A 69985-nucleotide genomic window follows, 5' to 3' on the forward strand; every position below is an offset into this window, starting at 1 on the left:
TGTATTGCTTCCCGCGACCGCGGTGGATTTGTCACGGTCTGTGGTGCCTCTCTGCGGCCGCACTGTGTTTTTCCACGGTCCGCGATGGTAAACCTCAGAGAGGTTGAATGTAAGGACCGCGGCCACGGTTGATTTTTTGCGGACCACGGTGCCTTACCGCGGCCGCACATCAATTTTTACGGTCCGCCGCGATCTGAATCAAAGGGTGGGTAGTCTGAATACCACCCCACTACGGTCCGCAGTGCCATTTTATGCGGTCCGCGGTGGTGCCTTTGCGGCCGCAATGCTTTTTATGCGGTCCGCGGTCAGTTGTTTTGATTCATATTCTTCACTATTTCTTCTGGCAGTGTGATACTAATAAACATTAACTGAATTTTCCTTGCAGACAATGGTTAAATCAAGAGGAGGTGGTGAAAAACAAAAAGCAAAAGGGGAGTCCTCCCAGGGTAAGTGACGAGGAATGATCAAATTGACCTCCCAAGTCAGGAAAGTAATTGGGGAAACCAGAAAACAAATAAAGGCTGCCGATAGAGCTGCTTCCCATTCAGAGGGAAGTGAGTATTTGCCCTCCTGGGAGGCATCTGAGTCTGATTCAGTGCCGGAGTATGTACTTGATTTCCCGGAGGGATTGAGATTGAGATATGAAACTACCCCTCCAGGCTCTCCGACTGCTCAAGCTTCAATTCAAATTTCATCTGAGTCGTCTGAGGGCTCAGCAAAAAGTAGTGACAATGCAGCCTCTACTTCAGCCACAGCTTCGTCACCCGGTGAGGATTCCATTGATAAAGAAGAAGGGGGAGAACCCCAACCCGATGGTGTGGAGAGAACTAGAAACCCCGAGGTGTGGAAAAGGAGGTTTGTTAGGGAGCTGGCATACCACAAGTTCTGGGAATGGTGGCCTCTAAGGTCGCTTATTGTTGAGCACCAGCTCATAGAGAGGGATCTCCTGCCTCACAAACCTAATGTGAAGAGGCAATTCAGAGAACGACTGGGGTGGGATCACTTCACTAGCAGGGTCCCAGAGGCAAACGAGCACTTAGTCAAAGAGTTTTACACCAATGTTGCTGAAATCAAGAAGGAAACCAAAGTGACTAAAGTGAGGAACTTGAAAGTTATTTTTGATGGGAAAGAAATTAATGACTACCTAGGCTTTCAGGAGGAAGATGAATCATTGTACTTAGAAAAGGTAGTATTGGATGAGGCAACCTGTCCGTGGTTAGTAGAATATCTGGCACCACCCCACCTTAGTTGACACCAGGGGTTCAAATTCTGAGGAAGACTTTAAACTTCGAGGCAAAGGGGTGGGAGACTTTTGTATGCAGCAGGCTGGACCCCACTTCCCATGAAACTCTATGTCGGTCTCCCGGGCGGTATTGGTGGCATCTATTAGGGCGGGGTACCCGATCAATGTCGGGAATGTTATGTTTAGGGTGATCTCTAAGGTGGTCAATGATGGTGACAGATCATACCCCTTCCCAAATTTTCTTACAATGTATTTTGAAGACCAGGAGGTGGATAAAAGAAGATTTGATGTGAAGGTGAAACCCAAAATACCCTTTACCTGGTATAGCCTAAAGGCTGATGACAACCCTAAAGCCAAGGATCCTAAAGGCAAAGCCACTACTTCTACTGGCCAGTCTGAAGAGCCAGTAGTAGTAGTCACTTCTTCTCAGCCTCCTTCAGCCGCACCAGTTATTTCCCCCGGATCATCTACTTCCATTGCTCCAGTTATCCCTTCATCCTCAACCTACCCATTGACTGCCCACCGTTTGAGCCAAACACTTGCTAGTATTAACAACTGGATGCAGACAGATACTTCTAAGCTGTCTGTGCTTTCTAGCTCGGTGGCAGCCCAGTCCGTACCCCTAAAGCCACAGGTTCCAGCTTCAGTGGAGGAGACTTTCAAGTAGCTTCTAGACAACCAGAAGAAGCTCCCGGAGAACCGGCAGTTGATATTGGAGGTTGTAGGTGCTCATGGGAAGGCATTGAAGAAGAAAACAAAGGAGATAAAGAAGTTGAGAAAGACTCGAGCCTCAAAGGAGTCTGTGAAGGAGTTGAGGGTAGAAGTGGAGAAGATAAAGGTTGCTGATCATTTTCCATTGGAGCTACTATTGCATGACCGCCTCTACCACCTTAGAATGAGCTAGAGCAGGAGTTGGAGAGGGCACCAAAGAGACGGAGAGTGATCCCCCAAGCAGTCGATGTAGTGATTGAGTTGGAGGACCCGCAGGGAGGTTCCTCTAGCCAGCATTAGGTCCCAGTGCAGGAATAGGTTACAGGGATCCAGTCACAGGTTCCCGAGCAGTCAGAGGAACTAGGGACCCAGGCTCATGATCTCATGCAGACGGAGGACCAATAGGGAGTTTTCTTTATTCTCTATCTTCTTTTGTTTTTTGAGCTTATTTTTGGCTAGTTAGCATTGAGGACAATGCTAGCTTTCATTTGAGGGTGTAGCCCTATTTTGATGATGTTGGATTGTAAATACGATACTATTTTCTCTTTTATTATGCCTTTTCACTTTTGGTATGTATATAACCTTACCAGTTCTTTTCGTATTTTGCAACCTTGGTCTGTATATAAAGTTACTTTCTGATGTATATATTTATTCCCTCTTATGTATATTCGTTTAAATCCCCTATTGTACATATTCAATTTACTTTCCGCATTTTATTTCATAGCTTTTTACTTCATTTTCGTAGCTTCTTATTTTGGGTTTTGCGTTCAATAAGCCGTTGGTTTTCTTAATGCCACGATTATTTCCAAAGGTGGAATTTGTGTGAACCGGGTGGCTTTTCCCGATGATGGATGGCATGACAACCTTCTTAAGGGTTTGAGTCTGTTTTCTTTTTGTTTTTGTGTAAATAGTAGCTATTGAGTAATAGTGCCTCAGGCAAAGCTTCACTTGGGCCTAACACATTTGCCTTTGATCTTATGGTCAAAAATAAATTGATGTTTATAGGATGGTGACAGTTGTGACCTCGAGACTCTTGTGTTGGCCGATAATCATCAAGTGGTTTTTCGGGACCATTTGTGTTGCTCAAATGTTAGCTACGGTTGTTGTGGGCCCTCGACTCTGTCTCTTTAGTAATCCTATAGCTACTGTGGTGAGAATTTGAATTGCAAGTCCAAGTCCCATTCCATTGAGTCTAGAACTTGCCCTGAATATTTGTCTAGGAGAAATCCTAAGTGTAGTTTGACTTGAGAAGTTATTATAGGCTCTCTATGATTCGAATGATATCTTGAAAACACCCATAGCCTACCAATGATAATATCCCTAGTCAACCTTTTGAGCCATAGCCCTTTTTATTTCAAAGACCATGATACAAGTCTTTACCCGTTCAAAAGAAACCCTCTCTTGGCACCCGATATCTCCTTAGCATAAGGCAAAAGCATAAGTTTTGGGGGAGAGACGAGGAATGCAGCAAAGTGGTAAAAGGTAACAAAATGAAGAAAAGGAAAGGCAGAAAAAAAAATCAATAAGTCACAAAGAATGAACACTGTAGAAGGAATGAAGGGATTCAATAAAAGTAAAGAGATGAAAGGTGTGGAAAGTTTAGAAAGGAGAAAAATGATTGAAATGAATAAGAAAGAGTGATAGTGTGTCCCCCTAAGAAAGAAGTAAATGACTCCAAAAGTCAAAAGAATGTGTGCCAAAATGAAGCAAATGAAGTGCTTAATGGAAGATGAAACCTACTTAGACCAAATATTTCCTACCCTGAACCAAAAGCCTTCATTTTATCCCCACAAAAGCCCTATATAATCTTGAGTTGAATGAAGCTTACATTAGTGGTATCTCACATAAGGGGCAAGCTTATGGTACTTAGAGCCGGACTTGTGACCTTTTCTTTGAGAGAGATGAGTGTGTTTTCCACAATCCTCATTTTGAGTGTTGCAATCTAAAAGTGAGGTCTTGCTTAAGGAAGAGTGAGGAGTATGAATTTGGGTTCCACAATGACCAAAGTAGTAGAAAGAGTTTCCTTGATGAGTTGAGTCAACTCTTGATGCTTTTACGTTGCACTAAAACCATGGTGTTTAAAAGGTTTAATGTTGTTAATGATTCATTAGAATTAAGGGCAATTGTTAGTCCCAATTGATGCTAGATGATGTCACTTTAGGTCAGCTGAATTTTCTTGGTTTTATGCTTAAGGAGGTGGGACTTATTTTGTTTGCTTGAGGACAAGCAAGAGCTTAAGTTTAGGGGAGTTGATAACTAGGGATTCTAGTTTATTTTATACTCCTTGTTGCTTGAGCTTTGGATTAAAGATGTATACAAGTAATCCCGAAAGCATACATGTTGTGCTTTTTTACAGTGTTTGGTCAAAAGAGTGACAAGAAGTCAAAATCAGCTCAAAAAGGAGTGAAACCTGCACAAGTTCCAAGGACAAGTCAAAGCACTACTGCAGTGTAAAATCCACTGCGGCTACAACAGACCCACCGCGGCCGCAGTCCATTTAGTGTGGTACGCAGTGGCAAAGATCAGAGAGGATGCTATTTTTGAAGTTCAAGCAACGCGGTCCACAGTCGATTCTTCGCGGCCGAGGTAGCCTCATCACGGCCGCATTCCATTTGTGGTCCACGGCGAAGGGATTCAGAGAATGTGAATTTTGGAAGATTTAGGACGTCGCGGCCGCATTCCATTTCTCGCGGTCCGTGGTGAAGTCACCGTGGTCAAGGTCCATTTATTGCGGTCCGCGGTGGCTAGATTCAGAGAACAGAAAATTGAAGCTAAAATCCCCATTGCGGTCGTGCTCCATTTCTTGCGGATCGTGATACCTCCGCCAGACGTATTTTTATCCAGAAAATTCGGCCTTGTATAAATACTTCCTTTTTAGTTTTTTAGGGGTATCTTTATCTTAGATGAGCACGTGAACGACGGTTTTAGTCCATTTTGAGTAATTTAATAGCTGGTTTAACATTGAATCTGCAAATCTTAGCTTCTAATTATATTTTATGGGTTTTTCTTCATCTAAATATCCGATTTCTTCCATTATTACGAGTAGCTAGACCCATTAGCTAGGGTTGTGGCTCAACCCTACTGTGAGTATTTGATGGGTCTTTTGCTTTAAGGCTTAGATGTTTATGGGTGGTTAGTTTGTGCCTTTTTGATTCGGGCACTTCTAGAGAAAGAGAACTTGAGAATAGGAAAATTAGTCCAACAAGGAATTGGGGCGTATTCAAGAGATTGATAGCCCCATTAAAGGGTTAAATCTAGAGATAGTAATACCCGACTTGAGCCTATATTGCTTGCACAATTTTGACAGCCATTTGGTCTTGAGAAAGTCAATTAGGGCAATGTCACTCAAGCTAGCGAGAGGTATAGAGTGAGTAGTGTTGTGCATTAGCTATATCGCGATCGCAAGCATAACAACTTTGCCGTAGGCTTTAGAACCCATCAAGTATTCACCTAGGAGAAAGTCACTTCCCTAGAGCCTCATTAATTATTTTAAAAACCGTACGTGCATTCATACTTAGCTTAATTTCGTATATCATTAGCATAAAATTAGAAGTAACAAACAAACAAACAATTATGATTGGAAGTGTAATCAAGAGCACTACATACTGCTAGTTTATATAGGAATCCAAATCTCAAACACTATCGTAGCTCTCTGTGGATTCGATCCCGACCTTCTCGGGTAAAAGCTGCATCGACCGCTCTTGCCACTTGGTAGTGGTGTAGGGTTGGAACCGATCAGCAAGGTCTTACAAGTTTTACATGCCTTTGAGGTCTTACAGTTTTGGATACTTAGTACAAGTATGGTTCATGCCTTTCTTGAGGTCTCATAGATATTGTCACTTGGTACAAGTGTGGTTCATGTCTTGCTTGAGGTCTTACAGATATTGTTGTTGCCTTATATAGGTCTTACGAGACTGAGTCTGCCCGCTTGGGGTCTTATGGCCTCGAGTTTTTAATAAGTGGTGATTGGCGACAGTCCCGGAGTCATCGAGGGTACCTTGGCTCGGGAGCCATTTCTTGTAAACTTGGTATTGCCTCATTGAGGGCTTAAGATTCCGAAGTTTCTGACCTAGAGGCCGTGCGTATTTAGAGATTTTGATGCCAGTCCCCGAGTGTTCTGGGCGCTTTCAGCTTTGGAGCCATTTTGTGACTTTGATGTTGCCTCATTGAGGGCTTATGATTTTGGAGTTTGGAGCTCCGTGCCGGAGGTCATTCAGGTTTTGAATTGTTGACGCCAGTCCCCGAGTGCTCGAGACGTTTTTGGCTCTGGAGTTGTTTTGTGATCCTAACATTGCCTCATTGAGGGCTTATGCGTTTGGAGCTCCGACCCGCGAGTCGCATTGTTCGGAGTTGTTGGCGTCAGTCCCCGAGTGCTCGGGACGTTTTGATAGAGGAGCAGTTTTTGTAGAAATACCATGCTTCTTTGAAACGAAAAATGCTTTTTGAAATTATTCTTCGATTGCTTGGTACAAGCATACATGTCTTTGCTGTTGAAGGCTCAGTTATTCTATGCGGGCACGGTTAGTTCGACCGTTTGGCCTGGTACATTATTTATCCTATCGAGACCTTGTTCAGCATATCTTAGCTTCTCCGAGAAGGCGATCTTCCGAGGGGATGCCCCACAGTATTCAAGGTTGATTGCAAGAGATGCCTTGAATACTTGTTGTGTTTTCCTTAGGAAGCATATAGATGTTGCCTTGTTAAGAACCTTGCCGGTAAAAACCCTTCTTGGGATAAAACTCGATCGAAGGAAAAGAGTGCAACGTATGCTTTTTGGAACCTAAAGCCTTCGAGTCGGAAAGTGTTTTGGCCGTTTTGATCAGGTACCTGCACCCAGGTTAGTGTAGAATGTAAATTGAAACAAAAGAGGGGCGCGATCATACCTTAGTGCTGATGGCGCTTCGACCCCTGACATGTTTTGGCCATTTGTCACGAGGACGCGGTAAGGTCCTTTGCTTCGTTCGGCTCGGACTTAGCCGAGTGTGTAGCTCATTTTCGCTATTTCACTGTTTGCTTATCCTTTGGTTCTTTCAAAGGTGGAGGCACTGGTGTCAGCGCTACGTCGTTGTACTGTGACCATTTCTCTTGCCGCATGTTGTTCTCCATAGACGGTTTTTATCCCATCCTTTGTCGGGAACTTCATAATTTGATGAAGGGTTGATGGTACTGCTCTCATGCAGTATATCCACGGCCTTCCTAGCAAGGTGTTGTATCTCATGTCACTTTCGATGACATGGAATTTGGCGTTTTGGGTTGTGCCAGTAACGTTAACTAGGAGGGTGATTTCCCCTTTTGTTGTTTTGCTCGCCATGTTGAATCCGTTGAGGACTCGAGAGGCGGGCACGATTTGGTCGAGTGGCCTGAGCTGCTCTACCACCCCCGACCTGATAATATTGGCTGAACTTCCTAGATCCACAAGTACACGTTTAATTTGAAATTTATTACAAGGAAAGAGATTACCAGTGAGTCGTTGTGAGGCTATGATAAGGTCTCAATGTCCTCGTCGCTGAATGTGAGAGCATCCTCGGATATGTAACCCCGAGTTCGCTTTTCTCTAGTGATGGATATTTTTGTTCTTCTCATCATGGGCTCCTAAGGGGCATCGATGCCTCCCAAGATCATGTGGATGGCATGTTGTGGCTCATTCGTTTTGTTCGTCTTGGTCGCCTCTCTTTCCCGGAACTAATTTCTGGCCCGGTCGCTGAGGAATTCTTGGAGGTGACCTTTACTGAGTAGTCTGGCTACTTCTTCTCGGAGCTGGTGGCAATCCTCGGTCCTGTGGCTGTGTGTGTTGTGAAATTCACATACTAAGTTATGATTTCTTTGCGAAGGATCTGATTGTACAGTCCTGGGCCACCTGGCGTCTCTGATTTTACTGATGGCGAACACGATGTCTGATACGGCGACGTTGAAGTTGTATTCCGACAAGCGAGGCGCCTCTGTTGGCCTGTGTGCCTATCGAATCCACCTCTGTTGATGAGTCCCCGAGGATTCTGACCTCGGTATATCCTTCGATCATTGCGGGGTATGTTACGCCTCGAGGCATTTCTTCTATCTTCAGTGTTATGGTTGGTATCTTTCCTTGTTCGGCTTTGGCTCTTTTGCCGGAAGCTTGCTGGGATATACTGAGCCCGAGGGGGCTCCTAGTTGGTCGTCTTCGACCCTGATCTTTGACAGATATCGGTTGTGAACCTCCGACCGGGTCACGGCGGTATATTCAACCAGATTTTGTTTCAGCTGTTTCGAATCCACGCAGCTCCGTTCATTCAAACCTTGAGTGAAGGCCTGCACTGCCCAGTCATCGGAGATCGGTGGTAGTTCCATTCGTTCCATTTGAAAGCGAGATACGAACTATCACAACATCTCATTCTCCCTCTACTTAATCTTGAAGACGTTTGATTTCCTTGTTGCTACTTTGATGGCACCAGCATGTGCCTTAATGAAAGAATCTGCCAACATGTCAAATGAATCTATCAAGTTTGGGGTCAGGTTGTGATACCACATCATTGCCCCATTATAAAGCATTTCTCCGAACTTCTTCAGTTAGACGGACTCGATCTCGTCGTCTTTTAGGTCGTTTCCCTTCACTGCACAAGTGTAAGCAGCAACGTGCTCATTAGGGTCGGAGGTTGCGTTGTACTTCGGAAGATATGGCATTCTGAACTTCTTTGGAATGGGTTTCGGAGTCGTTTCCTGTGGGAACGGCTTCTGTACGAACTTCTTTGAATCCACACCCTTCAAGATCGGGGGTGCACCCGGAATTTGGTCAACCCTGGAATTGTAGGTCTCGACCTTCTTGTCGTTGGCTTTTATATTCTTCTCGCCCGATTCGATCCTTCTCGTAAGGTCCTCGAGCATCTTTACGATGGCGGGGTCGGTTGCCGACCCGTTGTTACTTGATCTCTTTGGTACTTGCTCGACTGAGGGAGTCGTCCCCGCTCCTACCGTGCTAAGACTTTTCTGGTGACTTTGCAGCTGAGCAATAGTCAGCTGTTGTGCCTGCAACATTTCAAAAATAACGTGAAGGCTAACACTCGTTCTTCCCTAGTTGGGGTTTTCTGAGCTTCTTGTTGGTCTCCTTGGTGCATGCTCCTGTTAGTGTAGGAGCTTATATCGACGTGTTGGGCGTCGCGTGAGACCGCGTCCACGGGAATTGGTTGTGGTGCGTTCACAGGGATTCATGGTGGTACACCAACACCTGGACCATCCGCACCATTTTCTCCATGGTTCTCAAGATAGTTGTTTACTGAATCAGACCTTTTGACCTGAAATCAAAGATCTTGGTCAAGAAAAAGTGAGAAAGATAACTTGCGTTGCATAATAAAACCAGCAAGAAAATAATCACTATTATTTTTAGCCCCACAGTTGGCGTCAAACTGCTTACCGTGAAAATGATAATAACAATTAAATTTGATTATGAGGTTCTAAAAATACGTGATCTATTTTTATGCTAGTTGTAATGCAATAGATGCTAAATAAAGGGTTGGAAATCAGGACTATAGCCTAGAGATGGCAAGATAATCGAACCAAACGGTTGCAGATCGGAGGCCACGAGCTGTCGACTACAAGATCTCGGGGTCGAGCTGGATGGCCGATTCGGGGCAATCGAGGGTGAGATAACTGTTACGAGAGCTACGATGATGGCTCTTTATGACCACTGATAGGCAATAAATAAAGAATAATAAATAGAACACAATGAATATAAGCAATAAATGAAGTAATGAAATTAAGAGAATATGTTAGAGAGCAGAGAGAATGTTCATGTGTTTCTTAGTATTGAGCAACAGATCTTTACAAAGTGACAAGGATCCCATTTATATATGAGGAGGAACCCCAACATAGTACAAATACATTTGCTAAAAAGATATGGTGATGGGACAGCTAGCTGACTCCATGATTCAAGTCTGAACTTAGCCCACAAGACTTTGTCAGCTCTAGTTATGTGCCTTGGGAACTCCCACTTTCCCGTTATAACCGCTGGTTTGTACTTCCTTGAAGTTGAGCACCGATAGCCCTTCGGAGGTCAGCCTCGACCACAGCCTCGAGTTCTCGAGTTGTTCTCACGATCCATCGTAACGACAGAAGATTGGACCCTCCGATTTTGTCGTATACAAGACACCCCTAGTATTTCTATGAATAAAGTAATTTATGATAACTGTGCATTTGCTCGTTTCTTCTGTATAATTTGGACCATGCCAAAAGAAAAAAGGGATGACCTTAACATACCTGGTGTTAGAAAACTCCGTATAATATTCTTGGTGAAGATTGCACTGTACTCTTCTGAAACCGCAAAATTCCACATTGCTACTATTCCAACAAATTCTCGTTGGAAAATTTGCTTCTGTTTCTAACGTGTTTGAACTGAGAAGCAACGATTTTGATCTAATGAAGAATTTCTTCTGCTCCTAACAATTCTTGAACCAAGGAAGAACGTTTTTGAACTTTGAAGGAATTGACAAAATAATGTCTCATGGATAAGACTTATATTTAAGTCTTATTTTTGTTGAATTTCCATAAGTAGCCACCTAGGACTTTTGCTTAACTTAGTCACTTCATGTGGTAAGCTAGTGCAGCCACGTCTTTAGAGTATAATTAATTAAGTTTTATTCACTTATTAGTTAACTGGATAATGTCCTGTTATCCGATAATTAATCAATTACCCGCATAATTTAAAAATTATCACAAATTACTTAAAATTCTACTTATTTTTAATATACTTCATATACACTTTATACATTATACTACCGTGATCATATGGTACCTTGCATGGTACTAGTTCATAATTATCGGGTTTTATCGCTCGATCCGTATTTTATTCCAAATTGTCCGCTTTCAACGAAACTCATTTTCTTTAATTCGTGCACCCCTTTATCCTTCATAACACTTATTTATTGCTTGTTATAAATAGTGTAAGTACATTAATATCAAGATGATCTCATCCCCGAGTCTACGTCTATTAACTGAAGACGAAGCTTTTAACGTACGAACACGCGAGATGTAACATCCTTCCCCCTTAGAAACATTCATCCTCGAATGTTCAACTCCCCGTGATCTATATAACTTTGGCAGGGTCGCCTTTGTAACAGCACTACTACCAACTCTCATTGTAGAAGTTTAACGATCCAACACCACACAGGACCACAATTATCAATAACGACAATGGCCTCACACAACCAACGATAATAACCAATAAAAGAATTTGTACACGTACCTTATGGTTATGATGTGTCAGTCGGAACCTTCTCTGGAGGAGGAAATAAGTAGGGATATCTAGACTTCATGTCTTCCTCGGCCTCCCAAGTTATTTCTTCCACATTGTTGTTCCTCCAAAGTACTTTCACGGAGGCTACCTCCTTATTCCGTAGCTTGCGGACTTGTCGATCTAGGATGGCAACTGGAATTTCCTCGTATGACAAGTTCTTTGTAATCTGTACATCATCCGTGGGCACCACTCGGGTAGGATCGCCAATGTACATCCGTAACATAGATACGTGAAAAAATGGATGGACGGACTCCAACTCCGAGGGCAATTCTAACTCATAAGCTACTTGGCCCACTCTCCGAATGATCCTATAAGGCCCAATATACCGTGCGCTAAGTTTGCCTTTCTTGCCAAACCTCATCGCACCTTTCATAGGTGATACCTTTAAAAATATCCAATCATCAACCCCGAACTCTAAATCTCGACGCCGCACGCCAGAATATGACTTCTGACGACTATGAGCTATCAATAGTCGATCCCGGATAAGGTTTACTTTTTCTATGGCTTGCTGAACCAGGTCTAGCCCATGTAATCGAGATTATCCAACATCGAACCACCCTCTAGGCGACCTACACTTCTGTCCGTAAAGAGCTTCGTATGGAGCCATCTGAATATTGGAATGGTAACTATTATTATATGCGAACTCAATAAGCGGTAGATGATCATCCCAGCTACCTTTGAAGTCTATTACACAAGCTCGTAACATATCCTCCAGTGTCTAAATAGTACGCTCAGCCTGTCCGTCTGTCTGGGGATGAAATATTGTACTAAGACTCACTTCAGTCCCCAATCCTTTTTGGAAGGACCTCCAGAAGTTAGCTATAAATTCAGCTCCTCTATCCGAGATAATAGATACAGGGACACCATGTGACCGTACTATCTCCTTAATATAAAGCCTTACATAATTCTCTGAGGAATATGTAGTTCTAACGGGCGGAAAATGGGCCTATTTTGTAAGCCTATCAATAATCACCCATATTGAATCGAACTTACACTGGGTACGAGGTAAGCCTATGATTAAATTCATATTGATTACTTCCCATTTCCAAGTCGGAATCTCCAAAGCTTGCAATAACCCACCGGGTTTCTGATGCTCAATCTTAACCTTCTGACAGTTAGGACACTAAGCAATAAACTCTGCTATATCCTTTTTCATTCCGTCCCACCAATACATTTCCCTGATATCATGATACATCTTTGTCGCTCCTGGATGGACAGAATAGCGAAATAGTGAGTTCTTCCCATAACTTGCCGATGTAGCCCTACAATATTAGGGACATATAATCGTCCTCGATATTTGAGGACCCCATCTACTGTAATTTCAAATGGTGTCTTCTCCTTATAAGGGGTGGTATCCCTATAATGAACAAACACAGGATCCTCGTACTTTACTAAGGAGGATGTTGCCGTATCCTGAATAGTGATTCCCATATCACCTGAGTCCAGTAACCGAACTCCAAGACTAGCTAGCTTATGAACCTCATGGGCTATTCCCCTCTTTTGTGGCTGTAAATATGACAGGCTACCCATAGATCTACGGCTGAGGGCGTCGGATACTACATTCGCCTTCCCCGGATGGTATAAAATATCAACGTCATAGTCTTTAAGTAGCTCCAACCATCTCATTTGACATAGATTCAATTCCTTTTGCTTGAAGATATACTGAAGGCTTTAATGATCCGTATAGATATCAACATGAATGCCATTCAAGTAGTGCCTCCACATCTTTAGTGCATGCATCACCGCAGATAACACTATATCGTGGTTCGGGTAGTTGTTCTCGTGCTTTCTTAGTTGTCTAGAAGCATAAGCTACAACTTTATCATGCTGCATCAGCACACAACCAAATCCAACGCCTGAAGTGTCACAATAGATCACATAACAATTGGTCCCTTCTGGGAGCGTTAGAATCGGTGCTGAAGTTAATATGTCCTTTAATGCCTGGAAACTCCGTTCGCAAGCATCAGTCATTTGAAACTTTGCTCCCTTCTGAGTCAACTTTGTCAAAGGTGCTGAAAGGGAAGAAAATCCCTCTACAAATCTCATGTAATAACCTGCCAAACAAAGAAAGCTACGAACCTCCATTGGTGTTGTGGGTCTATGTCAAGTCTTTACTGCCTTAATCTTTTGTGTATCCACCCGGATGCCTTCACCCGAAATGGCATGCCCAAGGAAGGCTACAGCGTTCAACCAGAATTCACATTTAGAAAATTTTGCATACAACTTCCCTTCTTGTAGAACTCTGAGCACAATACGCAGATGATCTGCATGCTCAGCCTCTGAACGAGAATACATCAATCTATCGTCGATAAATACAATTACGAACAGATCTAAAAATGGGCCTAAACACACGGTTCATCAAATTCATGAATACTACTGGGGCATTGGTCAAATCGAACGACATAACAGGAAACTCGAAGTGCCCATATCTGGTCCTAAATGTTGTCTTCGGTATATCTTCATCCTTAACCCTTACCTGATGGTACCCGCACCTCAAGTCTATTTTTGAAAAACACTTGGCACATTGCAACTGATCAAATAAATCGTCAATCCTCGGGAGAGGGTACTTATTCTTGATCGTTACCTTATTCAACTGTATATAATCAATACACATCCGTAAGGAACAATCTTTCTTTCTTACAAATAACACAGGTGTTCCCCACGGTTATGTACTAGGTCTGATAAAGCCTTTTTCAAGCAAGTCCTTTAGTTGTTCCTTCAACTCTTTTAGCTCTACGGGGGACATTCAAAAGGGAGGAATAGATTTTGGATGAGTATCTGGTAGTAGGTCAATAGCAAACGCAATTTCTCGCTCTGGCGGGAAACCCGGAAGTTCAGCAGGAAACTCATTAGTCACCGGGATGGACTGAATGGTTGGTGACTCCACTTCCACATCCTGAACCCGAACTAAGTGATAAATACAACCCTTTCTGATCATCTTCCTTTCCTTGAGATAGGAAATGAATCTTCCTCTCGGCGATGTCGTATTACCTTTCCACTCCAAAACAGGCTCCCCTGGAAATTGAAATCGGACTATCTTTGATCTATAATCAATGTTGGCATGACAAGAAGCCAACATATACATATCCATTATAATATCAAATTCTACTATATATAACTCGATTAAGTCTGCTACGGTAGATCGACCATGAACTACTATTATATAACCTCTATATACTTGCTTAGATATCACTGAGTCCCAAACAGGTGTAGACACCTCAAAAGGTTTAACCAATACAGGTTTTATTTCAAACTTACTAGCAACCAACGGAGCAACGTATGAAAAGGTGGAACCCGGGTCAGTCAGTGCATATACATCATATGAGGAGACTGATAATATACCTGTAACAACATCAGGCGATGGCTCCTTGAGATGTCGTCTAGTCAACACATAAATGCGGTTCTGAGGGTTTCTCGAGCTAGATGCTCCACCTCTGCCTCTACCACGTCTCATTGGTGCTTGTGGACCATGCCCAGGGGGGCGTACTGATGATGACGAACCAGCTAAAAATCCCGCTGGCTGAGCATGTTTGCATCACCTCTAATCGGGCAATCCCTCATAACGTGTCCCGGATAACCAGAAGTATAACAAACACCTAATCCTATACGGCACTGCCCGGTATGCTGCTTACCACATTGAGCACATCGTGGCAAAGGCTGCCTCATCTGATTTGACTCACCCCTATACTAAAAACCTGAGGCCCTGAAATTTTGACCAGACCCTAAATATGAGGAACGGTCAAATCTCTTACTGCCAAACTGAGGGGGCGCGCTAGTCGATGGCTTGTCTAGATACCTCAGGTACTGCTGCCTTTGACCACCTCAAAACTCACCAGAAGGACCCGAAGACCTCGCTCTCTTATTCTGGGCCCTATCATGCTCACGATCAGCCCTTTGTTTTTGTTTACGCTCCTCTACACCCTGAGCGTATGCCTGAATACAAGAAATATCCATGTCTGGCTGAAGTGAGATGGACATACAATCGTTAAGCAAGTGAGGCTCTAATCCCATCACGAATTGGTGAATCCGATCCTCCATCTTACATACAATAGCGGGTGCATACCGACCCAACAAATCAAACTGGAGACTGTACTACTGAACAATCATGTTACCCTACCTAAGGGTCAAGAACCTATCAACTCTGGCCCGCCTAAGCTCTAGTGGCAGATAATGACGAAGAAAAGCTTCTGTAAACTCTTGCCATACTGTTGGAGGGGCATCCTCACCTCTAGACAATTCCCAAGAGTCGTACCAATTTACTGCAACATCTTGGAGTCTATAGGAAGTAAGCTCAACTGACTGAGTCGCAGTGGCCTTCATTACCCTTAACGTCCTCTGCACTCTATCAATAAATACCTGAGGGTCCTCAATCGGATCTGCCCCAGTGAATACCGGAGGGTCTAAATTAATGAAGTCACAAACCCTCAAACTGACGGACCTATCTATATGACCAATACCTATTTCCTAACGCCGAGCCTGCGTAGCAACTAATCAGGCTAATAGCTAGATAGCATCTCCCATCTCCTAACCCGATGTCTCTGGCTGAGGTGTTGAACGTACGAGGGTGGACGCTGAAGCTGGTGCCCTCGGAGCTCTTCTGGAAAGGGCGGGGTATGTGAAGTTTGAGATGGAACCTCACCATTAGACTCTCCCCAAACCCTGGCGCTCGACTAGTAGTCTCACCAGACACGGATTTTCCCTTCTAGGTGGCCGTACTCTTTGGAGGCATCGCTGAAAATATAAAATATTGTTAGGAACATGAACTCTTATATCGCACGATCTAATATAAAAAGAGAGTATAGCATCCTATATGTGTTGTAGTCTCCTGTCTATAAGTGTGGTACATCACACACCCATAAGCAAGACTCTACTAGGCACGGTCTATAGAATACCCTAGGACAGAACTGCTCTGATACCACTTTTGTCACAACCCAAACTGATGGGCCGCGACGGATGCCTGAGTCCTCCCTGTCAAACAACCCTAAGCATGCGTCTAAGATATGAACCTGAATAACATCTGCTGGATTGCGAAATAACATACATGAAGGAAACCTGCTAACGAGGCATATGTACGTATACATGCAGAACACAGTGGGCGAGCCGGCAATTCTTCAATAGATAACTATACATCCAAAACTGAAAGCATACAAGGCCACATACAACCCAACTAGACATATTGTCTACAAACATCTAATAGAAACATAACTGTACAAAGATGTGACTGAGTATACCCATATATATATATATATATATATATATATATATATATATATATATATACACACACACACACAAACGTATCGTACCAAAATCAAAAACAGCTCCGGATCAAGTGGAGCACGCCAACTCTCGCTGATCAGTAATCCTAAGAAGGGGGACCGTCAACTTGCCTAAATGTACCTGCGGGTATGAAACGCATGCCCCGTGAAATAGGGCGTCAGTACGAATAATGTACTGAGTATGTAAGGCATGAAAATTAGTACATAAAAGACATAGATGAAACATGGAATAAAGAAACACAACTTTAAATCTAAATAACTTTGTAAATTCTAAAATATTTATAATGTCATGCACGTGCGTATAAATATCGTGTCATGCATAGGTATGAGTGTACATAATATCATCAAGAAAATGAGGGCATCCTATCAATCGTCTCAACCACTGTGGGGAACATCATCAATATATACCAGCTGATCTGGTGGTGGTGCGTATATAGCATCATAACCTTTGCCCATATTACATATACATATATTTACATATATACGTGTATATAACGCCATCTGGTCATGGATCGATGCACATGTATAAATGGGTGAAATGCATGAAAAATACGTAAAAATCTCAATATTCCTTCTGGATAAACTCTTTCAACTGCGTATTATTCTGAGACCCATGAACAGAAGATAATAATAATTCTCATGGGGAATCAAGAATATAGACACCCCTAGTATTTCTATAAATAGAGTAATTTATGAAAACTGTGTGTTTGCTCGTTTCTTCTGTATAATTTGGAACATGCCAAAAGAAAGAAGGGATGGCCTTAACATACCTGGAGTAGGAAAACTCCGTATAATATTCTTGGCGAAGATTGCATAGTACTCTTCTGAAACCACAAAATTCCACGTTGCTACTATTCCAACAAATTCTTGTTGGAAAATTTGCTTCTGTTTCTAACGTGTTTGAACTGAGAAGCAACGATTTTTATCTAATGAAGATATGCTTCTACTCCTAACAAATCTTGAACCAAGGAAGAACGTTTTTGAACTTCAAAGGAATTGACAAAACAATGTCTCATGGATAAGACTTATATTTAAGTCTTATTTTTGTTAAATTTCCATAAGTAGCCACCTAGGACTTTTGCTTAACTTAGTCACTTCATGTGGTAAGCTAGTGCTGCCACGTCTTTGGAGTATAACTTATTAAGTTCTATCCACTTACTATTTAACCGGGTAATGTCTTGTTACCCGGTAATTAATCAATTACCCGCATAATTTAAAAATTATCACAAATTACTTAAAATTTTAATTATTTTTAATATACTGAATATATACTTTATAAATTATACTACCTTGGTCATATGGTACCTTTTATGGTACTAGTTCATAATTATCGGGTATTATCACTCGACCCGTATTTTATTCCAAATTGTCCACTTTCAACGAAACTCGTTTTCTTTAATTCGTGTACCCCTTTATCCTTCATAACACTTATTTAACGCTTGTTATAAATAGCGTAAGTACGTTAACATCAAGATGATCTCATCCCCGAGTCTACGTCAATTCACTGAAGACAAAGCTTTTAACGTATGAAAATGCGAGATGTAACATTGTTGAGCTTATTCGTGTTCTGAAATGATCTGAGTGTTACCCTTCTATGTAACGGGAAGTTATGATTTGTGTGTTATATGCACATATTTTGCGGTTCTATTGGGGTCTTGTAGCATAATTTGAGCGGAAAGAGTATTGGGTATTGCTGGTGCATGGCGTATTGGTTATGTTCTTTCGGTTTTTTGTGTGGTGATGTGTCATTCACTTCTCTGTGGTTATGGTAATGCACTTTGAGTACTTGATGTCGAATTGTGCGTGGTTATTGATTTTTAGCAAGGTCTCTAGAAGTATTTCATGTGGACCAGTGTTTGGCCTAAGTTTCTCTACGACTTTGGGGCTACGTTGATCGGTATAGTCTCTGTTTGGATCTGAACATGCCATTTGAGAAGAAAAGACTTTTATTGAAGGCCTAGGCAATATTGGGTATCTCCTTTTGGGCCTGCTGTAGGCCTACTATTATTTCTTGGGTAATTTTTGTATTTACATTCTTGGGGTCTGTAATAATTTGTAATAACATATAATTTGGGGTGTTAGTGAAATTGGGGAAGTTGGACATGAAATGGAAGAAAAACATGCCTATAGGATTTACATGATTTACTCACTATATTATTCAACCTGTATATATGCTATTCAATCTCCCTGCACACTAGTGGAAATCAGGCCATTAGGGGAATCACACACTCACACAACTTGTTTATTATCAAAGCACGAGCTTAAGTGCTTTATTTATTCCTATGTCTACTACTACGTGTCACTAGACAACATGCCTATAGGAAACAAATGCCAATAAACCATTCCTTCAATTTGCATAACTGCAGCATATTCTACCAATTTTCATCTAGAAATCATGCCTATAAGACTTTAATTAACTAATTTTCTATTTTTATCATATTGATCGCCTAGAAGACATGCCTATTGGGGCTAAGTATTACAAAAAAATCAGTTTTTCAGTTGTCGATCGTTAGAAATCCTGCCTGTAGGGTATTGTGATTCGCTTAAAATGGTCAACGATGTTAATGTTGGACTCTCAAACACCGTTTCATTTCTTAACTATGCCACTATTAGAAATCATGCCTATAGGATAATGTCACCTTCCTAAGATGCATATCTACAAATCAGCGCTAATAGCTCTAAGCATACAAATAGTTTACTGCCCCTTCGCCTATACCACTAAGAGCAACAATGTTGCATATACGATTCTGGAACTCAAAATCACATATAAACCATGTCAATAGAGCTTAATGACTGTAATTTGCCTCAATTCTGAAACTGTCTAACGCCTAATGAGAGAATCTGTTCACGTGCATTTGTTGTCTACGTGTGGATGATAATTTGGGCCCTTAACTTCCATTTACGTGAATGTCCTATTTGTTTTGTATGTCGCCTAAGTTTATCATTTTGAGCAGCATTAGTAAAGTCTAGAACCACCCAAATAGAGGTCCAAAGCCTCTTGGACCATAGGCATGGGATGGGTAGTGCACGCATAGGGTATGATTTAGAATTGAACTAAAGTGCTTTTAGGTAAACAACTTCAACATAGTTATCGGGTAGCAGGAGATGATAGCCTGTGCCCACTGAATAATACGAGTAATTCCCCATATCAAGGGAGTTGCGAAGTATTATTTATGTTGCACGGGGTGATCCTTTAGGCTAAAAACCTTAGGACCCCCCTTCCCCTTTCCTTATACACTTAGTCATCTAATATAGGCCGTTACAGCTATATCATTGTAACCCATAAGATATTTCTCAATTTTCATTGTTGTATAATAAAACTCTATGCCCCTTTATTCTCTTTGTTTATTTGATCATCTTGCCTAATTATGATCCACATATTCTTAAGTTTGGCCGGGATCCATAGTTGTGGACCTTCAAGAGTGCCTAACACCTTCTCTTTGAGGTAATTTAAGTCCTTACCCGATCTTTGGTGGCGTTGACTAGTTAAATAGAGTTATCTGCAAATAGGTGACCTAACGCACCTTAAAAACCGTTAGTTGGTGACTCTCATTCTTTGAGAACTCTATCTCCCATCTAAAAGAGTTGTCACAATGTCAAAACCCAATTTTGTGAGAAAATGGGGCGCGACATACCTCTCGAGCCTACGCTGCTCCCCCTTAGAAACTGTTGCCCTACCCTCGGGCTGAATTGGGGCTACTAGTGGTACCGACATAACCTCTGGAATCTGATCGACTTGAACCCACTTCTCTAGGGTGCGGGCGGCAGGAGTTTGTGGTCCTCCCCCGGCATGAGATGTGGCTGGAGCATGGGGCATTAACCCTGCCTCAGCTAGAGTACCAAACATCCTCAGAAACTGTGCAAAGGTCTCCTGAAGAGCTGGTGTAGTAGTAGGCATCTCAGGTGCCTGCACTCCGACTGGAGCTACTGGTAGATCCTCTACGCTAGCTCATGTGGGTGCTCTGACTGCACCACGTATACGTCCTCGGCCTCTTCCCTGGCCCCGGCCTTTGGCGGCTCTAGTAGGGGGCACGGGTGGCTGGTCATCTGATCTGGCTGTACGTGTCCTCACCATCTGTGAGAGAATAGAAGAAAGAAGATTAGAACTTCTAAGTCAACAATTTCGCTCGACAATTTCGCACGACAAGGAATCTCCGTACCGATTTGCGAGACTCTACTAAACCTGCTTGTAACTCAGGACACCTTTGAACTTAGAGCTCTAATACCAACTTGTCACGACCCAAATCTCCCTCCGTAAGAGGTCGTGATGGCACCTAGTCTCTACGACTAGGTACACCTAACATTTTGTGGAATAATAAGTTGAAATCATAAATCTAACAACTAACTGCAATAAAGAAATAAATAGTTGGTATAAATATCGCTCGGCATGCACAACAACCAACTCTCGAATACACCCAAATGTTCCCCAAGACCCGAAACATCATAAGTCACAAGCTTCTACGAATTTGCCTAATTGTTTCTATACATCAATAACTAGAAGAAGTAAAGGAGGAACAACATCAAAGCGATAGAAGGGGACTCCGAGGTCTGCGGACGCGACAGATGTACCTTGAAGTGTCCGGAGCAGCAGCAAGTATGCAACTAGTAGCGAGGCTGGTAGGAGGTACCTGGATCTACACACGAAACATGTGCAGAAGAGTATCATGAGTACACCACAACGGTACCGGGTAAGTGCCAAGCCTAGCCTCGGTCGAGTAGTGACGAGGTTAGGTCAGGACCCTACTAATATATATATATATATATATATATATATATATATATATATATATATATATATATATATAGAAGAGCGAGAGAAGCAGCTGAAGGTCGTCATGTGTGCTTGCTGCTAAAGGGTATTCTGGCCATTTCATATTGCNACAGCAACAGTGTCTGAAGGCTTGGGCGAAAGGATGTTGTCAACGACAACTGAACAAATATACGATATCATCAACATTAAGGTACATACATATACAACATTGCAGTTAACATAAGCCAACAAAGTTAATATAATACTTCGATAGTTAACACATAAACATAAGCTTTGACAAGTCCATTGTATTTCCTATCTGTTTGCAGAATGAGTTATTCCCTGTTGCCCATATCAATCAACTACTTGCAGATAAACTGTTCAGAATTCAACTACAAAGGTCATCATCCAGAACACCAGACAAAAATGCAGGTTCTCTGGTCCTTTTATCATACACTGAAAAACCAACAATGTTTCTACCAGAAGAGTCAGCATCTGTGGGTGATGCCCAGAGAATTATGGAAGAAGAGTCAATACTTGGGGCTAATGCAAAAGCAATTAAGAAACGGAAAAGGGAACCAAGTACTCTACTAAAGCCGCAGTCAAGGTTAGAATATTTGCATACTGCTCTCATCCATACAATTTTTTATGATATTTGTTTCAGGATTTGTTTTGTCTTTCAAAATGGTGTTCCATTTCGAGATATTAAAAAAAAAGTAGTGTTTGCTAAGGAGAATGAATTGATTTAGGTGGTGAAAATCATGCAATAGTTTATTTTAAAGCTGGACAACTTAGACCTTTTAGCTGCACATGTAAGGAGTCGAGATATTTTTTTCCTGCATAAGTTTCTTGATTAAATTTTGGCTTCCTTTTTGGTCTCATAAAATTTTGAAATGCCTGATGAGATATCTATTCTCCTTGATTTTTTATATACTGACAAATCACTTACAGAACCATTTTATTTCACCATGTAATGTATGTACCGCTAAAGCTCTCTTTGGGAGGTAAGTTGAGTTATCACAATACAAGAAAAACGGCATATTTAGTGTTACCCACCTCTATGCCGACTTTAGTGAGGCAGCTAACATCCCATAAGAATAACCATGGATATGTCCCATTACAGATACATATTTTGTTGTTATTGAGAGTGAGATGTTTGGATAGGTTGACTTATGCAGTTTCGTGGGATCTGTTTGGAAGTGTTAAACATAATGTTTCAAATATGAAAATAAAATCTCTCTTTATTTGTACAGATTGTCAAGGCAGTGATGTTCGCTGAAATGGTATGCGATGTACAGAGACATTTTGACAGATCATACCGATCTTTTAACCAGGTTTAGATAGTTGGTCGCCTTAACAAAATGTTCCACATTTTTTGCCTAAATAGTTGTCAGTAGTGTATGCCTATGTTTTTGAAGGCAATTGGTATTATTTTTTGGATCTTGGAGCGGTCTCCAGATATTGTATAATGACATCTTATAATTAGGATCCATGTACATTTCCGAAAGTTTGCGACGTTTATCCTATGGTGTTTACTTTTATGCTACTGATGTCTACTTTTACTATTTAACAAAAGAATTATAGATGTATAATGGGCTTCGGCGTCATAACAAAGAGCTAAACAGAAGGATTTCCTCTGTTTTGAGAGGTTATTTTCGATTTCGGATGCTTCGTTACAATCTCCTATGGCTTGTGGAAATTCCTGGAGATTTAAATGAGCTTCGACGTGATTACAAAGAGCTAAACAAATGTATCTGTTTTCAAAGGTTATTTGAATCAAGATTTTTGTACCATGTATTACTAGCTTCTTCTTCTTTTTCTTCTGCAAACAATGAAGTGGTTCAACATTACTCTAGAAAGCTAACTAATGAAATTTTTAATTTTTTAGCTATGTAATCTCAAGATAGATATATAAACAGAATTGTAATTCTAGCAGTAACTACAAAGTTATTGCACTCCAGGTCATCAACAAAGTTATTGCACTCCAGGTCATCATGTAGATTTACATTTACCTTTCTTTCGCTACTTCACATATAAACACCACTATCAGCAAAATTATCTGCTAATCTTTTGTGACAAATAAAAATAAGTTTACACTATAATTTGTTGGGCCCATGCAAAGCATGGGCAACATTATCTAGTTATTACTAATATATGGAAGAGCGAGAGAAGCAGCTGAAGGTCGTCATGTGTGCTTGCTGCTAAAGGGTATTCTGGTCATTTCATATTGCTCCTAATTTTGGCTGAAAGCTAACGTGTGTGAATCAACTTTACAGTTGGTGCAAATACAAGAAGTCTGCGGCGCTTTTGTATGACAGATAGGTCACTCTCTATCTCTATCTATTCATCTTCTTTGTTTTTCTCTGTCTGCATTCTACTACTTCATCCTCTGATTTCTTCTTTGTTTCAACTTTCAAGTGAGTGAATAATTTGTTATCACTGTAATCTATGAGTTTGTTTTGAATTATTGTAAGTTCTTTGCTGTTTTGATAGCAATTTGGTCGCTACTTTCGATTTCACGAAAAAAATCTGTACGTTCCCCTTCAATGTTGAATTTTATCGATGTCATTGCTGCTTGTTTTTTGGGGGTTCCCCAGTGCTAGCACAGTGTCGTATGTTAATTAGTCAATTTTGGGTTTTACTGATTATGCTTTTTGAGAAATTTTGGACTTATTATACATCTAAATCTCTTTATATGCTTTTCTCTACTGTTGCTTTGAATAATATGTTATTTTCAGTTCTGTATATGAAACAATTTACTAAAAAAATTTAGTGATACCAAGAACAGAACTTCTTCCATTTTCTTCATACAATAAGTTGTTTTCTTTTTCAGAATATATGTCAAAACATTATTGTGCCTATATGTCAAAACATTATTGTGCCTCAAATATTTATCTATCTTTCTTTTATAAGCTTATTTATTTTTTCCCGAAGTGTTAACTTATTTGTTTGAATAGGTTGAATTTTGTTTCTTAAAATATTTGGTTGTGCTTCTTGGTTTGTGTTTAATCCTGGGATTTGTTCTTGCAATTTTACACTTATCAATATACAGGTTATATTGAGAAAATGGAAGAAAGACTTAGTATCAGTGAAATTACACCACTAACTACAGAATGGACTTGTAAAGTCCAGACTGTAGATAAATTTTGGCCGCGAGACAGTAGAGATCAGCGAGTTCATTTTCAGACAATAATTGTCCAGGATGTAAACGTAAGTCACGTTACAACCATAATTGTAACATAACATCTTCTCACTTGTACTCTTCCAATAATTACTGCGTTATCATTCTTGATAACACTGTAGGAGGAACAAATTTGTGTAATACTCTATGGTGACGACATTAAACGATGTGATAACTTGTTCGAACTTTTTGAGACATATCTGATTTCAACTGTGAAGGTTAGAAATCCGCAGCCTTATTCACTACATATTGGCCAGTTTGAGTGGATCGTTGACAGATTCACTATTATTGAGTCTATCCCAAAAACTAACGAAAAGGAGGCACCGTTACCTCCTCCGTCGAGACTGAGTGCGATTTCGTTCGCCGACGTTGAACAACAGCCTTCTGGTGTTGAATTTGGTATGTTTCAAATAACCCTATGCCTTATAAGAGCTTAATTGCTTCGGACCCATGGTCAATGCAAGTATATTGGTTTTACCTACATTTGTTTTTTGTTTATAACAATAGATCTACTAGCTGTAGTGGCAAACTGTGGTGTAATGCAATACACCGCTGATCAGACTAAGAGATTTCAAGAGGCCATAGTTATGGACAATACGTGAGTCATTTAATTTTCTGTTACATAACAAAATCTCTAACTGACACTTATAAAAGTACATGTACAGGAAGAAACCTCTTTTCTTCACTATATGGGAAGATTTGGCAAGCAATGAAGGAATTGAGTTACCGAGACAAGTGAGGCAACTTCAAGAATATCCTGTTATTCTCGCGAAACGGATAGGTACCACAACATACCATGGTGGTAAGTTCATGAAGTTCCTATTTTTACATATGGATAATGGTTCCGCGTTGGTTATTAACAAAATTTGCATACACAGTTTCCCGTTTGGCAACAAGATACAACTCAACAATCTTAATCAATCCCCTATATGTGCAAGCAACTGAATTACGGAATTGGTACAATACAAACTATGCTTAAAATGTATCACATTATTATTCAATTATAATTTGTTTTGTGAAAAAAAAATTGTCTGACATTTCCTGTGCGAATTATAGGGTAGATAAGAACAAAGAAATGTTAATCGAATACACAGTGAAGAGTTCAGCAGAGTCAGCTTCATCGCTTAATCTTGTAGCTGTTGACGATGAAATATTATCTATTTCATCTATTGCTACTCAAACCTCCGGTGTGAGTTCAGTAAATTACAATATGGATAACTGTTAAACCTCCAGTGTGCCACACCATGTATCTTTTATACAATATGGATAACTGTTAAATATGTTCTAATATGCTACTATTCGTGTCAGCCCAATAACATTATGGTCTAAACAATATTAGAGTATAAATTTTTGGAATAAACTCTTACGCTAAAATTCAACTACCTATCAAACAGATCCTCTTACGTTGTTTATCTTTTTTAGGAATTTTCTTAGGTTCTGTAGTTCCAAATTACCACATATGTTATTTTCTTACTTGCTGGCCATATTGAACACATGTTAATCAAATAGATGTATACCAGAAGCTTACAACTTCAACTATGGCTGCTTACTTACTGTTAATTATAGCAGACTAATTATCTTGCTAGAATAGAGTTTTGGGATTGTAGTTATGTGCTTCATACAAATCCTACATTTTCCATATGTTAATAAGAATATTATCAAGTGTTCAGGTTGATCCGCCCTTTTGATCTCTCCTGTTACTTTAGGCATCTTACAGTATCTTATTACTCAATACAAGCTACAATATTGTTCCTCTAATACGCAACTTTGTATTATTTCGTCACTGGAAATTATATGCAATTAACAATTGATGATTTAGCAAGTTCCATTGCTTATATTATAAAAAAAATAAACCTGACGACTTGTTTCATTATTTACACTTTGCAGGCAGAAATTTTTTACGTGGAAGGAGAAATTTCGCTACCTGAGTATTTCCAACGATTTTATCTGCTACGTTGTTCTGAATGTAACCATCTTGTTCGGAGCAAAATAAAAAGGGAGATTCAATGCATAAACTGCAGGCTACCACGAATGTTAATTCCAAGGTAACAACCGCTACTAATAAGATGATGTCACTGACAATATTTAATACTGTGTGCATTAATAATCTGTGTCGCCTCAAAAGTCAAAGTAGCCAGTTTTTCTTAAAAATGTGATAATATCACCCCTCAAGGCTTTTTCCATGTTCTTTTGTTTTTCTTATGCATACACGTTAATAACCACTTTGCGATATTTTGGGATGCACTATAGCTGAAAACTCATTTAAGCTCACTAGAGCACAAGCAATGAGCTAAACAAAAACAAACTGTAGCTTTCTTTAACCACAACTAACGCTATTCTAACGACAGAAGAAAACAAAGGCAGAGGCACAAACTACTGCATTTCTTCTGCTAGCATTTGCAGTTACAAGTATTTTATTTGATTTTTACCTTGTTTATTATATGTTTCTCTATTTCTGACTTATGGAACTTTGTCAAAGTAAAGCTTTGGCCGAGTTATGAATAGACCAGTGAGTTTCAGTTAAACTCTGATTACTTTCACCCTCTTTTCACTATCCGAAAGAGTTTTCTTTCCTTTTTTGTTCCAATAGTTTTCATGTCCTGACTTTTGAATAGCTACAGAGAAAACTCAAATGTTCAGGCTTCTATTATTGTAAAAGTTATGCCTGAAATAAGTTAAAGCTATTAGTTTTCCTACCTGATTTCTTATATGTTACTTTGTGCGAATCATAGAAACGTAAAGCCTTGACCTAATTGTTAATAGGTCAATGAGTTTGTGTTCTGTTCAATCTATCTGTTATCTTTTAACTCGATTTATTTGTGGTGTAAAGTGTGATACTTTTAATGATATATAAATATTGTAATTACAGAACTGTTTTGGAATTTGTAGTGTCTCTATATTTTCAATTGAACTGTAAAACCACATCATAGGTGCCACTTTGAGGTAGAAATTACAGATGAAACAGGCACGACGACAGCAACAGTGTCTGAAGGCTTGGGCGAAAGGATGTTGTCAACGACAGCTGAACAAATATACGATATCATCAACATTAAGGTACATACATATACAACATTGCAGTTAACATAAGCCAACAAAGTTAATATAATACTTCGATAGTTAACACATAAACATAAGCTTTGACAAGTCCATTGTTTTTCCTATCTGTTTGCAGAATGAGTTATTCCCTGTTGCCCATATCAATCAACTACTTGCAGATAAACTGTTCAGAATTCAACTACAAAGGTCATCATCCAGAACACCAGACAAAAATGCAGGTTCTCTGGTCCTTTTATCATACACATAAAAACCAACCATGTTTCTACCAGAAGAGTCAGCATCTGTGGGTGATGCCGAGAGAATTATGGAAGAAGAGTCAATACTTGGGGCTAATGCAAAAGCAACTAAGAAACGGAAAAGGGAACCAAGTACTCTACTAAAGCCGCAGTCAAGGTTAGAATATTTGCATACTGCTCTCATCCATATAATTTTTTATGATATTTGTTTCAGGATTTGTTTTGTCTTTCAAAATGGTGTTCCATTTCGAGATATTAAAAAAAAGTAGTGTTTGCTAAGGAGAATGAATTGATTTAGGTGGTGAAAATCATGCAATAGTTTATTTTAAAGCTGGACAACTTAGACCTTTTAGCTGCACATGTAAGGAGTCGAGATATTTTTTTCCTGCATAAGTTTCTTGATTAAATTTTGGCTTCCTTTTTGGTCTCATAAAATTTTGAAATGCCTGATGAGATATCTATTCTCCTTGATTTTTTATATACTGACAAATCACTTACATAACCATTTTATGTCACCATGTAATGTATGTACCGCTAAAGCTCTCTTTGGGAGGTAAGTTGAGTTATCACAATACAAGAAAAACGTCATATTTAGTGTTACCCACCTCTATGCCGGCTTCAGTGAGGCAGCTAACATCCCACAAGAATAACCATGGATATGTCCCATTACATATACATATTTTGTTGTTATTGAGAGTGAGATGTTTGGATAGGTTGACTTATGCAGTTTCGTGGGATCTGTTTGGAAGTGTTAAACGTAATGTTTCAAATATGAAAATAAAATCTCTCTTTATTTGTACAGATTGTCAAGGCAGTGATGTTCGCTGAAATGGTATGCGATGTACAGAGACATTTTGACAGATCATACCGATCTTTTAACAAGGTTTAGATATTTGGCCGCCTTAACAAAATGTTTCACATTTTTTGCCTAAATAGTTGTCAGTAGTGTATGCCTATGTTTTTGAAGTCAATTGGTATTATTTTTTGGATCTTGGAGCGGCCTCCAGATATTGTATAACATCTTATAATTAGGATCCATGTACATTTCCGAAAGTTTGAGACGTTTATCCCATGGTGTTTACTTTTATACTACTGATGTCTACTTTTACTATTTAACAAAAGAATTATAGATGTATAATGGGCTTCAGCGTCATAACAAAGAGCTTGAGAGGTTATTTTCGATTTCGGATGCTTCGTTACAATCTCTTATGGCTTGTGGAAATTCCTGGAGATTTAAATGAGCTTCGACGTGATTACAAAGAGCTAAACAGATGGATCTGTTTTCAAAGGTTATTTGAATCAAGATTTTTGTACCATGTATTACTAGCTTCTTCTTCTTTTTCTTCTGCAAACAATGAAGTGGTTCAACATTACTCTAGAAAGCTAACTAATGAAATTTTTAATTTTTTAGCTATGTAATATCAAGATAGATATACAAACAGAATTGTAATTCTAGCAGTAACTACAAAGTTATTGCACTCCAGGTCATCATGTAGATTTACATTTACCTTTCTTTCGCTACTGCACATATAAACACCACTATCAGCAAAATTATCTGCTAATCTTTTGTGATAAATAAAAATAAGTTTACACTATAATTTGTTGGGCCCATGCAAAGCATGGGCAACATTATCTAGTAATACATAGATGCCTCATGAATTGTCTCATAATTTATTTGTCGAAAATGTACATATATAGTTGTTTATAGGCAAAATCTTCTCTCTCTCTCTATGCTCTCGGCGTAAGTTAGTCTAACCTACGTTGGTGTGTCAATGGCAGGGGCGAGAGGCAGGGGTGGTGGCCAAGGAAGAGGACGAGGCCGACCACGGAAGATTCCAATTGATAAGTTCAATAGTATAGCTGGAAACGTTAAAGATTCAAAGGAAGATGAGGAAGATGAGATGGGAATAGCGGATGCAAACAAAGGAGCTACATCACAAGCTGAAGCTTCAGAAAGTAATCACGAGCTCCAAACGAGTCCAGATCCAGTGCTGAAGGAACGAGATCTAGGTGGGAAAGCAACTAAAGTGAATGAGAACAGCACCCAGTCACCAGCCAATGGAACAGTAACAATAGCTGAAGAGAACAAGGAAGAGCCAAGGGTGGAGGAGAAATCAGCATGGACGAGTTTATTTGTGAAGAATAAAGCAGCAGAAAATGGTATGAAACTAACCTATATTCCACCAAAAGTGGTAGATGGCCAAGTTATTGTTCAATTAGATAAAAAAGAGGTTGATAGAGAAACAAAAAAATGGCAAGGGGCCCTAATTGTGTATGTACTGGGTGAACTACCAGGATACAATGTAATGAAAATGTATATAGAAATTAATTGGAACATAATTCCAGATCCAGAGCTATACTTGCATGATGATGGCTATTATATTGTCGGGTTTAAGACTATGGAGGATATGAAGGAAATTATGTTAGCTGGACCATACACAATCAGTAACAGGCCTATTATTCTTAAACAGTGGATAGCTGAATTTGATTTTAAGAAGGAATTCCCCACTGAAATTCCTCTATGGATTAGATTCCCTAAACTTCCACTGAATTGTTGGGGGGAGAACTCACTAAGTAGAATAGCAAGCTCAATTGGTACGCCTATGTATGCTGATGGGCGTACTGCTAAACAGTTGAGGGTGTCCTATGCCAGGATGTTAATAGAGGTGGGTGTGACAAAGCCTTTGAAGGAGGAAATATTGGTTGAAGACCCAAATGGAAGCACCTTCCTGCAGCCAATTTACTATGATTGAAAGCCTAAATTTTGTGAAATATGCCAGGTCACTGGGCACAACTGCAAGCAAGAAGGGAAAGGACAGAGGCAGTATGGTGTAGTAATGAATGAAAAGAGAAAGCCTAAGAAGATAACACAACAATGGGTAACTAAAGAGAATGGGAAAACACAGATTGTAGCAGAAGAAGCTAGGGCAAAACCAAAACTAACCAAGCAGCAGCAACATGTGGCCACAACAGGAATGGAAACAGGGCAAGGCTCAGGGGTGATCAAGATCTCAGTATTACAAGAAGAGCAAACACCTATGGTTATGAGCAAAAATCAAGAGCTGGAGAGGGCAAGCCCAGAGTTTAATGATATCAACTTTCCAGTGCTTGGATCAGTTCCATTAAGGAATGGATTTCAAATACTAAGTAGAGGGGGGAATGGTGCTCACACTGAACCTCCTGATATAGGAGGTAAGGCAAAGAGATCTTTATGAACTGGTTAGTGTGGAATACAAGGGGATTGAATAAGAGATATAAGCAGAAAGAATTAAAGAAAATCCTCAAAACAAAAAAAATAGGAATAGCTGCTATAGTTGAAACAAGGGTCAAGGAAAACAAAGCTGGAACAATCACTAGAAATATAGCTATGGGATAGAATAGTTTGCACAATTATTCATCTGCTAGGAATGGGAGGATATGGGTAATATGGGATACAAATAACTTTCAGGTAGTTAAGGTGAAGGAGACTGCACAGTTGATACATTGTGAAGTTACAGGATGTGAAATAGACTGCTTGGTAACTTTTATATATGGGTTCAATACAATTGAACAAAGAAGAGGGATATGGGAGGAACTGAAGACACTAGCTCAAGGTATTGCCAAACCTTGGCTAGTAATAGGGGATTTTAATGCAATATTGAGTTCAACAGATCGAGACCAAGGTAATCCAGTGCAACAAGCTGATGTCCAAGACTTCAATGACTGCCTTCAAACAACTAACTTGAATGAAGTGATATGGAAAGGGGATTATTATACATGGACAAATAAGCAAAGAATGGAAGACAGAATTCAAAGCAGAATTGATAGGGCATTTGGGAATTATGAATGGATGATGAAATGGGAAAATATAGTAATGGAGTATGAGCTGCCAGGAATATCCGACCATGCACCAATGTTGCTGAACATGGGAGAGGAATAGAATAATACTAAATGTCCATTTAGATTTTTCAATGTTTGGGCAGACCATAGGGAATTTGATCAAATAGTAAAAGAGACCTGGGAACAACATAAAGATCCTTGGATCATGAGGGGAATATGGAGGAAAATGAAAGCACTAAGAACAAGGCTAAAGACATTGAATAATAGAGAATTTAGAAATGCTGAACAAAAAATGGAAGAAGCAAGGAATGAAATCAGAAGAGTGCAGAGTCAGATGCAAAAGAACTTTACAGATGCTATGCAAGAGCAAGAAAGAAATGCATTACAAAAACTGAAAAAGTGGTCAATGATTGAAAAGAGTATTATGAAACAGAGGGCAAGAGCAAAATGGATACAACTGGGAGATATAAACACTAAGTATTTCTCAACAGTAATGAAAGAAAGGAAGTACAGGAAGCAAATAAAGGAGCTGACAACCATGGAAGGGAAGAAAGTTAATAAACCAGATGAGGTTAAAGAAGAGATAATTAGTTTCGATAAGAGTCTAATGGGTACATCAGCAAGAAGATTTACAGCAGTGAATAGAACAGTAATGAAGAAAGGACTAATGCTAACTTAAGAACAAAGACTGATGTTATGCAAATAGGTTACTAAGCAGGAAGTGTTTGAGGGACTAAAAGGAATAGGAGATGATAAGGCTCCAGGGATAGATGGATTTAATGCTGTATTTTTTAAAAGAGTATGGCACATTATTGGTAGTGAAGTGACTACAGCAATACAAGACTTCTTCTCAACAGGAAGATTATATAGAGCCATTAACTGTACAGCCGTCACCCTGATACCCAACAACAATCAGAGAATTTAGACCAATAGCATGTTGCACAGTGCTATATAAACTGATTTCAAAGATCCTGGCTGCAAGAATAAAGAAGGTAATTGGAGGGATTATATGTGAAGCTCAAGCTGGCTTTGTCCCAGGCAGAAAAATAGGTGATAATATCATTCTGGCTCATGAACTAATAAAGGGGTACACAAGGAAACATATATCACCAAGGTGTATGATCAAAATAGACATACAAAAGGCTTATGATTCAGTTGAATGGAACTACTTGGAGCAGAATATGAGGCTAATAGGATTCCCAGAAAGATTTATAGCTTGGGTGATGGAATGTGTTAAAACAATGAACTACACTATCATGGTGAATGGAGAACCAACTGAACCTTTCAATGCTGAGAAGGGACTTAGACAAGGAGATCCTATGTCTCCATTTCTATTCGCAATTGCAATGGAATATCTAAGTCGAATCCTACTAGAAATGACAGAGAGGAAGCAATACCATTATCACCCCAAATGTGGCAAATTAAAACTAACTCATTTATGTTTTGCAGATGACCTTCTAATATTTTCTAGAGGAGATGTTGAATCAATAACTGAGGTGCTGCAAAGTTATAATCAATTCTCAGAGGCATCAGGATTGCAAGCAAATATTGGGTAAAGCTTCATCTATTTTGGAGGAGTGAAGCAACAAGTCCAAGAGCAGATGCTGCAAATAATCGGATTTTCAAGAGGAGAGTTACCTTTCAAGTACCTGGGAGTTCCACCGTCAACAAGGAAGCTAACAATGATACAATGGTAGCCTCTCATAGAGAAGATTGTAGCAAGGATCACTTCATGGACAGCAAAAAAATTATCATATGCAGGAAGAAGCCAACTGATAAGTAGTGTTTTATTTGGTGTTCAGTCCTATTGGGCTCAACTGTTCATAATACCAACAAAGGTGATGAAAGTTGTGGAGAGCTTCTGTAGAAGTTATCTGTGGACAGGAAATAATGTCATCACAAAGAAAGCACTAATCAGCTGGGAAAAAGTTTGTTATCCTAAGAGTAGTGGAGGATGGAACCTCACTAACATGAAAATCTGGAATAAGGCAGCTATAATTAAACTGTATTGGAATTTAGCAGAGAAAGAAGATAGAATGTGGATAAGGTGGATTTATACATATTATATAAAGGGTAAACAGATGGAACAAGTCCAAGTCCCACAACAAGCAAGTTGGATGGTAAGGAAAATAATAGAGGCCAGGCATATAATGGAGCAGAACAATGTGCAGATCTGCAGGAAAAAAGGAAGTATTAAACATATATACCTTCAGCTGCTAGGTGATCATCTAAGAATGCCATGGAAGTGCTTGATGTTTGGTAATGCTGCAAGGCCAAAAGCTAAATTCACAGTTTGGTTGCAGATGCAGAATAGATTACTTACTGCAGATAGATTGAGCAAATGGGGAATGCATGTAGAAACAAAATGCAGTTTATGCCAGAGAGAAGAGGAAACAAGAGATCATCTCTTTATGGAGTGTGAGTATACAAAAGCAGTGATGCAAAAGCTGATGTACTGGACACAGAACCAAAACATAGTAGCAGCTACCTGGGAACAATATGTGAATGAGGTGATCAAGAGAACTAAAGGGAAAACAAAGGAAGCTCAACTTTTCAAGATGATATATTCTGAAATTGTACATAGTATATGGATAGAGAGGAGCAGAAGAATTTTTGAGAAAACAAGTATAGGATGGGAAAGGATAGCTAAAGAGGTAGCTTGTGTGTGCTGTGTACGAGCTCCTCCTAGACTACTGGATATAGTCCAAAGTTTTAGATATTAGAACATAGGAAGAGTCGAGAGTTATGTAAATATGATAGTCTAGCTGTGTTAGCTAACTATAGGATTTTGTAAAGCTTTACTGGTGATTAATAAAAGAGTTAATTACCAAAAAAAAAAAATGTACATATTGAATATATATTTTATAATTTTAAATAAAGTGTGTAAATGTCATTTAATGTTGTTGTTGCAAAAGAGGGTAGTAAGAAAAAGATATGTCTACAGTTTTGCCTTTGATACCATTTAAATTCATTTATCTATACTTTACTATATACTATTAGAAAAGTTGCGGTTTCGACCTGTATGTTTAAAGTCTTTTTGTAACGTTTGAGGGCATTTAAGTCTTTTTATATTAGCTCTTACAAATAAATCATGTACGTGACTTTTTTCCCTACACAAACACTACGTGTAATTTTTAAATGACTCCAAGGTAGGGTTTCATCCAATTTATTTACATAATGAACTAACAAAGTTTAGATTGCTTCTCAAATTTTCTTCGTCTTCCTCAAATTCCTTCTACTTGCAGGTCATTTCAATCAATTCTGGCCATGTTTTTTGCTATGCATCTAATATAGAAAACAATCAATCCCTCTTTAACTTCAATTTTGTTGTTTTGTATTTGTTTCTCCTTCTTTTGTTGTTTCAGCCCACATGCAATTTTTTTTTAGATCAACAGTAAAAGCACTACACAATGGAGCTTCACCTCAAATTCGTGAAAATAAGTTAAATTAAAGACAGATTTTGTATATATTCAAAAAGATACGGATAATTTTCAAGTTAAACTTTTGATGGACGAAATTGGGGGAACTATTTTTTTTTGGGAGATCAATTAAAATCAAGAGCTCAGGGAGAAAATATGGATGTTCCGGAATCACGAGGAAACAATCATTTGCGTTTGTTGAATATCCTGCGAGAGATTTTATCTCTATAAAATATACTCCAATACTCATAATTAATCACTTTATAATAATTCCCAACTTCGCTCGAAAAGTCAACAAAGTCAACCCTCGGGCCCATATGCACAGATTTCGAAAATTTTCGAAGATAAACATTATCCATAAACCACGAACTCAAATATAAAATTTATTCCTAATTCCATGTCCAATTTCGTGGCCAAAATCCCAATATTAAATTTCTTGATTTTCTTCAAAAATTCCACAATTCCAACAAATCCCCATGTTTACATCCATATATAACTCATGTATCACAATATGAAGGAATTCACTTACCACACGATGGATGATGAAATGACACTTCAGAATTGCCCCAAGCCCGATTCCCGTGGAAAAATTGAGATAAAATGAATCAAAACTCATTTTTTTGGAAACTTATACACTACCTAGTCGACCCTTCTTCACGAATGCGACAAGTCACTCGCGTACGCAAGGCACAACCAGCTTCTGCTCCCCGGTTCCTCTATGCAAACGGAAGCTTTACCATCCTACCCATCGCGAACGTGGCAACACATTCGCGAACCTGAAGGCCAAGTCCCCCACTAGGCCCAGCTTCTTCATCGCAAACGCGATCTTGGATTCGCGAACGCGAAGCATTGTCGTCCAAATCTTCGCGAACGCGAGTCTATAGTCGTGAACATGAAGCACAGAATCTCAGTAATCAAAAATCCTTCTTCACGAACGCGTGAATCCCATCGTGTTCGCGAAGAACAACACCAGTCACCAGCACCAGCAGTTGCAAAACAAGGAAAAATGGTCTGAAACCACCCCGAAACACACCCGAGGCCCCAGGGACACCGTCCAATCATACTAACCCGTCCCAATATCTTATCCAACTTATCGAAAGGCTCGAAACGCATCAAAACCACGAATCAGCAATCAAGATCCTTCATTTAACTTTCCAACATTCAAACTTCGACTAAAGCATCTGAAACACACTTAATCATTCCGGAATTATGCTAAATTTTACGTACAAGTCATAAATCACAATACAAACCTATTTCAAGGCTCGGAATCCCAAACGGACATCGATAATACTAAAGTCCACTCCAATTCAAACTTAGAAAGTTCTAAAACCTTCAAAATGCCAACTTCTCACATTAAGCGTCGAAACACTCCCGGACCGTCCGATACTCGCTCCGAACATACGCCCAAGTCCATAATCATCATATGAACATATTAGAATCTTCAAATCCCGATTCCGAGGTCGTTTACTCAAAAGTCAAATTGTGATCAACTCTTTCAACTTAAAGCTTCAGAATTGAGAATTATCCTTCCAAATCAACTCCGAACTTCCCAAAACTCGAAACCAACCACGCGTGTAGGTCATAATACATAAAGTGAAGCTATTCAAGGACTCAAATCGGCGAACGACGTGCTAGATCTCAAAACGACCGGTCGGGTCGTTACAACTCTCTTTCTCTCTCTCTCTCTCTCTCTCTCTCTCTCGGGGTAGTTGTACCACCAAAGCTACCATTAATGAAAAGTGGTCTGATCAGCTTCTGCGATAGGGGTAGCTCTTTTCTTCAAAACTGATCAGAACTAACTAAATTCAATTCAAATACTGAGATATTTCAATGGGTCTTTCTAATATGTGGACATGGTAGATTGTGAAGGATGTGATGGGTTCTATGGAGGTTCTGGGTAATATTCTGATAATGGCCTTCCGGTGGTTGTAGGTGAATTTTTCGCCAGACGAAATTGATCATATTTCACAAAAAAACAAAAGAAAAGAAAATAGAATGACTATCTCTCACACACAAAAAAAAAGGAAAGAAATCTAATCGATATTAGTTTTAGTTATACTACAATATTATGTGTAGTTAATTGCAAAAATGTTCAATTAAATATTATGTGAGATACGCTCCCGCGACCTTCCGCATTAGGTAACAATTCTGCACACCCATACCACCGTTCACACTAATGTTGTAAAGCGGATCAAGAATCCATAACCAGGATGCAAAGCCTCTTTCACAAAACACCGATCTCAGGTGATGCTAAAGACAATACCAGCTTACTCTAAACATTCAAATCCCTTTTTCTGCTCATCCAAGCTCGTGACATCCTTGCCAATACCGAACCGCAACCTTGATTCTCACTTTCAAATTTCATACTGCTCACTACACCTAACATGCCAACATGCGATGACACAAGAATGTCATCACAACTCCTGAACCACTAATAGGGTAAACACTTCATCATATAAAAACCTTTTACTCGTCTTGTTCCAAGAGAGCCATAGCAACACGCGAGTGAATTCTCATAACCGTAGAACATTCAAATCCTCAAGTAGTGGTCTAAACCACCATATCCCTTCCGGGACCCGCCTACACATAACAGACCATAATACTTGAATAATTCCAAATTACATCAATTACGGCGGCCGTCAAACCTCGCACGTACCGTCACAAACCACATGCATAACTTATTCCCACTAAAGAACTGATCACCGCCACCTTTGTGCCAATTCAACCATGGCTAACCAATCTAACTTCTTCTAGCTTATCCTTAACTTGCCTTAGAGGTAATAATAGCTCCATTCCTTATATCATCAACCTAAATCCGCACTCACCTTGAGTGACCCCATTTCCACAAGAACACATTGACTCCAAACCCATGAACCGTTTCATACCCTCCTTGCACACACATTCGCATCCTCAACCGATACACCCATTCTGATAATTCCTCTACGAATCCAAAGTCATTTTCTCTCATTCCTCCAAATGCTACACTGCAAGTCAAAAATATCATAGAACATCCCGAGTCTCTCATCGTAATCCGCTACAAAAGCTCGATTCTTACCCATACCGCGGGCTTGAAATCTTTAGGCATCGCATTTCACCCCTTTGAATTCACTAGGGCCGTTGTTGAGAGTCACCCACTCTGGCTTGGTCCCGCATATGATCAACTCCATGGCCCCGCTGGCACATGAACACCCATCTTAATGAAGCACCCGACTGAATCACTTCCCTCGTAAATCACCTCTGTACGAAGCATAAATCCTGAATATTCCCAAGGCCTGAACATGAGTCAATAAGGCTAACTATATCACACCTTTTATCAATTCTTTTGCTCAAATTACCACCTATGTTCTTTTCCCTTAGCTGAAATAACTTACCAATACGCCGATAACTCGAAACTTCACCAGTAAACAACCATGCAACCCAAATCGTAGGCGGTTGGACTCTCCCACTTAGCTTGGAGCCACCCTTACACAACTCTGGAATCCATCAAGATTCTTTCTTCATCATTGACATGATCTTGCACCACCAGCTCGCCAAATTCCTCTAGATCCGTCTGTTTGGCCTTTCATGAACACTCTGAATCACTAACCACATTCACCTATCCAACCTCTTACCGTATAGCCGGTAGAATTCTTCGCCTACGCTTCATCAACACCATGCGACCGCTAACCTGCTCACAGGAGATTACCCACCCGTGGAAATTATATGCCGACATCTCCCAATGACGCTGCACTGCACAATTACTACGAAATCCGTAACCCAACCTGAGCCCATGCTCGTTCGCTAGCTGTACAAGTCCATTCACTCCTCGTGGACATCAAATAAATGTGCGACAATACCTTCCAATCCAAAGTCATGTTGTATCATTCTTTGCATCAAGCAACCCCTTTCTGTTGCATCAAATCTCCCGTCGTATAATAGCCGATATTTCAAATTAAGTCCATAGACCCAGTCACTGTCCACCCTGAATCTCAAATCACTCTAGACTTTTTCTCCAGCTGTGTAGTCATCCTACCACAGGACCCATACGTGACTCTGCCACTCTCCCACTTTGGTCAAGCTCACTCCTTTAAGCAACTACTCGACTCCGGCTTCCCGCACTTGGCCCTCTAGAAGTTTTAATCACCACAAGACACTTCCCACATGTCCTTCCTCATCCTTCGCTGCCCAGTTGTTGCCTTAAATAAAAATCTATCTCTGTAGCACCTGAACCAATAGATCGCCACTAACTTTAAACCCTTCCGAGGATCATCTTTCTCGCGCCGTCAATATTAGAAACATCGATTAAATCCTGAACCACCGCACCCCGCGATCTCTGACAGCCGCTTCTTCAATACTATCTCATAATATCCTGCCTAGAGGCGAATTGTAGAAGATCATAACACCGGCAAACTTAATATATTCAATCGAGGACGACGACTCCACGCCGCAGATGAGAATTCCACTACACTCGAAAACATCAATCTCGTTACTCCATCAACCCAAACCTGATCATTCATATTCCGATTGACTTTTCTTCGCCGGAAATACAATACCTAATCTCTGAATCATGCACTGAGAAAACCTCCTTCCAAGTCATACACTGCTTCCACGCATGGACAAGCATCCCACCATCACATCAATACCGTGCGATAATCATTCATGAGCATCATATCAACCTGTGCATAGCCTCAAAGCTCTTAGAGGTACAGCTACTGAGCTGAAATGACAGAATATCCTTCCGCAAGGCGACGATAATAGTCCAAATAACTACGTAGGGAGAAATTTCCCGCACCTTATCTGAAGTACCATTACAATTACTCATTTCCCGATTTATAACCAACGCTTCGTGTTGCATAAGATCGAATAAAAAGAAAGTGAAAGCATAAGCCTCAAAGGAATCAAACCGCACGATGATGAATCAAGAAGAGAAATGCTCCTAACAGCCCTGTAGCCTCTCGAGGATAAGTACAAACGTCTCCGTACCGATCCGCAAGACTCTACTAGACTCGCTCATGCCTCGTGAGACCTAAGGGAACCTAGTGCTATGATACCATGTTGTCACGACCCAAAATCCATCAAAGGTCGTGATGGCGCCGGAAACCTCGATAAGGCAAGCCAACATTAAATAATTAATTAAACTCTCATTCTAATATTTTAGGAACCATTCATTTAAATTAACTAGTAGAAAGGTAATCATCACTGAATAAATAAAAGTGTTTACAACTTTTAATATTTAATATCCCATAATCATCCAAGAACTCGGTGTCACAAGTGCATGAACAAGCATTAGGAAGTCAAATGAAGTACAATAACTGTCTGGAATACACTTGGACAGAAAGTAAATACAATACACTGAAAGAGACTATGCTGGCTGCGGGGCGCCTCGAGAGATGCAGCTCACCTAAGTCTCCGTATCATCCATGCTGCTACGCCCATTAGGCCGCTAGAGGTACATGTGCCCGTGCAACAAAAATGCACAGCAAGTGTAGCACGAGTATACAAACAATGTGTACTCAGTAAGTATCCCGTCTAATCTCGAAAAAGTAGAGACGAGAGGTCGACTTCGACACTTACTAGTGGTCCAACAATAATACACCAATAATATAGTAAATCACGGGTTTTCGTAAAATGGTTGTAACTCAAATAGCATGAGGCAAGTAAAAATTTCTTCCGTTATTGGGAGTTTCCAAATTCATTTCATCATTTATACATTTATCTCGGGCCAGGGAGAAACAAATATCAACATCTATGAATTTCAAGGCAAGCAATACAAACATGCGCAAATCATGTCGAGGTTGTACGGCCCGATCCAATAAATATTTAAACTGTGTACTGCCAGAGGGTCGAATGGCGCGAACCATAGATGCATCTATTCAATCTACCGAGGTGTTCGGCTCGTTCCACAATAGATAAACACATTCAAACAGTCAAATCAATAATTCATCAAGGAGCAATTATTCAGGAAAAGGCAAGTTTCTCTTTTAAAAGTTAAGAAATAATGTCTAGCCTTTTAGAAATTTATTTATACGTTCAATATGTTTTAAGCATTTTTAAATTGACAGCAATATTGCAAATATTACAAGTAAAACATGTTTTTGGGCCCTAGACTACCCGGACTTAAGCATGATAGTAGCCGCGCACGGACTCTAGTCACCTCGTGCATACGTAGCCCCCACAAATAGGATCATATATCCAATTAATTCACCTATGGGGACAATTCCCTCTTACAAGGTTAGAAAGGAGACTCACCTCGCTTCGAAGTTCCATAACCGGCATTCCACGCCCTTCCGAAGACTCAAATCGATGCATAACGCTTCAAAACTAGTCAATAATTATGCAAACCCATTAATATATGTTCAATTACTCATGATAATCCAATTTATAACAATTCCTAACCCCGATTGAAAAGTTGACAAAATCGCCCTCGGGTCCACACGACCGGATTCCGAAATTTTTCGAAGATAAAGTTTACCCATAACCTCACGAACTCAAATATATAATTTACACTCAATTTCATGACCAAAATCGTGATCAAAATCCAAAAATACCAATTTTCACGATTTTTCCTCAAACCCCAAATTTCTACAAATTTTCACACTTTAATCCGTATCTAAATCATGTATTTAACTTGTAACGAGTGGGAACAACTTACTTTGTGATACTTGAAGAATTTCTCCCTTGAAGCTCTCCAAAATCGCCCACACCAGATAAAAAATGGGAGAAAAATGGCCAATTCCCGACTTTAAAAGAACCCTTCTGCCCAGACGACTTTCGCACCTGCGGTCCTTTAGCCGCTTCTGCGGCTCCGCTTCTACGGCGTCTTCTTCGCACCTGCGCCCTTCCCCGCTTCTGCGCCCTTCACCTTTGCACCTGCGCTCGCGCAGGTGCGCCCAAAGGACCGCTCATGCGGCTCCCCTGCTCCAGTCCTTTTTTCGCTTTTGCGGCTTCCTTCCCGCTTCTGCGGGCTCGCACCTGCAGTACCCACTCCACAGGTGCGATTACACCATCAATCCTCCAACTTCAGCAGCTCCTCAACTCCAAACCTTGATCCGTTAACAACCGGAAATCCACCCAATGCCCCCGAGACCCCGTCTAGTCATACCGACCAATCCCAAAACATAATGCGGACCTGCTCGAGGCCGCAAACCACATCAAACAACGCTTAGACCATGAATCGCCTTCCAATCCAAGCTTAATGAACTTTAGAACTTCAAACTTCAATATTCGATGCCGAAACCTATCAAATCACGTCCGATTGACCTCAAATTTTGCACACAAGTAATATTCGACATTACAGACCTACTCCAACTTCCGGAATCGGAATCCGACCTCGATATCAAAAAGTCCACTTCCGGTCAAACTTCTCAAAAACCTTCAAATTTCTAACTTTAGCCAAATGACTCCAAAATGACTTACGGACCTCCGAATCCACTTCCGGACGCGCCCCCAATACCAGAATCACCATACGGAGCTATTCCCAAACTCGAAATCCCAAACGGACATCGATAACACTGAAATGTACTTCAACCCAAACTTATAAAATTCTTCTAAATATGTTAACTTCCACATTAGGTGCCGAAACGCTCCTGGGTCATCCCAAACCCGATCCGGACATACGCCCAAGTCCAAAATCATCATACGAACCTGCTAGAACCTTCAAATCCCGATTCCTTGGTCCTTTACTCAAAAATCCATCTTAGTCAATTCTTCCAACTTAAAGCTTCCGAAATGCGAATTCTCTTTCCAAATCAACTCCGAACTTCCCGGAATTCAATTCCGACCATGCGTACAAGTTATAGTACCTGATGTGACGCTACTCATGGCCTCAAACTGTCGAACGACGTGCTAGAGCTCAAAACGACAGGTCGGGTCATTACACTATAATCCTTAGGGGCCGATTGGTATGCGGGATAATGTGAGATAAGGTGTGAGATTAAATTTATACTGTGTTTAGTTGACGGTATGAATTTATCCAAGGATAAATTTGTATCGTCAACCAACAATAGTATAAATTGAATTACATACTTAATCATGGATATCCCAGCCTTTCCCATCAAACTTGAGATTATTTTATCCTATCTCCCAAGTAAAAAACTTAATTAGAAGTTATAATTCCAGAAATATAATCTCGGAATAATTTAGTGATTGCTAGTTTTAGTGGGCGTTTGGACATAAGAATTGTAAAATTCCAAAAAAAAAAGTAAAAATAAATTTCAAGTGAAAACGGTCTTTGAAATTTAGAGTTGTATTTGGACATGAACATTGTTTTGAAGTTTTGTGAGTAAATTGAGTGAAAATTTTGAAAAGTAGCTTTTTGGAGTTTTTCAAATTTTTTCAAATTTCTGAAATGTATCTTCAAGTGAAAATTGAAAATTTTATGAACAAACACTGATTTTAAAAAAAAGTGAAATCTATTTGAAAAAAAGAGAATTTTTTTTTTATGTCCAAACGGGCTCTTAGTATTAAACACGGAGGAATGAAATATAGGAGTAACACTTTTCATATTTTCCTAAAAAAAAAAAAAAAGCCAACGTCACCCAATAATTGATCCCAATATTTCCGACCCTTCTCTTTCCCCCAATTGCTATCTCAATCTCTTTACAGAACCCGAAACAAAAATTCAAAAACCCTAATAAAATTTCTTCACAATCTTCCCAAATTTTACATCACAATTCCAATTAATTCCCTCCAACTCCTTTTCTTTTCCCTCCCATGAATTTCTCCTTTCACAAACCCTAAAACCCCAAAAATTCCCAATTTACACAATGTCGGAGCAGCCAATAATCACTCACGTCTCCGATACGAGTCCATTGAACCGGCCGACGAGCTCCCGATCCGTGACAGAAACTGTAAACGGTTCGCACCGGTTCGTGATCCAGGGGTATTCGTTGGCGAAAGGAATGGGAGTGGGAAAACACATCGCAAGTGATAATTTCACCGTCGGAGGTCATCAGTGGGCGATTTACTTCTATCCGGATGGGAAAAATCCTGAGGATACTTCGACGTACGTGTCGGTTTTTATTGCGCTTGCAAGTGAAGGAACGGATGTTAGGGCTTTGTTTGAGTTGACGCTTGTTGATCAGAGTGGTAAAGGGAAGCATAAGGTTCATAGTCATTTTGATCGGTCGCTTGAGAGTGGGCCTTATACATTGAAATACCGCGGCAGCATGTGGTAATTTTCTTTAACTCCCATAGTTTAGTTTTATTTCGAGGGCGAACCTCGGTGCAATGTTAAAAATTTGAAGCTGTGTGTCATTTTTTTAAATGTAATTTGGGTTTAATTTGTAGTGAATTTGAAGTTTTCAGGCTTTATTGCTGAGTTTTGTTTCGTTCTATTGGTTTTTATGTCAAAGATTGCTGTCGCAACTGCTATTTATGAGCATTCCAGAAAGTATTAATTCCCACCTCAACTCCTATAATTTATTTTTAGTTTGAGGGAGAGGCTTCGGGCTATTGTAAATTTGCAGTTGCAAAAAAAGCTACTAGCTGATTTCTGTTCATCTGCCTAAGCCTTGATAGGCATAGTTACCCGGTATTTGTGCTGGTGGGAGATAGCTACCCCGTGGAATAGTCGAGGTGTGTGTAAGCTACTTTGAACATAAAAGAAAGAAGAAAAATTGGCAGCATGTTTGTGATTTCTTTAACTTATTTAGTTTAGCTTTAAGCAGTGAACAAGTTTTCATGCGTTATTGTTGAGTTTACCTGTGTCATTCTATTAATTTATGCAAAAGACTGAAATTTGTGCTGTTGCAAGTGCTATTTATAAGCGTTGTGGAAAGTTTTAATTCAACTTGTGTTAGTTGGAATTTTGTTCAACCAGTAAGTACACCTCAATCCTTGTAGCATCTACCCAAAATGATCAAATTCTGCGCTATGTGAGGTTGCATGAGAAATTAGTTGGGATAGCCTATAATTATGTTTCATTCGGCTTTATTCAGGGTTCTGTATTAGGAGGACTAATTATAGTTAGATAATTTTATGCTGACTGTCTATCTACTGTAACTCTCCTTTTTCATAGCGAGCTTCAGAACTGGCTATGCTTTGGCAAGCTTCCATATGCGGAGCTCGAATGAATTTTTTAGAAGTCTGAAAATTTGTGTTTAAGTATTTAGATGCATTTCTGTAATTTCATGGTGGACACTGATAATTTCTGCGGACTTTCTGTTGTATGTAAAGCTGAGCACGTTAGTTTGTTTTTGCTTTTCTCTATCTGAGAGGAAATTGCAATTATCTTGATAAGTAACGGTACGATTTTACTGGATATGTCTAGCCGAAATGTGGGTGATGGGCAGAATTTGAGGACCCGGTGCATATTTAGTTCTGATATGAAGATATTATGGGGTTGGAAAGGGAAGAGCTGTAAGGCTAATAGAACTTTATTATGGTTTGAAACTTCTTTTTCTTCCTTTAAATATTATATAACAAGTTCCGCTTAGTTATATAATTGGAATACAACCTTATCTTAATGTTTAAGCAGCATGTCGGATGCTTCGTTTGATATACCGATTCGATCCGAGCTCTTGGAAGACTGGTATGATTCTATTCAACATTTTGTTCGATCGGGTTTATTGTGTCGTGGCTCTATAATTTGGATTGATTCCATTTTATCTAGTTCACTTGTACTGGATCTTACGGAGCCTGCTTATATACAACATTATGGAGCCTGCTTATATACAACATTATTCGGACTATTTGTAGATGGAGCTTCGATAGCAGTTAGGTCTAGAGGGAAGTTGTGAGCATTACGTTCATGCATAACTTCCATACCAAGGTTTCTCTATTCCAAGGTGGGAAGTTTCATTTACCCCATTGACCTATTTGCATAATTCATTTAAAAAATAAAAAATTTCTATATTTCCATTGTATTTCCTAATTTAATTGAGCTGCATCACCGTCTGTTATTTCCAAGCTATACATGACTGATTAAAGGATGAAAACCAAGGACTAGAAGAGAAAGGAGCAGATTGGGGCAAAAACCATGATATGGGTACTACACTAATCAGTAACAACAAGATGCATGTTGTGCTCTAGTGCTCTCTGTGTTTCTCTTAGACATATAAAACATTCATTTAACAATATCCAATAAGATAAGCTGGTTTTGTTCTAATTTTCTGTTCATGTTTTTATCATCTTGTTCAATTTTTATTGTCCTTATAAACACACACACACACATATATGATTGTGGTGTGGTGTAAATGTTGTGGGATGAATCACATGTGTGTTGACAGGAGGGCCACATTGGCAATGGAAGTTGAAACGTCAGTTACTATAGCTAATAATAATTGTGAAAACACCTTATCAAAATTAAATAAATTGTGAAAACATCATCATCAACAACAACGAATCCAATGTAATCTCACAAGTGGGGTATGGGGAGGATAGTGTGTACGCAGACCTTACCCCTACCTAGGATTAATTGTGAAGACATAGTTAAATAAATAAAAGTATCTCCTCTTGAAAGCTTAAGTTTTTACATGAAATGTTTCACACATCAACATGGTAAGCGCGTTCACTCTCGTAAGTGCATATCAAGTCCACGTTTGAACTCCAAAATTCGGCTTACACGTGTGGGGGATGTTGAGATGTATACAACCCCCACATTGGTTGTAAAGGGCATCCAAAATGTTTTATAAGGGTCTTGTGTTTGTTACTCCATCCATTGTCATAAATTAAATAGACAAAAAGAATCTGACTCATAAGTGAGAGAGTGTTTGAAGGGTCAACTAGAGACACTCTGTCCCACTCGCAAACTCGATGTTTTTGATGATGGGGGCTCTCTTCTTATTAGAATGTCTCACATTGGTTCAGGAATGAGTCGTTTCTTATATAGTCTTCTACAATCCTTCTTTTCTTCGGCAATCCTTCTTATATGGTCTTCTTAGAATGTTTCACATTGGTTGGGTAATATAATTTTATTGATGTTAGTCTTGGGTAATGCTACTTTTATGAGCTAGCTTTTGGGGTTAAATTAGGCCCAATGTCCATATTTGTAATATGGTATAACAGCTAGACCCATTCCAATTCTTAGTTTACCCAATTTGGGTCCCCATTTTACATATTTCATGCTCTAAATGTCCAGGCCTATTTGTTGGGGGTTGTTAGAATGTCCCACATTGGTTGACGAAATGGGATGTCTCCTTAGACAATCCTCATTTCACGAGCTAACTTTTGAGGTTGAGCTAGTCCTATTGTTTAACTCAGCTCAAGGTGAACAACCTTTTAAAGTAATTTGGATAAAGTGATCTGCTCAAGTATTTGAATGTTTTGATACGTCGCGGGGTCTTTTCTGTTACCAAAGTTGCCCTATGCATGTAGTAGTTGATGCTTGCTGAGCACTGGCTACATAAATTGAGAAATATTACATGAGCCATATGTATAATGTTATATAACAGTAAAAAAAATGTAATATAGCAGTCTCTTGGATAATTGATACAAGAAAAAATGAATGGGAGGTAGAATGCTTGAATGTAGTCAAACCTGATCATCAAGGTGCACAGTACTAATTATCCTCTATATATTTAATCAAGATGTTGGCAGTTATCCTAATGTTGAGACATCTTATTGAGTCGACATTATTTGTGGGCAATATTTGGACTTGCTAACAAGTGCTGCATCTCCTTGATGGCACATGCTCTATTGTTAGGTTTTTTCCTTTCTTGAAATTTTTGATTCCTTGTCATGGCATTAATGTGAAAAGAAAAAAAGTACAAACTAGAACTAGTATCTAGGAGACCCTAATCGAACTTTATTTTTTCCCTTTACTTTAAGCTTGATATTATTACAAGTGAAGATAAAATTTGCTATACTTGTTTATCTGTGTGGTATGCAGGGGCTACAAACGTTTCTTTAGACGAGCGATGCTTGAAACTTCAGATTTTCTGAAGGATGACTGTTTGAAAATCAATTGCACTGTTGGAGTTGTTCGATCTACGATTGACTGTTCGAGCTTACATCCAATCCAGGTTCCAGATTCTGATATTGGATCACACTTTGGCATGCTATTGGAAAATATGGAAGGCTCTGATGTTGTTTTCAGTGTGGCTGGCGAAAAATTTCATGCCCATAAGCTGGTATTGGCTGCTCGTTCTTCTGTATTCCGCACTGAATTTTTTGATGAACTGGAGGTTGATAAGCAGGAGATTGTTGTCGTCGATATGGAACCCACGGTCTTCAAAGTGAGCATCAACATCTTTTTCTTTTTTTACTTCTTTTAATCAATTTATTTTAAATTAGGTTTTCTTGTGCTGTTGAAGTAGACAATATTTTTCATTGCTTCAGATAGTGCATTTTTCCATCTCTCTTGCTGTATTTGTTTCTCCGAAGTAACTTTTGTTTTTTTGGCAGAAAAGATTAAAATTCTCTTGAACAAAAAAAATGAGATTCTCGCTCTCGCCTTCTTTGATATATCCTATTCTTGTGGCATGAAACAGGCTATGTTGCACTTCATATACAGAGATTCTCTTGTAGAAGAAGAGCTAGAAGATACTAGTTCTTCTTCTATTCCTTCTGTGACTGATACATTGACAGCAAAACTGCTAGCAGCAGCCGATCGGTATGATTTAACAAGACTCAGGCGGGTGTGTGAATCTCATCTTTGCAAAGATATTTCCGTGAACTCTGTTTCCAGAACTCTTGCTTTAGCTGATCGTTACCATGCCACGGAACTCAAAGCAGTCTGCCTTAGATTTGCTGCTGAAAATCTTGCAGGTATGAGAGATGTTATTTGTTGCAACTTGTCCATACACTACAGTGACTTCTGCAGAGTGTCCTGAACTGCTTAACTGAAACTTGTGCATTTTGCCTTGTCTTGGATTGCAACAAAATGAAAATTAATATTTGTTTAGCATGAACCTTGTATATTTTGCCTTGTCCTTGGTGTTTTCTTTTTTGGGGGTGGTGGGTGGTAGGTTGTTTGTCATCTTTTTTGCTCTTTTGGTAGCTGTGAAGTAAAGTAGACTTGTAGCTTGTAGCATGTCCACAGTATCTATCGAATCTATCTTTGTCTGTATAGTTAACCGTTTTCCATGTCCGTCCTTTTGCTGAATGTCTTGCCTCTTCTCTTCTCCAAAACCTGTTTAGTAGGAGTTATGCTTCTTTACTGAAGCTGTCAATATATTTTATGTCTGATAGGACATAAACTGAGCAAAGTAGATAAGTCTTTCTTCTTTTGCTGGGAATACTCTCCTTCTTTTCTCTTCTCATGGAAAATACTGAAAATCCAAAAGTGCAGCCCTCAGGTGGGATAAGAGTGTTCTTCTCCGAACTTTACCAAATTGAAGCTGCTTTTGATATCTTAAATGGTTAAACCACGACAACAAACAGAGCAGATGCCTCATTCCCAGCTACTTGGGTTGGTTATATGCATCCTAACTATCCATCTCGCTTTATTTGGACCCATTTCATTCCTATGTTCAATAACTTGGGACTCTCTCCCACTAGTGTTTCTCTAGAGATATTTTTATCAAAGAGTTAGACTTTGGTGTAAAGGACTTCTTTCTATGAGTATTCCTCTGTCTTTACCTCTTTGGTTTTCTTCACTGCCTCCCCTTTTCTTACAAACACAGAGAAGCTGCATGTCATCCCAGGCCATATATGTGATCAGTACCTCTAAGACAATGTAACAAGCCCATAATAAAAAAAGTATCTATAATCGCCAACCTATTCACTTCTTTTTTTATGACGGTGGTGCCCGGGCCAGCTTGCGCGTGAAATCACCTAGTATATTTGCCTCCGCCATGACTTGAACCTCATGGTTCTCAACCCACTAGACCATTATCCATTTTCTATGAGATCTAGAAATCCAGAGATGGAAAGCAATGGATCACTATCCTGACCTGGTGAAGTAAGGATGGAAAATTGTTATAACTGGTGCTCGTGAATTGGCATGGACATCTTTGCCACTGATGTTACTGATGCCGAATTCAATTCCGTTGAACACAAGTTCGCCTGGCGGTGACATCAACAGAACGTCTATGGATCCAGTAATCTCCTTTTGTTGCACCAGCAAGGCTACATGCAACCATGCACCTCAAGTCTTAAGCCACACACCACACAGCACCAAAAGAAGTCTGATTTAACTGTCAAACTCCAACTTCCATTGTTCTGTCTGATAGCTTGCTTTTTTTTCTAGAACTGTTAATGGATGCATCATGGAATCCACTCAAGTGAAAATGAATTCCTACTTTGGAATTCAAATGAGTTTTCTACATATGAACATAAAATTACAATATGATTTTCTCTGAAATGAAAGAAGTATTGTACTTAGCCACGCAGCTGTAAACTCTTAAAACAGAAAGCATCAATACTTAGTGACACTGTGCTATTAACTTAATCACACTTCGATTTTATTTGACTATGAGGGACAAACTTGAAGAATTAGATCCTATGAAGCTCTGTCTGCCATACATGTTTTGATTATTAGATGACTGCAATATATGTGTCAAGTAGTCCCTTTTTTTGGTGCTCTTATTTGGTTTGTAACGGTGTATGCCTCTTTTGAAGATTCTAACTCCAGAAATTACATGAGTAAATTGAAAAGTGATCTGAAAATGGTATGAGAAATGTTTTCTTCCTGGAATTAAATGAAAAAATGTTTCTCACTAGTGAGTGCTCTCGGATGGAATATTTATTCTGAAATGGCTATTAAATTTATAGTGACTGATGTACATGTTTGTATTTGGTAGTTGTGTCAGTTGTGATGCTGTAAATGGGTGTACTATAAAGTTAACCTCGCGTAAAGTAGATTCCAATTAATGAAATTTAACTACCTTTCTGGAAAGAGACACAGAAAATTATGTACTTCCCTAGAAGTTGAAAAAAATTCTTTTACCACCAAAGAGGCTCCAACTCCCACGTCCTAAATTTTGGAATTCACCAAGTTAGGGCATTTCAAATGTGTGTCAAAGACACATGAAAAAATTAAAGACGTATGTGACTTTTCATGGTTCTGTTATTGTGTGCTTTTGGTAGGGACCATTTATTGCTAAAATTGATTGAGAATCTATGGGTTTGGTGAATAAACTGAAAATGATGAAGAGAATGAGATAATTTGTTGAAATTGCAAACACGTTCTATCAAATGGGAAGAAGTCTCACTAAGTCATGTTACCAAGTGAGATACTGCTATAGAACTGATCCAAAAGGTAAAAAAATGACATAGTGCTATAGCCCCCACGACTATGGTCTAGTGGTAAGAGCGTGGCGCGTGTAGTGTGGGTTAGGCCCACACTTCACTTACTCAAAGGTTCAAACCCTGTTGCAAACAAAAACCTAGTCTTTAAGTGGAGAAGAGTAGAGGGGCGGTCTCATTATCCATCTAGTTTCAAACCATATGCGACTAGCCCTCGGGGATTTCTCGATTGTCAAAAACAAAAGAGACATTGCACATATCCCTTTGGATGTCCAAATGTCTCGAGCATTTTGTTTGATGAGTTGCTGCTCCATTCGGGAGTTTGGCTTCGGCTTCTGTAACTAGCAGCAGAGTGCATTTGGGGACCTTTCTATGTTAAAAACTAGGATAGACATGGAAATCTGCAGGTGTTTTTTTGTATGCTCTTTGCATTGTAGCCTTCTCTCATCTATTAGTTGGCATGTTTTCGCAGCTGTCATGCAATCGGATGGATTTGAATACCTTAAAGAAAACTGCCCCTCTCTTCAGTCAGAGCTTCTTAAAACCGTTGCTGGTTGTGATGATGATTGTAGCAGTGGAGGTGGAAAGTCTAGAAGCGTTTGGGCCCAGCTTTCAGACGGTGGTGATACCAATGGCAGGAGGGTAAGGCAACGGACCTGATTTTAGGTAGAGAACCCTGATGTTGTTCTGTATATTGGAGGACAGTGTTGAAAATGTTGATAGGAAGGTAAAATTGTACCATAGTTTCTGAAATATCGATGACGAGTCTGTTTGTAATACCAGTATTCTGGAAGTTGCTGCTTACTGAGTTTTTTTTACCTTCAAACTGACACCAAGTTGGGTTGTCAGTAGGCTATCAGGGTAAGACTTGATCCCAAAAAGCCATTGCCTTTGCTTTTTGCCAATATAACCTTGTAACTTCCCCCTAATTGGAGGATACTGTTGTTTGTAATTCACACGTGCTGCTCTGTAGAAAAAGGATGTCGTCTTCTCTGGTTTATTTCCAAATTTCTGAATTGTTATTGCATATTGTCTAAGCTGGCAATGGACCGTTGCTCGGGAATTTTGTAAAACTCTTTCATAGCTTGACAATTTTACTGGTTGTGTTCTTTACATTCATTGTAAAGACAGGAGTGGTTGATATAGGGAGAAATGCTTTGCTTTTTCTGTTGATTTTGAGTTGAGGGGCAGTTGTTTGCTTGATTCTTTTTGTTTCTCTGTTTGAATCGCTAAAATAGTGATTTCAGTCTTGAGTTATTGCTTTATTCCAATTTTGGTTCTTTGTGTTATTTTACATTTAACCTTCAATTTATCAAATGTGTGATTTTGGTCGTTGAAACTTTAACGAAACCATTATTAATCTCCGAACTCAATCCAATGCGATGAATTTGGTAGGCTTAGTAGGGTATAATATAAAACCAACCTGCAGGCACTATTTACATTGAGCAGTTAAAATCATAGTGAATATATATATATATATATATATATATATATATAAAAAATCATGTGACACAACAACAGCATATCCAGTGTTGTTCCACACCCTGGGGTCTGAGGAGGGTAGTGTGTACGCAGACCTTACCTCTACCTTGTGAGGATAGAGAGGCTGTTTCCAATAGACCCTCGGCTATTGGAAAGCATAAGCACCACATTAATGAAAATATAGATAAGAAGGGACAGTACCAAAATGTCATATAAAAGCAGAATAAAATAACAAGATAGTAAGGTGATCAACAATGAAAGAAAACAACGGTTAGTCACAAGAACCTACTACCTACAGAAAGCGAGACCGTGTGCCAATACAACTATTATAAACATTCTGGACAACCTACTTTACTACCCTAATCCTCGACCTCCGTATCTTCCTATCAAGGGTCATGTCCTCGGTCAGCTGAAGCTACGCCATGTCTTGCCTAATCACCTCTCCCCACCTCTTCTTTGGTCTACCTCTACCTCTCCGTATGCCCTCCAATGTCAACCTCTCACACCTCCTCACTGGGGTGTCTGTGCTCCTCCTCCTCACATGACCAAACCACCTAAGCCGCGCTTCCAACATCTTGTCCTCAATAAGGGCCACACCCACCTTGTCGCGAATAACCTCATTTCTGATCCTATCCAATCTGGTGTGCTCGCACATCCATCTCTCATCCTCATCTCTGCTACTTTATCTTCTAGACATGAGCGATCTTGACTGGCCAACACTCAATCATGGGACAAATGTGTGTATAAAAGGACAAATGTCTTGCATTTATTCTTGGGCTGGAAGTTTGGTATTTTTAAGTTGAGATGTTGAAGTTCTGAACCTTTTTTAAAAAAAATTAAGTGGGTACCTAAATGTCTCATTTGGATCAAAATTGATCCAAAAAATTGGATCATTTATTCCTCAAACAAGGATTACAAGATCAGACCTTCACGTCATAAAGTGCCAACAAATATTACTTCATAGTCCTCTAGTTCAATTTCTCTGACTTGAACTATGAATAAAACTCAATGGTGTTTTAACAATGCATGCATAAATCATGGGTAAGGGTAACTTACAAGTATGCATTACATAAATAATGCCTGCATTAGCTTTGTGTATTAATAATCTTGTTTGGTACATTTTATGAAACTATACATTCGTTATGCAAGCATTAGTTATACATCCTGTTTGGTATTATCCTATGCATAACTAATGCATATGAAACCATGGTATTAACAATGCAATAGATTTTAATACATGCATTAGCTTGGTTAAAGAAAAAATTGCCCTTCGAAATGTGTGCTTGATTAAGATATGCTATTATATTAATGCAAATGATGTAAAGTTTGATACTGAATTGCTCACGCTATTTATACCTATACTTCACCAATTTCTTCATCGTATAAATTTGTACTCTACTACTACTGGAATGCACTTGTAATCAACTCATTTTTCTTTTATTTTTTTAAATTCAAACTTTCTTTGCCTAATAATATAGATAAATAAATACTTAGCATATTTCCTTTTTTATAAATAAATATTTAGTTCTATACTACAATATAGGTAGACAAATCAAATAACTTTTAAAACCTTTTTCATATAAAAACATTCCTCAACATATATTTTTTTTAAAAAAGATAAAGTGATGGACTAGTTATGGGGTATTTTTGTAAACAAACAATTCTTTTAGAAATTGTGCAATGCTTTAATATATCAAACCAAACAATGGATAAGAAATATGTCAGCATAATTAATGCAACAACAACAACAACAACAACAATAAACCCAGTTTGATCCCAACATGTGAGGTCTGGGGAGGGTAGTCTGTACGCAGACCTTACCCCTACCTAATGCAGCTAGAGAGGCTGTTTCCAATAGACCCTCAGCTCAGGAAGGGCAGCATAACTAATACAAGCATAAATAATACCAGCATTACTATTACACCCTATTCAGCATTATTCTTATGCACCCAGCCAAACGACCCCTAAGGAGCATTAGTTGTGACGTAAAAGGGATCATCAATTAGTCTCCAAAAGAAGGTAAAAGTATAGAATTTCGGGCAGGAAATCATTCACGCAGCTTCATTTGCACATAGAGAGACTTTGCGTGAAGGCAAAAACCATGTCAAAAAAATAAATAAATAAAATTAAGTCTCCCTTTTCTTATCTATTTCCCCCCCTTCTATTTCCTTTTTCGTTTTTAAAATACTGAAAACAATAATTCAAAAAGTTTTCATATCATTTCAGATTAATTGCCTAAAGAAAAAAAAATCTTTTGCGCAATGACTCCACGTCACCAGGATGTCACGGATTCAAACAACGAAAATGACAGATCTAGTGAAGTTAAGCCAAGCCCTTATATTTTCCTTTTTATAGCTGTAACAAACTTTACAGACAAGTGTATGTTTGGCCAAGCTTCTTCAAAGCCAATAATATTGTTTTTTTTTTTTCCAAAGAAATTGCTTTTTTATAAATGTTGAGGGGTTTGGCCAAGCTTAACTTTTGAATAGAATTAGAGCAAATTTTTAAGAGGCAGAAAAAAATAACTTATCCTAAAAAGTACTTTTGAGAAAAATACACTTAGAAGCACTTTTTAAAAGCTTGGTCAAACACTAATCAGAGTAATTAGCCAAACACAAACTACTTCTCGATAAAAATACTTTTACCGAAAGTACTTCTCGAAATAAGCTGATTTTCAAAGCTTGGCCAAACAGGCTAAATAAACAGGTTTTAAGGAATGTTTTTTCATGCTTCACCTACTCATTTCATGTTTCTAGACTGCATGCAGTAAGGCATGAGGTACAATTTACTGTCTCGCACAAGTAAATGCCACAACTCCACCAAACCGCAACTGATTTAAAACAACAAACTACGCCTCAGTCCTAGGCAAGTTGAGGTCGGCTATATGAATACTCACTGTCCACATCACTTAATTAAGCCTGTCTCAGTCTAATATTATAAAAAGAAGTATCAATGTTTTTGTCTTTAGATTGCCTAAACTCAATGTACCCAGAACATGCAAAAGTTTTTCCAGTTAATGGAAACTATTACATTGTATTCCACTGTCATATAATAACTGAGATAACAAACTGGTCTAAAAAAAAGATGTTCTCATGGATTTTAAAAGTACCATAATCGCGTTCAGCTCATCGACTACATAGCGGACATGGCATCCCATGCACAAGAATCGCGTCCACAAGCTTGCCCTGATGATGTGGCAACATTCTCTTGCTTAACTTTGCATCCTTCAACATCATGAAATAATCCAATTATATCAAGTATAAACACACTACAATTAAATATGCAGATAATAAGGAGAAGCCAAAAAATTCACCATTCTCACCTGGCATTGTGGCTAATGACGGGAACTCATGTAATGAGCTTCCGTCGATAGGGGCATATTCACTAAATGCTGATGCAGTGAAATGACTCAAAGGAGAGAGTGGATCGCCATAATAATTATCGACTGCATCACCAAACGTCTCATTCTCTTGGTGTGAGTTATGGGTTGAAGCTTTCATAGTTTGTGATCCATAAAGCATAGCGTCCAGTAAACCACTGTTCCTAGGCGACAGATCACTACCTGATTCACTGTGTCCAGCTGGAGGTGACTGAATTAGAGTATCAACGGACTCTAGTGAAGGAAAAGGGGAAGATGGTGGGCCCCAATTCGCCGTCTGATTTTGGAGTGAAGGGAGCTCCTCTGAAGAAGAGGAATTGCCATTTAAAGGGGCATGGCTGCCCGGAATTACAATACTCGAGAATGGTCGGTGATCATCATATGTTACATTATGATTATTATATGAGGAAAACCCCAAGGGCTGACCTAGCAAAGAACCACCATTTGAACCGAAGAACACGGATTCTGATCCTCGTATACGCTTAGACGGATGCATTGTCGAAAGGAAAGACGTACTATTATAGGGAGGACTATGACCCTGGGCGAGAAAGCTACTTACAGTAATATCGAGCAGGCTATTAGAAGGAATTTCAAAGAGTGGTGGTGGATATAACGGCCGATTGAGTTCCAAATTTTTGAACTCTACAGCAGGAATATCAAAATTGTTAGTTCCCGAGACATCAGGATTTTGTGCATCTGCAGAGGAGAATGCACTCAACTCCTCATTTTGTTTGTTCTGACTTGCCAAGAAACAAATATCTGGAGGGTAAACTGGCAAGCCGGCACGCTGATGTCGCTTTATCCTGGTGTTCCAGTAGTTCTTTATCTCATTATCTGTGCGGCCAGGCAACTGAAAAGGTAAAAAAGAGCATAACGAAAGCTAATTAATGAATCATATACCACCAATCATCCAATTGAAGTTGAAGAAATCATACTCCTGATTATTTAATTAGTACTACCTCCGGCCAGATATCCTGATTCTTTAACAGTTATCACAATAAGAGTCGAAATTTCTATGGTAATTATATAGAAGTGGATCTAAATGTGGAAATAGATAAATGGTTTAAAAAAGTTGAACAGCTAATCTGGGACCAAATAAGCATTAATCAACTTCATGCAATGTCATGAAAGTTATAGAAATAGGTATTAAAAGGGATGAAAATGCACATTTGCTAATCTGTAAATTTATAAGTTCTAACAAGCACAAAAGCACTATCGCAACACAATTACTGCACATATTACCCAGAGCAAAATCATGTGTACCTAGGAAATGGAAGAATGAACTTTTTAACTATTATAAAAAATAGCAGATAGTATAGAGAAAATCATAATTGGGAGAAAGTGGCTTGGACAAAGTTGCGTTCATTATTAGTAACTTCGCTTATAACCTTTTTACCAAGCAAAACTTTTGTCTACTTTTCCTGCTCACTTCCTATCTTGGTCGAGGGACAATTACCAAGTGTATAATAAGCGTACATATAAATATGTTAAGGTAGATAAGAGTTGAAGATGGGACAAGTCTCATTGAGCCGGAAACCATTTACTTCTTGGATTCTGGGAGTTAACAAAACAATCTTCAGTAAGATTTTATGTATATTCTTTTCATCATCTTAAAATAAGAAATATAACAACGACAACTATATACTAATATCATGTATATTTATTTAAATATAAAACAATGAATGTTTTTTTTACCAAAACCAAATCTTGAACTGCCATTTTTAACAAACTCTTGATGATAGTTTAACAAAGATTCTGAAAGCAGATGACATTTATGCGTTATGATTATCTAAGCAAAGATATGGAGCAAAATAAGACAGCTGCAAATAGTTGTCAGTAACTATATGTGACAGAGAAAAGATTGAGAGATAATATGAACCTCAGCAGCCATTCGTGCCCATTTGTTTCCCATCTTAGCATGCAACTCAACTATCTGCCGCTCTTCCTCTGGAGTAAATGCACCTTTCTTTAAATCTGGTCTCAGGTGATTTGCCCACCGCAAACGGCAACTTTTACCACAACGAGCAAGTCCTGATTGCTTCTGGACAGCATTCCAATTCCCCTCGCCATGTTTCATGACGTAATCCATTAAAATTGCATCTTCCGCGGAAGTCCAGGGACCTTTTTTAAGTGGTTCACTTCCACCGGCGTTTACTCCACCAGTAGCTTCGTCGGGCGAATCCACGTCTACTTTGGATGTCATCATGTCATTGGTTTCAATAGTGATGCTCATATCCTAAAATGTTAAAAAGTCCGTCCCAACAGTTTAGCCTGAAAAGATAATAAATAAAAGATATCATGTAACTGCCAATGAAAGGAGATGTGAAATTATTTGTTTTAAAAGTCAAGGGAGAAATAAAGGCGACATGTCCAAAAGGAGTGACATCATTCATGACGAGCCAGTCGAGGTTACTAAAGAAACAGCCAACCTTTTTTATTTCTTTTTATTTTTTCCTTTTTGGCTTTAAGTAAGATTTTTATTCAAAATAACAGCAACAAGCAAGTGCTGAAATTACAGAATGCGATGGATATAAATGAACCTCAAACTTCAGAAAGCATTATCTCATCTAACTACCAGAAAAGGTAAAAAGATAAACGATGAAAAAGGATAATCTACTCTGAATTCCCTGACCACATTATCTCATCTAACTACCAAAATAACATGACACAGCCAAATCGTAGGGGTAAAATGAAGTAAACAGAAGAAGGAAAAGGGTATATATACAAGTCCACAGAGAAATTCACTGACCTCAATCCTAGGTGTATAAAACAACTTACTAATTTGACCAATGCAAATAAACATATACGTCATAGTTGTCGAATAGAACAAAGAAGCCGCTAACGTCTAAAAATAATAAATAAAACAAAGAAGTCGCCAACAGTATGGACCAATCACTTAGCTTCGAAATCAGCATACAACAAACTCAACGATTTAGCTGCTAAGAAAAAATGCACAAAAATATATATACAAGTCCACAGAGAAATTCACTGAGCTCAATCCTAGGTGTATAAAACAACTTAATAATTTGACCAATGCAAATAAACATATACGCCATAGTTGTCGAATAGAACAAAGAAGCCACTAACGTCTAAAAATAATAAATAAAACAAAGCAGTCGCCAACAGTATTGACCAATCATTTAGCTTCGAGATCAGCATACAACAAGCTCAACGATTTAGCTGCTAAGAAAAAACGCACAAAAATGCCCAGTTAATTGCATTGCACAGCATGACCTCACCCAAAAAATCATTAAAAAGACTTACTTGCACGCGATGTTTACACCATAACTAATAAATGCAAAGCTCAAAATGAATGTGAAAGATCTCTTAATTAATGTAATAGGAGCTCCTAACTTGAAATTACAGACTTCACTTACAGTCTAACACCAATAAGCACCCCTCCCCCTTACCCCCCCCCCCCCCCACCCCTAAAAAAAAAAAAGAAAAAATCTATAAATATTTCATGATGTAGAAACCAAATCATGCTAGACTTCACTAACAGTCTTAACACCAATAAGCACCCATTCACACACACCCCCACCCCCACCCTCTCCCTACAACCCCCCCCCCCTCTAAAAAAAAAAAAAGATAATCTATTAATATTTCATAATGAAGAAACCAATTAAATTCATGCTAGTGTAAACTACTTCAACAAATACAAAAATACTCAAATAGGGTATGCTGAGCAATTAACAGTTCTAACATAAAATCTAAGAAAACCAGTAAACATAACAAGCTCAAACTATAAATTTTATTATACAAAAATTATAGCATTTATCATACCTGAATAAAGAAAACTAGTGAAGCAGCCCACAGAGTCTTGGAGCAAGTGGTCCCACTAATTAATCCCTCAAAAACACTCAAAATAAACAAATGAAGAAATAATAGAATCCAATTGAATTTAACACATAAAAAAGCTGAATATAAGCTTAAAACCCCAGTATACAGAAACAAACTCAGAAATTAAATCACATAAACTAACAAGATCAAACCTTTTAAAATTTAACTCCAACCCCTATATATGTATTATACCAAAATCCAAGATTACAACTTTAAGAACCATAAAAAGCTAGAAAATGAAATGGAAATGCAAAAAATCTTAACTTTAATTTTTTTTTTTATATTTTTTTTTTGATAAATGAACAAAAAAAGATTAAATCTTTGAGAAATCCAAAATATGGATTATACAAAATTCAAGAAAAGAACTTTAAGACTCATAAAACAAAGTTAGAAGCTGAATGGGAATGCAAAAATCCTAACTTTAAGAATTTTTTTTTTTTTTTTTTGTTAAATGAACAATAAAAGATTAAATTTTTAAGAAACCGAATTGTGTTTAGTGAAGAAAGAAATCAAGAACAGTGAGATCCACTTATTATTGAAAGAGTTTGACAAAAAAGAAACACTGAGAGAAATAGCTAAGGTGTCAGCTGCTTAAGTAATTTCATTTTAAAAAAGAAGCCAAAAGGGAAATAAAGAGAGAGAGAAAGATCAGGGATAGATAACACCAAACATCATTAAATTAAGGGGAAAAAAGCAAGTTTTTTTATGCAATCATCTGCTTGTTTAATTGGGTTTATTTAGGGGTGTCAATGGTTCGGTTCGGACGGTTATTTTATAAAATTTGTACCATACTAATTTTTTGGTTATTCTATTATGTATAACCAAAATTAGACTTTTCGAAACCGTCCCAATCATGTCGGTTTCACTTCGGTGTCGGTACGGTTCGGTTAATTTTCGGTATTTTTTAAATATCATGTAAAATTCACCGGTAGAAGTAAAATGCAATAACATATGTTCTTTTACAGGATTTACCAAAATTTTCTAGACATTTTTACTGTTTAAAGGGTGAGGAATTAAAAAAACATGAAAGATGACTAGAGTATAGATCCATCAACTATTCGACAACAATGTAAAAGAAATCAAGTAAAAGCAAAGAAAATATAAATCACACGAGTGGAAAAATATTAACCAAGCCGAGACTCAAGAATAAAGTTTATATTAAATATTCAAAAAGATAAATCTAAATTGTATGAAAGGGTATATTCAATACATTGTAGTTTTCTACTTATAATCACTAGAACACTTTGTGTCTTGCTAATAAAGATACTTGAAATAACTTAGTTTAAGTATAAGTAGCATAATAGATTTTAGGATTTAGTATTTTAAGTTTAATTACTTGTTGGATTGTAACAGTTTTCATAATTCCAAAAACCAATGAAAAATTTAATGCTTTATTCGTATTAAACTTACTATATAACGGTTCGAAATTTTTAGGTTTATTTTTATACTAAAAAACCTACCTAATTACCGGTACGGTTATAGATTTATATATAAACCTATGGTTTCTTTAAAAGAAACCTAAAAATCGGTTCGGCGCGGTATGATTCGGTCGGTTTAATCGGTTTTTAAATATCCATTGACACCCCTAGGTTTATTAAATCTTTTAGGGGTCGTCTGGTTTGAATACAGCTTATTTTTTATTCATTATTTGGTATGTTGTATTAAAAATAATAATTGCATAATTTCTAAGAAGAAAGTATAAGTTATCCAGGCACTAATTACCCCACCCCCTATAAGGTGTAAGTTATTCCGGTACTAATTTTAATTCCGGGATAACTTATACCGGGTTTGCTAACCAAACAAAGTATTATGGTGGTATTAAATTTTTATACCAGCACTTTACCTACTTATACCTCATACGGTCGTTTGGTTGGGAAAATTATCTGAGGATGAATTATTCCAGGATTAGTTATATCGGTAGTGTTATCTCACCCTTCCATAAGGATAAAAATAACACTATAATCTCGGAATTTTAAATTTAAGAAGAGTTTATCCCATGTTTGGTTGGGAGAAAATTATGGTATAATTAATCCCGAGATTGTAATATTTTTTTTTATCCCCATAAAAATATGGAATAACTAATCCTGGGATAACTAATTTCGGGATAATTAATCCCGGGATAACTTCTTTCCAACCAAACGACCCCTAATTTTATCCCAACAAAACATAGGATAAACTCATCTCAAAATTAATTTCGGGATTAATTATTCCTTATCCCTCGTACCAAACGAGCCCTTAATTTCCTCCCTTTATTTTTCGGTAAAAGTTTATCCGCCACCAAACTATTGAATACATGACGTATGTCTTCACATATAATATTATCACTAAACCGTAGTTAATTGATAAATATTCTCACTTTAATTTGTCTCCTAATCATAATAAATTAAAGGTAGATGCTAAATATGGGTAGATTTTTATATATTTTCTCTTTACTTTTTTCCATTTTAATTTTTCTTTTATTTAAGGAGAGGGGCTTCTAACATGTGAAGATTTAGAAATAAAGAATCATTTTATCTCTTATTTATGTTATGTTTGGAGTTAATCATTAAGAAGTGATTAAATAATTAAAAAATAAAAAGAAATTTGTGGGGTATTTATAGGACCACAAGAAGGAATCTCAAGAAGGTTTATGATCAAGACTTTGTAAATTTCCAATAAAATTTACTATATGCCAAAATCTGAAGTTTGATTAAGAGAAAGAAATTTGGCATTACATGATTTAAAGGATATATAAAAAGTATAATTAATTAGTACCAGAAATTAGATGTATTAAGCAATAATTACTATAATAAGAGAATTTGGCATTACATGATCTAAAGGTGAATTAAGACTGGAATTTTTTCCCCATATGGGAAAACATAGGCAGAAGAATAATTATAAAGTACTGTACAATTTAAGTCAGTGACATTAATTAAAAAGTACTATCTTTTTGCAAGATTGTACTCCCTATTATTATTCTCCATATATCTTTTAATGCATTTTTTTTTTGTTTTCCACTTGTTTTGGGACTCTGAATGATTCTTTCTCACCTTTTCCCGTGATCGACACGAGTGTAATAGGGATTTGAGTACAAGGTCAATGGATAAACTATGTATTTTGTCTCCTGGGAACTTAATGATGAAATTGTTATCTCTGCCCAACATTGTTTCAGGGAGGGTAATTCAGGATAAATTTTACAAATGTTCATATAACAATGACTTTTTTTCACCAAAGTCATATAGCTTTATTTTCTTATACAAAAATTATATAACTATTTTTTCCCACTAAAGTCATATAACTTTAGTTTCTCACACAAAAATTATAAAAATTTACTAATTCACACAAAAATCATAGTGATCGGAAAATATAATTTTTCAGTAGTATTTTCTTATTTTGTGATTTTTATTTTTTATTTTCAGTCTAATAAATAATAATCCAATTAAAATATGGATGACCCAACCCAACCTGGCCCATCCGATCCAATACTCATATATATAAAAATTAGAATAATACTAAAAGTGAACAGTAAATTTTTCAAAACATGATACTTCTCATGGAGCTATATTTTTCATCAGATATTACAATCCGAAGCAAAATGAAGAAAATGTATTGGCAAGAATGTTAGAGCATAAAGAAGCTATCGTATCATTTAAGTTGGGCCGGCCTCTTTCTGGGATTCCATACCCTGGGACTTTATGTTCATAATGATGTCACGCTTGCCTTTGGTACTCCAGAGAAGCAAATCTTGATTGAACCTATCCCTCAAAGTTATGGTGTAAGACATCGATTTCTCAACAAGATCAATTTTTCTGATTGTATGATGAACTCCCTTGAAAAACATTGGCGCGCGTGTAAACGAGTTGCTCTACCAACTGAGCTATAGCCCTTAGTGCTTGTGATTCATATTTTATCATGTAGATAAATTCTTGTCAAGATAAATATTCCATGATCCAACATCAACAATCTTTGATCTCTTTGAGCGGTATTCCTTAGATTAGTATTGCTTATTAAGTAATATGATATTTATAATCCATCGATAGGATGGGTTTCATTTGGTTCTCTTTGGGATGATAAATGACCTACTTAACTCAGTGGTTAGAGTACTGCTTTCATACGTCGGGAGTCATTGGTTCAAATCCAATAGTAGGTAAAACTTATTAGATACCAGAGTCAATGGTATCTAATAAGATTTGCTCAATGGATACAATCCATGTAAAACTTAATTGGGTTCGATGTACTTTTATCTTCAACGAGTGGTCCACTATTCAATGGGGTCGAAACATCTGATTGTCGGGTTGGTTAAATGCTATCTTTTTATTTTTATTTTTTTCAAGATTTTTATTTCAAGTGCTCTCTAATTATACCTTTTATTTCTTTGAATTTTGTCAGAATGTTGAACTAAGTTTTTTATGGGGGAAGAATTCATTTTTCGTTATTGGGTCACGATTGGGTTGGGTCATTCCTATTTCAAGGAAAAATATAAAATTAACCGGTCGCTCGAAACTAATTGTATTTGCTAGCCAAAATATATAAAAAATATTTTAACGGCTATTATTTTTGGGAAGGCTAAAAATATACTCATATTTTTCCTATTTTAATTGGGTAATTATTTATTAGACTGAAAATAAAAAATAAAAAATAAAAAATAAAAAATAAGAAAATAGTACCGAAAAATTTGTTTTCCGACCTCTATGATTTTTATGTGAGTTAGTGAAAGTTTTATGATTTTTGTGTGAGAAAATAAACTTATATGACTTTGGTAAAAAAAGTCATAATTAGATGATCATTTGTGAAATTTACCGGTAATTCAATGGCTGCTTTGGCCATGTATGAGCTGGGTTGGAGTTTTTTCCTATAACAACTATGTTTTTGTTGGTCCAAGATATGCCTAGAGAAGCAAGAGGGGCTTTCCGGATGGATAAAGCACAAGTTACATCATTTAGGATCAGGAAATGCAAAATGAAAAACCTAAGAGCCCGTTCAGACATAAGAAATTTTTCTCTTTTCTTTCAATTTTTTTTTTACTTATTTTTAAAATTACTGTTTGTTCATAAAATTTTTAATTTTCAATTGAAGAAGCATTTTGAAAATTTGGAAAATTTAAAAAACTCCAAAAATCTGTTTTTTAAAATTTTCACTCAAATCACCCACAAAACTTCAAAAACAACCCAAAATTATATTCATGTCCAAACACAACTCAAAATTTCAAATACCATTTTCACTTGAAAATTATTTTGGAGTTTTACAATTCTTATGTCCAAACGCCCACTAAGAGCCTGTTTGGACATAAGAAAATTTTTCCTTTTTTTCGAAATTTTTTCACTTTTTTTCGAAATCAGCATTTGTTCATAAAATTTCCAATTTTCAGTTGAAGATGCATTTTGAAATTTTTCGAAAATTTGAAAAACTCCAAAAAAGCTGTTTTTCAAAATTTTCACTCAGATCACTCACAAAACTTCAAAAACAACCCAAAATTATATTCATGTCCAAACACAACTCTAATTTTTAAATATTATTTTCACTTAAATTTTTTTTTTTCATTTTTTTTTTTTTGGAATTTTACAATTCTTATGTCCAAACGCCCACTAAGAATGTGTACATCTTTTGAAAGTTTAACTGATACAACTAAAAATGTATATGAGAATAGTCTCAACTAACATAATTAGTCATGTACATCTTATAGTTTTTAGTACTAGATTGAGCATGTTCAATCCACATGGCACATTTGAGGAACTTAGATTTTTCGTTCCTCTTTCTCATGTCTCTCCTTTTGGTTATTAATATACATGTTGGGGTCAGTCTAACCCCAGCATAAATATAGGGGTGGCAAATGAGTTGTTTGAGTTGAGTTTGTGCTGGTTAAGATGGTTAAAATAGCACGGGCTAGCCAGTTTTTGGGCTGGTCATTCAGAAATAGCCAACATTTACTAAGTCATTGAAGAATAGCCACTATTTTGCTGCAACAGAGACCGGTCCAGCATAATATACTGGAGTACGGTGCACCTGTGTATGAACTTCCAGCATATTATGTTGGACCGGTATACTTTGCTGGCTCCAGTATAATATACTGGAGTTCAAGTATACTTTGCTGGAACTCCAATATAATATACTGAAGTTCTAGCAAAGTATACTGGAACTCCAAATTCCAGTATAATATACTGGAGTTCCAGTATATTATACTGGAATTCCAATATATTATGCTGGAGTATTTTCCGGATTTTGAACAGTGTTTTCGTTCTGATTTATCTTTACATGAAAAGTGGCTAAATTTCGATGACTTTTGAAACTGTGGCTATTTTTGAATGACCACTTGTAAATCTGGCTATTTTTACTTTCTCCCGGTTAAGATGGGGTGAACTAATAAATGGGTCAATGCCCAACCCAGCCCAAAGTTCACTTGGGTTAAGATGACTTGTGTTAATATAGGCTAAACAATGGATCATAGTCCAACCCGTTCAACTTGACCCAATTTTTTTTCTTTCCTTTTGAAAAAATCAATAAACATTCTCAACCAAATATCTATAAACAAGTCTTCATAAATATTGTATATATAATATAAAGTTATAAATTTATTACAGTAATTTTGAAATACTAATTTTCAGCTACTTAAATATAATATCTATCTCTGCATATTACTGATTCATGCCATTATTTCATCATATACTTTTTCTATTGCCACAGACCTTGAATTCATGCCAATCACGAAAATAATTAACAAAAATCTCTCGTGGTCAGTATAGCTGAGCATAGCTATATTGCTCGGAAGCCAGAATTAGAAGTAATTGTAACAAATAACATTTAGAGTTATAATGTTTTTCTTTCTCACTAGTTACAACCTCCATCAAAGAAGAATTAAAATATTACTGAGAAATGTGAAAATTATGAATTTTGTAATTGCTATGATATTTTAAAATAGAGTTTTCAATAGTATAGCTTTTCCAAGTTCCAACGATTGATTCTTATTGAATAATTTGTTGTCTATAATAAATTTAACTTTTTTTTTTGTCTTAATTGGTTTAAGCCTCAACCACCAAAAAAATTACTAATTTAAGAAAATTCCAAATTAGATGAGGTATTAGAAACATTGTTGATTGGCCAAAAAATTACACAGAAACACTAATCCCATTAAGGCCTCATTTGTTTTTTTCCAGATTATTAAGACATCTGAATCTGAATACACATGACTATCAAGATGTGTATTAAGATTAAGACATCTGAACTGAATACACATCTGAATACTAAGATGTGTATTAAGATCTGAATACTAAATGATTAAGACTGTTTGACTTTTAACATCTGAATATATAAAATTTACCTTTATTTGAAAATTAATAAACATAAAATTCATACGAAATACTAATAATCTAATATTCTTTCAATAAAATATATAATTTTTCTAAAATATAGTAGTTGTTGTGGAGATGGCTAACGGTAGTGCTTGTGAATGCCGACTAGAGGCGATGGTTAGCGGTAGTTTTGGTTGATGGTGGTGGTTCAGGTTAGCAGCTAGTGATCATCGGTAGTGGTGGCGATTATGATTGAGGATGGTGGTGGTGGGTGGTGATAGTTGATAATAGCGGGTGGTGGTAGTTGTGATTGAGGAATGTGGTAGTGGGTGGTGGTAGTTTATAATGATGGCCAGTGCCGGCTATGGTTGTTAATGGTGATGGGGTGTCTAGTTGTGGTAGTTAAGGTGGTGTGACGACCCAAAGGGGTCATCACCCGTTTTCCCTTTCATTCCGTGCTTCCGAGGCCTTGAAAACCTTATTTTTACTTGTCTCGATTTAGTGCGTAGTCCGGGCGCGTGGCTGGAAAGCTTAAAAAGGAATTCTGTGTAAAAATTTATGAATGTTGATATTAATATGATTAAAGTTGACTTTGGTCAACATTTTGAGTAAACGGACCCGGACTCGTGATTTGACGGTCCCAGAAGGTCCGTAGGAAAATATGGGACTCGGGCATATGCCCGGAGTCGATTTCCGAGGTCTAGAGCCCGGGAAATGAATTTTTCTGTGAAATTGTTTTTCTGAAATTATTAAGGAAATTGGAAATGAAAATTGATTAAAAGACTGTGGTATCGGGCTCGTATTTTGGTTCCGACGCCCGGTACAAGTCTTATATATGGTTTAAGCGCTTTCTGTAAAATTTGGTTGAAAACGGACGTCGTTTGACGTGTTTCGGACTCGAAATGGAAATTTGATGCTTTATGAACATTTCAAAGAAAAACATGAGTTTTGAGGCTTGATTCGATGTATATGATGTTATTTTGGCGATTTGATCGCACGGATAAGTCCGTAGGATGTTTTGAGGTTGTGCGCATAATTGGTTTGGAGCCCCGAGGGCTCGGGTGAGTTTTGGTTCGATGTCGAGTTGCATTTTGAACCTTTAAAAATCTGGTATCTTTCAGTTCTGCAGGCTTCGCATTTGCGAAGCCAGCATTCGCAAATGCGAACTCGCAATTGCGAGCTTCTCATCGCAAATGCGATCTTCCACCTGGGGCAGCAATCTTCACAAATGCGAAGAAACTCATCGCAAATGCGATGCCTGCCTATGAGCCCAGTCTTCGCAAATGCGAACAATTGTCCGCAAATGCGATATTGGGCCTTCGCAAATGCGACGTAGTTTTCGCAAATGCGAACTTCCCAGCATTCTTTAGAGTTCGCAAATGCGAACAAAAATCTCGCAATTCCCATACCTGCTTGCGAACCCATGTTCGCATTTCCCATATCTGAGGCCTGCATTTTTCATACTTAGACGAATTTTCAACTCATTTCTTCATTCTTTCAAACTCAAACACTCCATAGGCGATTTTCCAAGAAACTTATCTTCTCCAAATCATTTGTAAGTCAATTTTACTTAACTTCTTCAATCTTTAACATCATTAAACATGTTTTCATCTTAAAATCAAGAATTTTCATGGATGAAAATGGGGATTTTGGGTAGAACTTAGGTTTTCTTAAAATTGGGGATTTGGACCTCAATTTGAGGTTCGATTTTAAAACTAATCATAGATATGAACTCGTGGGGGAATGGGTAACCGGGTTTTGGTTCGAACCTCGGGTTTTGACCACGTGGGCCCGGGGGCGTTTTGGGAATTTTTGAGTAAAACTTTGGGAAATTCATTTTCATGCATTCAAATTGATTCGATTAGCATTTGTTGATACATTCAAGTAATTTGTGACTAGATTCGAGCGGTTTGGTGGTGAATTCGAAAGGTAAAGCTATACTAGAGGCTTGAGTTGAGTTTGGAGAATTTGAGGTAAGTGTTTGGTCTAACCTTAGCTTGAGGGAATATGAGTTGAGTCTTATTTGCTATTTGCTAATTATCGAGTACGATGTATAGGCATGGTGACGAGTATCTATACATTGGTGTCTAGCATGACCGTGAGTCCTATATTGTGATTTTCATGACTTCGTTGTATTATTCATGCCTTGGCGAGTATTTCTATTTGTTGTGCAAAGTTGTGGAAGGAATCGTGGCTTATGAATATTGAGGAGCGTTGGCTCCAGTCGTAGAACGAATTGCGAAAGTATAAGTGATAATTGAACCTCTAGAGCATTGGCTCGAGTTGTGAAGAGAATTGTGAAGTAAAAGTGAGAAAGAGAAGAGATCATCATGTTGCCCCCCCCCTTGGCGGGCTATTGTTGAGTTGTGGTTCCCTTGTACTGTGTTCTTAATTGATATTACGGACGCTTAGGTTAATGCTTCCTTGCGTTGAGTGATGACTATAGTTATAGCTGAGGTAGATAAGTGTTGCCATAGGTTGGTTATAGCTGAGGTAGTTAAGGATTGAAATAGGTTGGTTATAGCTGAGGTAGTTAGGTGTAGTAACAAGTTTGATTATAGTTGTGGTAGATAGGTGTCGTAACTGGATTGATTATAGTTGTGGCAGTTAGATGTTGGGACCAGTGCGGTTATAGATGTTTCCCCCTTGCCAGGACATTTGATTTAATTGTGTTAAGTAGAAATTGAATGAGTTTGGTTATAGCTGGATCTCCCTTGCCGGGATAGTTATTATAACATCTTTCTCCCTTGCCGGGATAGTTATTATAACATCTTTCTCCCTTGCTGGGATTATGTTGTGTATTGTGTTGAAAGAAATGGGATCGTGTGGCACGCCGACCACGAGATATTATGAAATGGGATCGTGTGGCACGCCGACCACGAGATATTATGAAATGGGATCGTGTGGCACGCCGACCACGTGATATTATGAAATGGGATCGTGTGGCACGCCGAC

The 69985-nt window shown here is 38.2% G+C and overlaps 3 protein-coding genes and 1 long non-coding RNA gene across 6 annotated transcripts; 3 read left to right on the forward strand and 1 right to left on the reverse strand.

Annotated features, from left to right (window-relative positions):
• Positions 22830–25651, forward strand: LOC109238841 (replication protein A 70 kDa DNA-binding subunit B-like). The gene is made up of 7 exons (XM_019405323.1): positions 22830–22995; positions 24298–24455; positions 24549–24825; positions 24934–25024; positions 25092–25207; positions 25305–25383; positions 25483–25651. The coding sequence occupies exons 1-7, from the start codon at positions 22830–22832 to the stop codon at positions 25649–25651; spliced, it is 1056 nt and encodes a 351-aa protein (XP_019260868.1).
• LOC109241822 lies at positions 26785–28715 on the forward strand. 3 transcript variants are annotated; one of them, XR_002070304.1, is made up of 4 exons: positions 26785–26835; positions 27357–27480; positions 27599–27876; positions 28522–28715. It is a non-coding gene; the product is annotated as an uncharacterized LOC109241822 (long non-coding RNA). The 3 variants fall into 3 exon arrangements; XR_002070302.1 differs by lacking the exon at positions 26785–26835 and having other exon boundaries at positions 27105–27480; XR_002070303.1 differs by lacking the exon at positions 26785–26835 and having other exon boundaries at positions 27107–27480; positions 27642–27876.
• On the forward strand, positions 43456–52267 carry LOC109230937 (BTB/POZ and MATH domain-containing protein 4-like). Its single transcript, XM_019396432.1, has 4 exons — positions 43456–44108; positions 47766–48111; positions 48367–48643; positions 51537–52267. Exons 1-4 carry the CDS (start codon positions 43702–43704, stop codon positions 51722–51724), a joined length of 1218 nt encoding a protein of 405 aa, XP_019251977.1. The 5' UTR covers positions 43456–43701; the 3' UTR covers positions 51725–52267.
• Positions 55455–60350, reverse strand: LOC109230945 (transcription factor GAMYB-like). The gene is made up of 4 exons (XM_019396442.1): positions 59709–60350; positions 57805–58196; positions 55869–56775; positions 55455–55770 (listed from the first exon to the last, which is right to left on the reverse strand). The coding sequence occupies exons 2-4, from the start codon at positions 58156–58158 to the stop codon at positions 55679–55681; spliced, it is 1353 nt and encodes a 450-aa protein (XP_019251987.1). The 5' UTR covers positions 58159–58196; positions 59709–60350; the 3' UTR covers positions 55455–55678.

Source organism: Nicotiana attenuata, chromosome 1 (assembly GCF_001879085.1).
Source record: "Nicotiana attenuata strain UT chromosome 1, NIATTr2, whole genome shotgun sequence".
Lineage (NCBI taxonomy): Eukaryota > Viridiplantae > Streptophyta > Magnoliopsida > Solanales > Solanaceae > Nicotiana > Nicotiana attenuata.

Bases quoted from the DNA above. Each gene is read 5' to 3' on its own strand.
- LOC109230945 (XM_019396442.1), bottom strand. From the start codon at position 58,158: ATGAGCATCACTATTGAAACCAATGACATGATGACATCCAAAGTAGAC. The intron at 56,776-57,804 runs GTTCATATTATC...TTACCTTTTCAG, and splicing joins GGGCACGAATGGCTGCTGAG to TTGCCTGGCCGCACAGATAA. The intron at 55,771-55,868 runs GTGAGAATGGTG...ATGATGTTGAAG, and splicing joins GTCATTAGCCACAATGCCAG to GATGCAAAGTTAAGCAAGAG.
- LOC109238841 (XM_019405323.1), top strand. From the start codon at position 22,830: ATGTATAATGGGCTTCGGCGTCATAACAAAGAGCTAAACAGAAGGATT. The intron at 24,456-24,548 runs GTAAGTCACGTT...ATAACACTGTAG, and splicing joins TAATTGTCCAGGATGTAAAC to GAGGAACAAATTTGTGTAAT. The intron at 25,025-25,091 runs GTGAGTCATTTA...GTACATGTACAG, and splicing joins GCCATAGTTATGGACAATAC to GAAGAAACCTCTTTTCTTCA.
- LOC109230937 (XM_019396432.1), top strand. From the start codon at position 43,702: ATGTCGGAGCAGCCAATAATCACTCACGTCTCCGATACGAGTCCATTG. The intron at 44,109-47,765 runs GTAATTTTCTTT...TGTGGTATGCAG, and splicing joins AAATACCGCGGCAGCATGTG to GGGCTACAAACGTTTCTTTA. The intron at 48,644-51,536 runs GTATGAGAGATG...ATGTTTTCGCAG, and splicing joins TGCTGCTGAAAATCTTGCAG to CTGTCATGCAATCGGATGGA.